This window comes from Bombus bifarius, unplaced genomic scaffold (genome assembly GCF_011952205.1).
Source record: "Bombus bifarius isolate JDL3187 unplaced genomic scaffold, Bbif_JDL3187 scf7180000008521, whole genome shotgun sequence".
NCBI lineage: Eukaryota > Metazoa > Arthropoda > Insecta > Hymenoptera > Apidae > Bombus > Bombus bifarius.
Window position 1 is genome coordinate 1 of NW_022884705.1, and position 55139 is coordinate 55139.

Genomic DNA, 55139 nt, shown 5'->3' on the forward strand with positions numbered 1-55139 from the left:
ATCAGTACACGTTTGAGTTATAGCAAGCATATCCATCCTCCCGTTGACCGTGGATTCGTTATCGAACCTAAGACCACTATCACTAGTGTCGCGAGGGCCTAATCGCCGCTGTTGATTGTCGAATCGGTAGTGTTCATACCCGTTGTATCAGGCCGTATCTTCGTTATAACACGACCCTGGCAAACTCCAAGGGAGGTCTAGCAAATGCCCACAACTTTATTATCGACGCTCCTCTGACATATTCGGTTATTTTAGTGTGTTCTGGTTACATCAGATCACCCAGATATTTGTATAATAATTTTACTATGAATAATATTATGTGTTGTGTACTGACTATGTGAACGTTACTTGCTTCCCTTTCAATCAAAGATAATATAAATGCAAACAAAATAAGTTCGAGTATCCAAAAATTAGAAAGAAAGAATGCATGAAAGGATAGACCTTAGTAATCGCCTAGGTCTTTGTTAACATTTGGGCCTTTAAGGTGCTGGTGTGGCATTGCACTCCTCACGCCCACCTGTGCCAAATGCCAATTCCTCGTCCAAGTCGGTGGGCCTGGTAAACACTGACTTGGTAATGGGTAACGGAGTAATATTGGATATTTCAGGAAGGCAATGCGAGAGTAAGAGTCCACCTTTCCCGAGTAAAGGAAGGGGGGCGTCTTCGCGGGTTAATAACCCCTCGAGATCTGCGTCAGCCGCTGCTCGTTCTTTCTCTTTTCTCTAATCTGAACTGACTCCCACTTCGAACCGATCAGATTGGGTGCAGAAATGGGGATTCGATGGCAGTACGGGAATGTGATCCCGATGAGTCCGAGTCAAAAATACCGTACTCCGTGGGTCATGTCGTTGACCATGGTTGGAGTGGCGGCACTCTATCACCAATAGTTGATATCTGAATTTTAACATGTACATGTAGAAAGAACTGATGCGATCGAAAAACCATGTTCAACGATTAGATGCAATCAACGAGTCAGCCGAGGGTCGGTGTGTAGAATTTGCCAGTATCATAAAATTGGAGATCCTTTTACCAGGATTAAATAAATGTTAAAAAAATTTCGGACGATATTACATCTATATTTGTTACTGAATGTGTTATGAATACGATATGTAAATTCGAGTATTGTATGAATCCTATATTCCCACAGCAATTCGAAAGTGTTCTATACGATACGATAAATTCGCAGAAATTGTGCAAAAAGCAGATACGTAGGACTGTACATGTTGTACATCCAAGAAACGTGAAATGAGAACTCTTTCGAAGAACGCTTCCAGACAGATCGCGAACTGCTAACTTCAGCTATTAACTTAAAGTCTAAGTTTTATCGTTTATAAATTTTATACTATTCGCGTATAGAATTTCAAAAATAAAAAGAATTATTTTATATAAATTTCTTTTATTTCTTTCTAAATGCCTTTTATTTCTTCTCTACGATTTCTTAAAAAGAAGATAAGTTAAATATGTAAATATCAATGTTCTTTTTTTCACACTAGTAAAATATAAAAAATTAGAATAATTTTGTTGTAGTAAATTCCTTCCTCTTGCTCTTCTACCATTTTTTTTTTTTTTTTTTTCGAAAGGAATCAAATACACGAAGGAACAGGACAGGTCAAGTTACGTAAAATATATAACGTGTAAAAGATGTTACAACGTGTTAACTATGCTAAAATATTCAAAATTCTCGTCACATTTCTTTCCTTGCTCTTGTCCACGCATGGCCATCCTTATTCCTGCATCTTTTTATAAGGTGTTGCATCGTTTCATCCGTTCGTCCCAACAATCTAGTAACAATCTAGTACCACACAGGTTCTTCTCCTTTAATTTTATCCAAAAGTTATTGATTCTTTCTATATTACCGCATCTGAATCCCGCTGTCACCACTTCATCCTTTCTTCTACATTCCTCTTTCGACACTGTGCTCTGCTTCCCTCCCTTAATCCCTTGTACTTTTCGTTTCTTTTATTATTCTTTTATATGGTGTCTGTCTTTGCCCTGCCCTGTGCACCGGTACTAGGGCTTAATTCTCTCCCGTTTATGTCCTCTTCTGCATAATATCGTTCACTTTCCTCTTTCCATTTTCACCTTTTCTCTTGCCTGCATTTGGGAATTATATTATTTGCATCGCTTGACTTTCATTTTTCTTAGTACCTTACGTCTCTTCTGCCCGCTGCGATTCTTAACTTGTCCACTTTATTTTCTTCCATCACTACGTGCGAGGACGTGTTAAAATCTTTCCTTAAGACCCTATTTACGTTTTTCGTGTATAATTTTTCTAACTCTTCCGACTCATCCCATTCCCATATTTCTGTTACGTGAAGCTTTTCACCAATTGCCGAAAATCATTATTTTTTTTTACTGGCTATTTTTATACATCTTCCCCCTATTCCCCATGTCTGTTTCATGGCTATCACGGCCTTCTTTGCCATCTCACTCAAGTGCCTTTCTTGGGTCTCTGAATTTTTTCTTTTTTTTTTATTTTTTGGCAGAATGTATTCTAAATACTTAAATTCTTCTACTTTTTCCTCTAGTTTTACTCCATCGCCCTAATTTCCTTCTCTTCTTTTCCTTTTGCTTCTTTTTTTCGTGACTATCAATACTTCTGATTTTTTCGCGTTTAACATTAAATCTTTTCCTTTTTCGAAAGTCGCTGTAAGGTCGGTGAGAACGTCTACAGCTTTTCCTCTCTCTTCTTAATTTCTCTACTTATCACATAATTCAGGACAAAAATATTCTTCCGCGTCAAGAGTCTGCTTGCATCTCTGGCATAATTTTCTTCTGTCCCAGTTTCGTATTTCATCTTTTTTCAAGAGCCATCGCATATATCTTGTATGCCTTACTTAGTGATGTTATCACTGCGTAATTCTTTGTACTGTCTCCGTTTCCTGGTTCAAATGTAGGGCGAATAATACCTTCTTTTCATCATTCTAGTAATCCCTCATTCATCAACTCTGTAATTCCTGTTAGTGCTTTTCTACCACCATGCAACTATACCTCATATACTGCATATTTATCACATTTGATGTGTCATCTGTTCCTATCACCTTTCCTTTCTTTAATTTATTTGTCTGGCTTCTTACTTCCTATTCATTTATGGTATCTCCTTGCTACCTGTTCCCTCTTATTCCTGCATTCCCTTATTTCTGCCTGCTTCGTTCTTCTTCCACTAGTAGTTTCATAAAATTTTTCTGCTAGTCAGTGGAAAATAAGTACAAATCCAGAACAGTGCTTTCTCTCTTTCCTTGTTTCCATTTTCTGTTTGCCACTACTTCTCCAAACCTACTTTTATTCTCTTAATCTTTGTTACTCTTTTCAGTGTCGCCTCTTTTATGTTCGTATTATTTCTTCCATCATTTCGCTTGTTTCCTCGTTTTCGAAGTGTAGTCTATCCCTTCTGGTATTCATACCTTTTCATTTTTACACTGCTCTTCACTTTGAATATTCGAGCTGGTTGTATTACTTTTCTCCACCCTCATCGGTAAGTGGTCTGATTCTATTATATCCTTAGTTCTGATGCTTCTAACTTGGTGTTTTATCATTGGCTGTATTATTATATAATCGGTTACTCAACTGTCCTTCTTGCCGATCCCCTTGTAATCCCCTACATCGTTTTCTTCCATATTCCCATACAGAATTTCTCATTCGAGCAGTTTCGTTTTTTCTGTACCATTTATTTTACAAGTTGGCTTCGCTCTTTCCTCGCTTCGTAACTAACCACCCTTTCTTGTCCTTGCGTTGAAATCCTCAGAAGTCGTTATCTACGACTTCTCCTTCCACAGGCGAAGATGAAGGAGAACAGGCGGCCACCCCAGGCGTTCGAAATTTACATTTTCTTACCCGAAATGATCCGCAAGGTCATTAGAAGGGAAATGTACGCCTTTGAAACCCGCGAGAAGCTGGATGTCGTTGATAAGAAGTCAGTTGTGCCCGAGCAATCGAGCTATACGGTCGTGTGAATCAGTGCTTCCGTAAGTGCGACAAGTGGAAAAACAAAGTGACGTGTAATAGAACCAATCGCTAAATAATGGAAAACATGCAAAAAATACCACCAATAAAAATTCTAAATAAAGGCGAAACATATTTTATAAACAGAGCTGCAGATAAAACAAACACAACTAAACCAACAAGCGAAGTTCAGGATTGTTCAGTTATAAATAAAATAGAAATGGAAATTACACAAAATAATGGCGAAAAGAATAATATCAACAATGATCTACCACATCAGAACGAAAGCTGGAAGACTGTAACTCCCAGCAAAAGACGAAAAATAACTTCAAATACAAATGCTGGGGGGGCTATAGAAACAAAAAGGCAACAATAGCTACAGGAAATTCCTCCAAAAAACTCCTTCAGCTCTCTGCCAGAAGAGATGGATTCAGACCCAGCTGAAAAACCAATAACACACATTCCTAAACCACCACCAATCTACAATAATAAACCCCCTCATTGATCTGCTAAACAGCACGGCAGGAAAAGAAAATTACACCATTAAACAACTTAAATTGGATCAGGTAAAAGTACAAACTAATACCCCAGAAATTTTTAGGAAAGTGACAAGAAGCACTAAAAGAAAAAGACGCTGGGTATCATACTTACCAACTCAAAACTGATAAAAGCTACGAAGCAATAATCAGAGGATTACACCCAAAGACAAGTAACATATGCGAGGAATTAGCCAAAATCGGACATCAGGTAAGAACAATAAATAATATAACCAGATTTGATACTAAACAACCATTACCGCTATTTTTAATTGAACTTAAACCTAAAAATAATAACAAGGAAATTTTCGAAATTAAAAAAGTTCTAAACACAATAATTACAGTCGAGCCACCCAGACACAAAAAAGACATACCGCAATGCATACGGTGTCAGCAATATGGACACACAAAAAATTACTGCGACAGAAACCCGGTGTGTGTTAAATGCGCAAGAAAGCACCTAACAATGAACTACCCACACGCGGGAAAAATAAACGACGTAAAATGCTACAATATAATATTTCTAATATTTCTGGAAGGATACCAGCAGAACCAAAGTAAGTAATCACGTACCAAAACTCCGTGCTACTCAAACTACTCAAAATTCAGTTATCAAGACTTCGGTTATTCAGTTCAGTTATTCAGTTCAGTAAGAGTCACTCGGCTAAAAATTTGTTAAGGGTTGAGCCATTCAGTCTGTAAGAGTTAGTCAAGTTGAGTACAGTAATGGTCGACAGTTAATATGAAGTTCAGAAGATCAGTACTCTTTGCGAACCTGTGAATTGTTTTACTATAATCTTTGAGTAAGGAAGTCAGGAAGTAAAACGAAGCATTAAAAATAAAACCAATCGTCAACGATTAATATAGTTAATCATCTAACAACTACACTATCTTCGTACGATAGTTCAAGGGTGCGATCGACAACACATATAAGCAAGGTGAGAAGCTAAACATTGTAACACTTTTTTTGCGATTTCGGTCTTGCACCACATTTACTAGAGTAATATTATTTATTGACTATTATTGCCAACAATCAAGATGATATTGAGAATTACTATATTTTCCAAGAAAACTTTAATCCTCTCCGTGCTATTACTCTTGCATATAACGGCGAAGCTGATTTTGAAATTTTATTTATCAATTCTATTGATACGTTAGTTAATGGTAGCTATACGGTTATATTAACGAATCAAAACATCAAGGATACAGCACTTTAGAATCTAAAAATAGTGTTGTGTTGAATTGGACACAACAAATTTCCAAATTTATTCTACTCAGTTGTCGTAAACATATCAGGAACACGACATATTGATATATTCAAAATATATTTTTCGGTATTTACTTCTAGATCGCTTTTTTCTTCTTTAAGAAAAAATTGTATTTTGTCCTGCCTACCGTGGGATATAAAATATACCTCGCATGGTTGATGTAGTTCCCGCGGAGCGTATATTTCACTTTCATAAACGCGAAAGCTTTGGGAGATGAATTAATTAATAGAATCCTTAACGTATATCATTATCCAGTTTCAGTAGTAGGGTGAGTTTATTAATAGTATGAGAATCTAGCGGAGCGACACATCGAATATCGTTACAGTACTGTGAAAGACGTGTCGGTATCTACTATCGCCAAGTCGCATTTTTGTTCGATCATTGGTAAACAATACGCAGTGGAAATAGTATCAGGTAACAGACGATTCCTTATTATTTCGTATTCAATTGTGTCTTTCATTATCATCAATATCATATATGTCAAAAATATCATTTGGGTCTTTAATTATAGTTTAAATGAAGTTTTTGAATACTCAAATATTTTGTATTTTACATTTTACACAGTAAAACTGGATCATTATTGTGATTTTTCAATAATTTACAACCAGTTAATAGAGGTAATCGGAACATTCGCCTTTACGAGATAGTTGCACGAGATATCGGATAATTTTTGTCAAAAATTGAGTTTAGGAACTGATTTTCGTAAGTTATTGTTAGGACCTGCTTGGACTCTCGATCTTGGATATATTTTATGCATTTTACATTTTAAATAATAAGATCCCTTGTTTTTAGTAAACAAACTGAAGTATACATACGTAATATTAATTACATTTAAAAGAAACTATGAAATGGTAGTAGAGAGAGTATGTATTTACGCAATTATTTTATTAAATTTTAGTAAAATGCCCTACATGGTGATAAAATATATTTCTCTTGTTATATTAATCACATTCTTTATAATTATACTTTTTAATTATTTATCAATATAAACATTGTTTCATAGACATTCGTGAGTTAAAAGGGCTTAATTACTTCTATAATATGTATAAATGTAATATCGTGATATAGTATATTTATAAGGAGTGGACAATAGAGATGTTAATCAGACAGAAAAAGACGATTGTTGTTCAACCTGAACTATTCACACCAAACGTACAGAAAACAGCGCAACTAAATAACTAGATAGCGACTCGACTTTTACCAAAACGCAGTCAACACTCTCTCGGCAACGCCACTCGCAAACTCTGTCTCCGCTCAACTCGCACTCCGCTCCTCGACTCGCACTCTCTGTTTCTCGACTGACTCTCTGGCCGTTGTCGCATTCTGTTGTCTTTTCCTAGGCACACGTGTTCTGCAGACGCTCGTAGCCAGGTTCACGTAGGTCTTTTCTACGAAACTATGCACTTGGAAAGACCGATGACATATTGATGGACCCGACGGCGCCTAGGCTCTCGCGACATTGTTCATGGTTCGCCCGATATCTCTTGGGCCTTTCGTCCACGATACTACATAAATGTATCAAATCTCTATATCACAAAAACTTGTGCTATAACAGGCTTGATATTGTAAAGATCAAGCAGAACACAAATTACAAAACTAAATGACGTAGAACATAATGCAACATAACATGCATAAGCATGATAATATAAAAACATATTACACATACATACAAAACAATATAGATATATATATATGCACAATGACAGACATAATACATAACAATATATACATTCATACGTATATAATAAAATTACAGGATATATGAATATTATAATAAAAATATAGATATAATATATGACATATAACATGTAAAAATGTTGTGTACTGGTTGATTTCATTGACCGCTGTTCTCATATACATTATCACATTCATCAGTTTCCTGTGACAATAAAATTTCAACCAGGTAATCTGAAATACAGTAGAGCCTCCGGTATCAAAACTAACAGGGCGACAAAACTATTCGGATATTGGAACAATCATGTTCATATGAAATTTCATTTATTCAAATAAAGATCAAGATTAATTGACAGTTCCCTTAAGTATTTATGGAATCTACATCTTCTTGGCTGTTAAGTCACATAATTCCTTCAACATAATTAACTGCAAAGAGCTACGGGCATCATACGCATACGCGCGGTTCATCATGACAAGGTACTTCGTTACCATTTCTTTTGCCGTTTCACAGAGAAACCAGTTCATTGTATCAGTACTTCTGACGTCTGCTGTTGTGGTTTCTACCAACACTATGTATATTTGTTAATTCTATTGCACTTACACCACTTTCGAGTTTTTGATTTGTTCTGTTTCAATAGCTAGAGTACTATTAGTTTCATACTACAGTTTCATAATCAGAATTCACTGAACCGAATAAGGGAAAGAATATATTAGAACACATTGTATATGAACGCTAATAAAATATATATGCAGTACATATTTCAAACAGAAGAGGTATCCGCTATTAGGAAATGTTATGTTCAGATAATAGATAGATCCGGTATCGGGATAATCGGATAATGGATGCTCGAAAAAATTGGGAGGGGGGGGTCTACTTATTCAGGGTGTTTCGTTACAGAATCTTCATGCTAAAATGAAATGAAAATGGAGAATAAAATAATTACGCTTTGTTTTTTACACGAACGCGACGTTTTCTAAGAAAAATCATCGATTATATATTATACCTGTCTACTCACTGAAATCTGCAACGACATATCGGAAATTTGCCTCCTTGTCTCCATAAATAATTAATGAATGAAGAGAAAATAGAAAATATGTCAATACAGTTTTCACATACGTACGCGTTCACGAGTGATGACAGAAAAAAACACATACACATTAAGTGAATACTCGAGGAGCTACTAAATGTGGGCTAACACTGTCTCGCATGAAACACACGCATTTTCCACACAAATCACTGATCACGGTATATTACAATACTCACAAGCATACACATGAAATAAAAAATAAAGACGTCAAATGAAGCTACATAAGGATTGTTTAAACTTAGACTCGAAATATTAATTGAAATATCGTTTTATGGAGTAGTGTGCAATAATACAAATTAATGTACAGCCACATGAGAAATTATATTTACTGCGTCGCATAGCTCTTTCAACTTTTCTCTTTATTTGATGAACGACTTCCCCACATAGAAATATATTTGTACATTACACTGGAAGCATCGTTGACTTAACGCAATTATTTGATTCATGCATAAGGAAAACCATAATTGTTGAATTACGTAGATTTCTTTAGAAGGTAATATATAACAAGATCTCAACTATAACTAATATGGTGTATTATTTACAAAACGTTTCCACTTACTGTTTGTCGGGAATGCCAATCTATGGTAAATATTGGAACTGAAAGTGTAAAGATCCTGAGACATGGATACAATCAATAAAGAAACGAATGAAAATGAAACCAATGAAGAAACCAATGAAGGATTGAATAAGACGAATTCGCTCGAGGAATTCTATGCTGGTAGTGGGATCCTTGTGACTGGAGCAACCGGATTCGTGGGAATAGGTCTACTGGAAAAACTGATGCGCGTGTGTCCAGGCATCGCTGCCATTTTTATACTAATCCGCCCAAAAACTAACGAAACGATAGAACAACGATTTAAAAAGATCATAGATGATCCCGTTCGTATATAATACTTGTTTCCTTCAATGTTTAAGCCTGTCAGGAGCCAAATTGATTGACTGTCATTTCTGGAATTCTCGTTTTCAGATATACGATAACATTAAAGCGAAACATCCCTCAGTTTTGAGCAAAGTTTACCCCGTCAAAGGAGACGTGAGTCTGCCAGATTTAGGTCTTTCGCGAGAAGATAGAAATCTGTTGTTAGAGAAAGTAAACATAGTGTTTCACTCCGCGGCCACTGTAAGATTCAACGAACCGTTACACGTGGCTGTTAATGTGAATACAAAAGGCACCGCCCGTGTCATCGAGCTTTGGAGCGAACTAAAGCATCCGATCAGCTTCGTCCACGTCAGCACAGCTTTTAGTAATGCGAATCTACATGAGATTGAGGAAAAAGTTTATACGTAAGAATAAGTTATATGAAAACGTTGTTCCACGGTTTACGAATATTATATTTGTAATTATAGCTCGAAGAATATGTTCACTTATTATTAATTTTGCAGCACGAGTTTGAAAGCTTCAGAGGTGATCGATATGTGTGACAAATTCGACGAAAGGTCGATTAATGAAATAGAAAATAGGATTTTAAAAACATATCCAAACACATACACATTCAGTAAGAATTTAGCAGAGCAGGTTGTAGCAAGCAAGTGCAAAGATCTGCCAGTTGCAATAGTGAGGCCAAGCATAGTTGGTGCATCTTTGGAAGAACCATGTCCTGGTTGGATACACAATATTTCTGCATCAACAGGTACTTCCATAGATATTCTTCAATAGTAACTGTTCAATACTCGTCACATTTCGGAAAAGTGGAGTTAATCTGTTGTTAATCTAAAATGAATGGATTTCCACCAGATCATCATTATTATAGTTCAAGTTTGTTGTTGTTCACAATTATGAGAATTCATTCCAATCTATTTAGTGCTACATTTCTGATAACCGAAACTCACAAATAATTTCTAAACCAATTTAATGTTACCAGGTATTTTTCTGCTAATCAGTAAAGGATGTGCAACAGCAATACTGGCTAGGAAAGATGCAAAATTGGATGTAGTGCCTATCGATTTCGTAGTTGACACGATAATATGTACTGCATGGCATGTCACGCTACAACGTGGTCACGAAGTTAAAGTTTACAACTGCACGAGTAACGCTAACCCTTATAAGTAAAATTTATTACGAATCTTTTTCAACTCATGTAATTCGATTGTTACAGTATTCCAAAAAAATCAATTTACTTAACTAGTGTAGACAATTCGCAAACAAACGTAGAAAACAAAAATTCACTTTTGCTCTCAATACTTCAATTTAGAAAAGTAGTGATACAAAATAATATTTATATCAATTCCATAATATTTCCCGAGGTACTCGGATGATAATAAACTTTGCATTAAGTATAATTCCAACAAATATACAAATATAATTATTTCAATTCGCAAGATGGGGTCAGATGAAAGATACCATGGTGAAATGCAGCATAGAGACGCCACTGAACGACACGCTATGGTACCCAGGTTGCCCAATGATAGCTAATAGATATATTTACAATGTTCGGAGTGTAATTCCGTATGTTTTGCTTGCATTCGTCATTGATATCTTTTTAAGACTCCGATGTAGTAAACCAATGTGAGTATTCTCGCGATCCTCGAACAACGATGACAATTTTTCTGGGATAATCTCTGTCTTCATCTATAATAATAATTAAAAATGATATTTCAGAATGATGAAACTTCTCAAAAATGGTCATAAGCTGTTCACATCGGTAACATATTTCACCACGCACGAATGGACTTTCCAAAGAGATAACTGTTCCGACTTAGCGAGGAAAGTAAAAATGTTGAACGACAGCGGTATGGTCAAACTAGATTTACGGGATATGGATTGGGAGAAGTATGTTGCAATTTACCTGATGGGAATTAGGAAATTTATTCTAAAACAAGAGTTTAAGTCAATAGCCCGACAACGGTTAGCAAGGTGCGTATAAAAATATCTTAGTATAAAAAAATAGGAACTAATATAAATACATATAATTTCGGTTATTTCAGGTTATACTGGATACATCAGGTCACCAAAATATCCGGTATAATAATTTTACTATGGATAATATTATATTTTGTGTACTGACTATATAAACGTTACATTTTCTCTTTTAACAAAGAACAATATAAATACAATTTTATGAAGAAGGGACTCATAATCCGGTTCATTTTGTCCTTTCACTCGTCTCATTTCTAAATAAATTTATATTTTGTTGAGAAAAGTTAAGTTACCATGACCGCTAGTAACTACAAGCTAACGACGCTCATTTGTCATAGAAGTCGACCACGTGTTAATTGACTAAGTGTATCCTGTGTGTTAAGACGTGATGTACGAGATGGAGAAATATAGAGAGAAAAATCGAATCTGTGTTTAATCGATTAATTATCAACCCGAAACCTACAACAGTTGTTAACAGTTGTAGGTAACCTGTTAGGTTATGGGCCCACGGCAGTAAGCTGCGATAATAAGGAGAACTATTTTTGAGTTTTTGCGTATTCTGAGACTATCCCAGAAGAGACCACGCCATGATCGACCAGGAGGGAATGGGACATGGAGGGATGTGGACAAGGATATGAACCCGATCCTGAGAAAGGGCAATTATGAATATTGGAACACAATGACGGAAGCCTCGTTAGTTTTCCTGGGCTGCTGGGATGCAGTAGAACCAGGATTTATGGCAGCAGAAAGGTTGAGACCAGACTGCATGAAAATGGACAACAAAGCACGTGCGTACATTCTCCGGTATGTTCGCCCCGAGGTCCACGTCAATGGACATCGTTCTATGCATGCGGGAACTGGGAATTATCGAGAAAACCCCAGCATGGATATCTCCACGTACTGCGGAAGGATGCAGGACCTGTGCGATAAGTTGTCCAGTGTAGGTATAAAAATTGAGGACCATGTTATGGCATGCTTTCTTTTGGCAGACCTCGTGGAGGATCCAAATTACGCGACGTACATGAGAGCAACAAGGATCAATATGGATCTAACCGCGAGGGTCGTGAATCCGATCTTCTACTCGAAGAAAGAAAGATCGATGCGGCTGCGGACTCGGCTAAGAATAACAGCGCAATGGCGGCCTGGAAACAATGGAGGCCCAAGCCTCAACAGAACAAAGATGGCGCGAGGCCAAAGCATAGAGACCCAAAGGACCAGAAGTGCTACAAATATGGAAAACGGGGCCGCATTTCGTACCAGTTCCAAGAAGGAAAGGGAGATAAGGAGGAGCAAAACCAAAGAGAGTGTGGCGGCACGGGCCACGGAACTTTTCAACGGCTCCGGATGCAAAGCGCGACGCCGCCAAAGCGCAACACCGACGTGCCCAATGTACCATCGATATCTTCACACTCTTTCCGCCGAATTCTCGGAAGAGCATACATTTGCCAGCACTGGCGGCACATCTAATGAATGCACGCTAGTGGGGGATATCGATGGGCTACGAAGGGAAGAATCTGCGCGATCCGAAACAAAATGGCAGTCAGTCTGTCTTACGCCATTAAATGTGTAACTCCTCGGTACTATTTGCATAGCAACGCGTCGAATGATCTCTCGGTGTCTATCGTTATTTGTTAGTTGTTACCAGTTGTCTGTTAAGTGTAATTGTTAATTGTTAATTGTTAACTCTGATTGTTGATTAGTTCTAAATACACTATTGTTCGTTAAAAACACCAAGAGTAGTTCCTTACGCACCTATCACCATACCACCTCAAACTGGTGACTACCGACGTGATTTAACGTGATATTTAGTGAAAGAGGTGACCGTGATAGTGCTATCGTTTTTAACCACCGATTTTGAGTGCACCGCGACGATGGAAAATAATACACAGGGAACCATAGCCAGCCAGGTGATCAGCATGTCTCCACTGCTGCCCACGAACACGGCGGCATGGTTTGCCCTTCTGGAGAGACAATTCGAGGCAGCGCGAATTACGGAAGACACCATTAAGTACGTGACGCTGGCAAAATGCCTCAACGATCAACAGCTCCAGGACGTCGAAGACCTGATGACGAACCCTCCAGACATCGGACGCTACGAGAAATTAAAACATGCCCTCATTCGCAAATTATCCGATACGGACGCGACCCGGATAAAGAAGTTGGTGGAAAGCGAGGAGATGGGAGATAGAAAGCCATCCCAGTTTTATCAGCATTTAAAAAAACTCTCCAGCCCCTCCACGCCCGATGATTTTACCCTCACGCTGTGAAGGAACCGATTACCCGCCCGCATCGGGCGTATCCTCGCGGCAGTCGACGATTCGGACCCAGAAAGGTTATTGCGGCAGGCGGACCTGATCGCTGAAGAATTCACGGAGGATTTTCAGCGCACCGCCCGAGTAACGGCAGTAATGGACCCACCAGCGCAAAACGCTGGAGTATACGAACCAATGGCCGCCGCAATCAACGTGTTGAGCGAGCGAATATCACAGTTGCAGGCACAGATGAACGCGTTGAGCATCATTAATCATCGTCGACCACGATCACGATCACGCTCGCGTTCGCGATACCACCGACGCTCGCGCTCGCGAGATCGGCCACGGCAAGACTGTCTGTGTTTCTATCTTGCAAAGTTCGGAGAACGCGCGAGGAGCTGTCGTTTCCCATGCACGTGGAAGTCGGGAAACGAGACCAGCCGTCCGTAGACGCGGCAGACGACGACGGCCTGAGATCCTGCCGCATCTTCGTTACGGACAAGGGAACGAAGATCTCTTTCCTTTTAGACACCGGCGCCGACATCAGCGTATACCCCCGCAGTAAAATCCATAGGCACGTCAAGAAAATCGCGTACGAACTATTCGCGGCCAACGGGACGCGCATCACAACGTATGGTACCACTGCGATTGGCCTTAACCTGTCCCTAAGACGAGCCTTCAAGTGGAACTTCGTAATTGCTGACGTTCAAACGCCTATCATAGGCGTAGATTTTTTAAGCCATTATGGGTTGCTCGTGGACCCGCGAAACAAACCACTCCTCGACACGACAACCCAATTATCATCAAGGGGATATGCTGCCACGACGGAAGAAATATCCATCAAAACCGTAATCGGCGAATCGGTCTACCATCGACTTTTGGCGGAGTTTCCGGATCTAACTCGTCCACCGGCCTTCGGACGAGAGAAAATCCGACACAGTGTGGTACACCACATTGAAACCACACCCGGGCCACCCGTCTACAGTAAACCTCGACGTCTCGCACCGGATCGTCTCAAGCAAGTCAAGGCGGATTTTGCAGCAATGATCGAGCAAGGAGTGATGCGGCCATCGAAGAGTCCATGGGCATCACCCCTGCATGTCGTCCCAAAGAAGGACGGAAGTCTACGACCATGCGGCGACTATCGTGCGTTGAACGCTCGCACCATACCCGACAGGTACTCCCCACCACATATCGAAGATTTCGCGCAACATCTGTACGGTAAGCGTGTCTACTCAAAAATCGACCTTGTCCGCGCTTACCACCAAATCCCGATCGCACCAGAAGACGTTAAGAAAACCGCGATCACGACACCTTTCGGACTTTTCGAAGCAACCAACATGATGTTTGGGCTTCGAAACGCCGCGCAAACGTGTCAAAGATTCGTTGACGAAATTACCCGTGGTCTAGACTTCGTGTTCGCTTACATAGACGATTTCTTAATCGCATCCGAAACCGAAGAACAGCATCGCGAACACCTTCGGATTTTGTTTGAACGCTTAAACGAGTATGGCGTAGTCATCAACCCAGTAAAGTGCGAATTCGGTGTGAACGAAATCACATTCTTGGGACACACCGTAAACGCCGACGGGATAAAGCCGCTAGCCGAACGCGTCGACGCTATTGTAGAAGTACCGCTCCCCGGGACCGTTAAAGCACTACGCAGGTACCTCGGTATGATTAATTTCTACCGACGTTTCATACCGGGGGCCGCAAAAATTTTTCAACCCCTAAACGACCTATTAAAAGGAGGAAAAAAGGGCAACGCGCCCATCAAATGGACAGAGCAATCCGAAGCTAGCTACCGCGAGTCGAAACGCGCCCTCGGTAACGCCACGATGTTAGCGCATCCGATACCTGGCGCACCTGTTAGCCTCGCGGTAGACGCATCCGACTATGCAATAGGAGCGGTCCTCCAGCAACGCGTCAACGACTCTTGGCAGCCGTTAGGTTTTCTTACCAAACCGTTGAACTCCGCGCAGCGAAAGTACAGCGCGTACGACCGCGAATTACTCGCTATGTACACTGCGGTAAAGCGATTTCGATACGCCATAGAAGGGAGAAATTTTATAATTTTCACCGATCATAAACCCCTTACATATGCGTTCAACCAAGATCCTGATAAGTGTTCGCCGCGACAATTCCGGCAACTAGATTACATCGGACAATTCACCACCGACATAAGATATATCAAGGGGTTAGACAATAACGTTGCCGACGCTCTGTCACGCATCGAAGCGATAGGAAAGTCTGTGGACCATCGAGCTCTCGCCGCCGCGCAAGAAGCCGACAAAGAACTAAGCAACATCGTCAACTCCGGTACATCCGCGCTACGGTTAAAGAAAATACGTTTCCCCGATCACGACGTAGAAATATATTGCGACGTATCGGGTGACTTTGTACGACCGTACGTACCGAAATCCTTGCGGCGCGACGTATTTAATTCGCTCCATGGACTTTCCCATCCAGGGATACGTGCCACTCAAAACCTGGTGACGACGCGTTTCGTCTGGCCGTCCATAAATAAGGACTCCCGAAATTGGACACGACAATGTATCCCGTGTCAACAATGTAAAGTCACCAGGCACGTATCCTCACCCGTCGGAACATTCGGAGAATTAGCGGGCCGTTTCAAACACTTACACATAGACATTATCGTGATGCCATATTCAAAAGGCTACCGATATTGTCTAACGTGTATCGACCGTTTTTCGCGTTGGCCCGAAGCCATTCCCATCGCCGACATGGAGGCGGCAACCGTCGCTCGGCTCTCCTTTCCACGTGGATATCTCGTTTCGGTGTGCCTTTAAAAATAACGACCGATCAAGGACGCCAGTTCGAGTCGAACCTATTTAACGAACTATGCCGGTTGCTCGGCATCAGACATTTGCGCACGACAGCCTATCACCCCGCATCCAACGGGATGGTAGAGCGCCTGCACCAACAACTAAAAGCAGCAATCAAATGCCACGATACGAGCAACTGGGTGGATATCTTGCCGATAGTTCTATTCGGCATACGAACAGCTATTAAAGAGGACCTAAACGCGACGGCAGCCGAAATGGTTTATGGCACCGGCATGCGATTGCCGGCAGAATTTTTTATACCGACTAAACAACAGGCCAATTCGGAATTCGTAAGTCGCCTCAAAGACCGAATAGGAAAAATCAGGCCTCATCCAATTACGCGACACGGCGAAAAGAGAACCTTCGTGTTCCGCGACCTCGAAACATCGCCTTATGTATTTCTGCGTCGCGACGCCATCGGAGACCCCTTACAACCACCCTATGACGGGCCGTATCAGGTCATAGAGCGAGGAAAAGAGACCTTCACTATTAAAATAAATAATAAAAACGTAATAGTGTCCATAGACCGATTGAAACCCGCATTTCTATTTATCGATAATATTGAACACCATAGCACGGAAAAGCGCAATGTAACAATACCGCCTGGTGCCCGCAACGAACAAAGCGAAGGGGACTCAAGAGTTCATCACACCACACGCGCGGGCAGGAGAGTTCGATTTCCTGATTGGTTTCAGGCGGGTCTCGGATAGGCGTTAGGAGCCGGCGAACGTGCACCCTTGCCTGTAACATTTATATATTTTTCATTTATATAGCGTTATCACTGGTAAGGGGGTACTGTGGCGGCACGGGCCACGGAACTTTTCAACGGCTCCGGATGCAAAGCGCGACGCCGCCAAAGCGCAACACCGACGTGCCCAATGTACCATCGATATCTTCACACTCTTTCCGCCGAATTCTCGGCAGAGCATACACGTGCCAGCACTGGCGGCACATCTAATGAATGCACGCTAGTGGGGGATATCGATGGGCTACGAAGGGAAGAATCTGCGCGATCCGAAGCAAAAGCAGAGTCAGTCTGTCTTGCGCCATTAAATGTGTAACTCCTCGGTACTATTTGCATAGCAACGCGTCGAATGATCTCTCGGTGTCTATCGTTATTTGTTAGTTGTTACCAGTTGTCTGTTAAGTATAATTGTTAATTGTTAATTGTTAACTCTGATTGTTGATTAGTTCTAAATAAACTATTGTTCGTTAAAAACACCAAGAGTAGTTCCTTACGCACCTATCACCATACCACCTCAAGAGAAAAGGAGACAAGAAGAAGACAGCAAAAAGGAGAGAGAATCAGAAGACAAATCGAGGTCCAAGGATCTTTTCTCTACGTTAGCCATCAGCCTCAGCCATCAGCCATCGTCCATCAGCCTCATGGAAAGAGATAGGATCAGTTACCTTGACTCGGGTGCCTCGAATCACATGACTCCGGACGGGCATCGGTTCGTGGACTTCGCGCCTGCAATCAGACAGGTAAGGATTGGTAAGGGATATCTGGAGGTTAAGAGAAAGGGAGCGATCGTTGTGAAGATGACTGAGGCCTGTGGCGGTTGGACCCTATCCTTGTCGGACGCTCTATGGGTGCCTGAATTACATGTGAATCCAATCTCGATCAGGCAACTGGCAATGAAGGGTGTCGCCACAGTGTGTACGAGGAATGCGGCTGTTGGAACACATGATGATGGGGAAGTTATATTCAACTCAAGGGTAGGAGACAATGTGTACTACCTAGAGATAATACCATCTGAAAGGGACATAGCAAACGTCTCCGTGGAGAACGATCAGGAGGTGCCTGGGAAATATGACGAAGACATTGAGGTCATTGAGGCAAAGGCATACATAAGTATTGTATCGTGGCACGACAGATTAGGTCACCTGCATGGAAATTCAATGAGAAAAATCCCTGTAAGCAGCGTGAAGGAGAACTCGATGAAATATGAGAAACTATGTGGAGTCTGCGTGAATAAAAAAATGACAAGGAAAAATAAATAGTGAATAATTTGGTAATCTCTGTTTAATTCTTACTACTGTAGCGGCACGTGACTCAACGGAAGATTTGAAACGGGCGAAACTCGTGCCTTGGAATACCAACGTTGTTTTGTTTTGGTTTGCTACTTTCAAAGATAAACGAACTTCGGACAAAAAAATATCGGCGTTATTTGTAATCGTCAAGCGGAATTACATTTGAACTTTTTACAATACCACCGTCGATACAAATACACGAATGTGCTCTCTAGGTCAATCATTATAGCGAATCATTATAGCGAGTCATACAGTCGAATAGCGTAGAGCTGAACAGTAGCATTGAGCGAGCGACGATTACGACCGGCATACACTTTCCGTACTTGTACTGAAATTGATTTTAATATACATTGACTATTACAATTTTATCACTCGACTCTTTAATAAACCGACATGTATTATAATCCACCTCACTACTTTTTACAATTTTCTAAAATGTTTGTAATTTGTAGTTGCAAACTTTTGTAATTCTTCCTATTCCAATATATCTACATACTGTGTATGTTTTTATATATAACTTTTATATACAGGGTGGATGGTAACTGGTGGTACAAGCGGTAAGGGAATGATTCTACGCGAAAAAAGAAGTCGAAAATATAGAATAAAAATTTTTTCTTTTTTAATCTTTCTTTTTTTAATTTTTCTATCGAGACAACGATCTACAGTGAAATCCGTTATAACGAGACGTGGTAAAGTGCACGCGTACCGAGCGAAAATTCAAAGTCGATTTTCTCGAAAACAAAGCCTCAAACGAAAAGTTTTTATTCTATATTTTCGACTTCTTTTTTCGCGTAGAATCGCCCCCTTTCCGCTTGTACCATCAGTTACCAACCACCCTGTATATTATTTCATATAATAAATCGTAAATAATATAGGTGAAGAGTGGTGGTTAGGGAACCTGTCTGCCGCCGCTCGTTGTTCGTGTTTCCGAGTGCTGTCTGATCTTTGGAGTTCAGCGAATACTTTGAAAACTAACTTTCCCTTATACAAGACCTCTCTCCAGATTTACGTTCCTCCCCCTCATCAATGTCCTTGCTAGTTTTTGTTACATAATGGCGGATAACTGAGATAGACGAATGTATTCTATACACTTTTCTTTATAAGATATTTCGTCAGAAATACATGGTTGTACACATCTGTTTCAATTATCTTTTAATCAATCGTAAACTTCAGATATAATAACCTTTACCCGTTTTCAACCAATTGCGTATTTTGAATATATATCTGCGAGCGCAGACCCTGTCTTTACAAAACGTGCTATCGTAGGTATCATGAACCATATAACATATTCATAATCACATACATCCAACTGTTGTAATCTTGGAATTTGTGAGACAAGATTCGCCTTCTCCTCTCTGATGATTCACATCGAAATACCCAGCATCTTTTCTAACCATTTCTTTTATTTCGTTCCTCTAGTTGAAATTTGGCCAGTTGGTTGAAACATAGATGTCAACGGAAATTTGGCTTCCTGTATGGAACGTCTCCGAAATGCCAGTTCATGATGATACTTCGTGAGCCACACGTACAGATGTCTGCTTTTCGCGTCGAGGTTCAACCATGGAAACGGCGATTCCAAGATATATAACGACTTTTCATTATCTCTGAGGATAATTAGCTCTTTCATGACGTGGTCTTCCTTCTGCTTGCATCTTTAGACCTCAACGATAGCTACCTGCACTGTTTCCTTCTTTGTTCATTGTGTCTTTTTGTCCCTACGAAAGATTCTTCATGACAGCCGTCAAAGAATGTTGAAGTGAGTCTTACTACTAGGAAATCTCTACAATTTCTCAAGTGTTTAGCTTTTGGCACAACGACTCTCTTTACAGTGGTTTCTTTGGTCTTTATAACAGTTGTTACAACCGTTCATGGAGAGACGCGATCGCGAAGAAGACGCTTCAGCGAGAGGCATAAATTCACGCTACGATTCTGATAATCGACACCGCGAATCAGTCGTTCCCCTGTTTCGATTACGATAACAGAGGTAGTTCAAATGATTGCAACACTAAATTAACAGGGTTAATATAATCATCTATTTTTAACAATATTTAAAATTATAAGAAACACGTTATAAATGATTTAAAGATGATACAATTAGTTTATTATTAGAATTCGTCTAGACTTTATGATATTCCTCGACATATTCGTTTCAATAAGCGACTTTGATTTTATTCGTCTGAACCTCTCGATGCATTACGTTTGAATCCTCAAATGATACTGATTGCCCCTTCGATTTTTTCTTTGTCTTCTCTGGGCGACGACCCCACTACGCTCGGGTCACGCCACCGTTCGCGCCTATGATCACGTATGTCACCTTCTTTGTGTAGATGAAATGAAGGACCGAAGGCGAATCGATGTTTCTAGAACTCGCTGCTTGATGACAACTATGCGCTTGTCGCTACATTGTGTATATTTCGCCCTCCCTATAAAACGATCTGTCTGCGACACTGTAGTACCACGAGCGGTGGTTAGGAATACGGCCTATAGTAAGTCTCAAGGCATAACACCTCATGTAGTTGTCTTGCCACAGAAGATTAACATAGTTACGGCGCACAAAATGCAATAAACAAACTCTGGACAAGGCAATAACGCTGCTACGTGAAATCACCAAACGGCGACAGGTTTAAACCTTCCGCAACCTCCCCTCGACCAGTATAAATAGACGACCATGTTCTCCATGAGTTAGTCGTGCAAATGAATATCAGTATCGAGTCATCGAGACAGTCAGTCAAGCGAAAAAGTATAACAAATCAGTCTAAAGAATCAGCATAACAATTAGTATCAGTACCGCAGTATCGCGCAATCTCATAACGAATATCATCAAGCGAGCAACGCGTTATTATTAACTTTGTATTCTACATTTTAACATATCTATAAATATAGTTGATTGAATTAACACGTCTCGTTATTATTTCAACCAACAACATGTCTCACCGTCCACCACAAGTATTTTGCGCATCTTCGTCTGAATGACATTTGGATTTACTGTTGTTAATATTGTATGGAGAAAATGTGTTACAAAGGTGACTGTAGAATTCCTCAGCTTGTTCTTCCTTGCTATTGGTCCATGTGTTGTCTGTTTTCCTGATTGCTGGCATTAGTTTTACTGGCTTCTTCATTTTGTTCGTGGTTTTCCACAGAGACTAGTTGACATTCTCGTACGCAGAGAGTGTCACTATGAATTTTGATAATTTGTTATTATTATGATCTTTTATTTTACTTTTCATTTCTTTTTTGTTTTTGTATTTGTTTTGTATTTGTTTTTTGTTTTTACGTGTTCTATGTTTTTGCCATTTTGCTTTCTATGCTACATTTAAACTATTACACTTATTAGAATCATACTTAAAGCAAGGTTTATTAGCATAAAATTTTCTCGAGAAATATTATGGAATTGAAATAAATATTATATTGTATCGCTATTTTTCTAAACTAATAACATATTGAAATCTTCTACATTTGTTTGCTCTTACATTGTGCACGTCACTTAAATAATCTGAATCTTTTGAGATACTCTAACAATCGAATTACATTAGTTGAAAGAAATTCGTAATAAATATTACTTAAAAGGACAAGCGTTACTCGTGCAATTGTAAACTTTAGCTTCACGATCACGATGTAGCGTGACATACTATGCAGTACGTTAGCATCAAAAAAATCAAAAGATTAACTACACTTTCTAAAATGTGGGGAGTGTTGAACATTTATCATTAAAAAAGATTTATGAAAATACCTGTTATTGCAGAAATATTCTCTAGCCAATCAGGGCATGGTTCTTCTAAAGAGGCACCAATTATGCTTGGCCGCACTATCGCAATTGGCAGATCTTTGCACTCGCTTGCTACAATGTACATTCTTACTGAATGCATATGTGTTTGGGCAAGTTTTTAAAATCTTTTTCTTCTATTTGGTTGATAGACATTTTGTCAAATTTGTCACACATATCGATCACCTCCGAAGGCTTCAAACTCGTGCTGCAAAATTAACAATAAGTGAACATATTCTTCACGCTATAATTACAAATATTATGGTCGTAAACCATAGAACAACGTCTGCGTATAACTTATTCTTACGTATAAACTTTTTCCCCGATCTCATGTAAATTCGCACTACTATAAGCTGTGCTAACGTGGGCAAAGCTAACTGGATGCCTTAGTTCGTTCCAAAGTTCTATGACACGAGCAGTACCGTTTGTATTCACATTAATAGCCACATGTAACTGCTCATTGAATCTAACAGTGGCCGCCGCGTAGAGTACTATATTTACATTCTCTAATAGCAGATTTCCATGTTCTCGCGAAAGACATAAATCTGGCGGACTCGCGTCACCTTTCACGGGGTAAACTTTACTCAAAACTCAGGGGTGCTTACTTTGATGTCATCGTCATTATGAAAACGAAAATTCCAGAAATGAGAGTTAATCAATTTGAGTGCTGACAAGCTTAAATATTGAACGGAACATGGATAATAATTACGAACGGGATCATTTATGAGCTTCGTAGATCGTTTCATCGCTTCGTTCGCTTTTAGACGAGTTAGTATAAAGATGGCAGCGATGCGTGGACACGCGTCCATCAGTTTTTCCAGAAGACCTATTTCGCCGGTGTCGGTTGCACCAGTCAGACGAATCCCACTTCCTGTGTAGAATTTCTTGAGAGTATTTGTCTAATTCAAGTCTTTATAGATCCTATTTTTATTCGCTTCTTTATTGATTGTATCCATGTTTCAGAATCTTCACTCTGTTAGTCCCAATAGTTGCCACTGAATTATCAAATAGTGTATTTTTGTCCAGTCGCGGGGAGACTCGATCGCGAGAAAGCGCATTAACGGAAATCGTAAATTTCCATTACGATTATAAGAATCGACGCTACGAACAGATCGATCCTCTTATTTCTTTTGGGATAATAGAAGTGATTGATGTGATATAACACTGCAATTAACAGGTTATAAATTCTATATTTCCAACAACTTAATACAATGAAGAGTTACGCCGTTACGTGTGATATAAATGTCGTAGACGATTGTTTGACGGATGAAGACCTAATAGAGAGACTGATCTGTAGGTGAGATCAAGTCTTAGGCGCTGGCAGCTCAGCGCCCCCGGGCCGCAAAGCAGTCCGGTAGGGCATCCGGTATGATGGGCGAGGGGGGGGGGGCGGTGTATCGCTCACACCGGTTCCCGGGCCCCTCTCGATCGCAGCCGGGACGGTCATCGTGGAGATTTTAGTCGGTTGGAGTCCGGCACTACCACACCGCTTTTCCCCAGGAGCGACCTGGTGTTCGTGCGGATTTCCTCTACGTTAACAAAAAAAAAAAAAAAAGAAGGTGAGATCAAGTACGAGTAGATATGTCGATGTTGCTCGAGTGTAGACTGAACTAATGTCGTAGAAACAGTTGAGTTGACTCTCCTAGTCGTAGAAGGAGAAGTTGACTTTCCTAATGTAGTAGAAAAAGTTGAGTTGAACCTCCTGATGTCGTAGAAGAATGATGTCGAGAATATTTATTTTATTTTTTATTTAAAGATGTTTATTAAACCCAAGATACAGATTTTTAAATACCTTTTGGTGTTCACAATAAACGGTGAATTTTTGTAGTGATGTTTTAGGCAAAAATACCGATACGCAACGGTACGACGTAGCCATGCTATAATATGTGTCGGCGCTTTACATTTTTCGTGTTTAATATGATTTTTAGGTTTAAACTCCTGGGGGAGCGGAGCTTCTATGTGATTTTGTTTTTGTTTGTTTTTTTCTATCCTGAAAACTTGGTTGCAAAACAGGACGTTTCGGTAGCTTGCTTTTTGGGTGCTGTGTAATGATGTCGAGAATACTTAATTCGTATGTGATTTTTCTGTGGCCACCCGCGAACGGGACGATTGCGGTGCGTATGTGAAATCTGTATATCAATGTTTATATGTGCTCTTATTTATTAATTATTTATCGAAGCAAAAGGACTCATATTTGTGATACGGCGTTACAGATTTCAATAAATAAAAAGTTTAATCTATAATCGATAATTTTTCTTAGAAAACATCACGCAGGATGGATTGCGACTTCGAATGTCACAATCTCCTTTGCTACGACTTGTATAAGGTAAGCTGGCGCTCATGATTTGTTCGATTTCGTTCGTTGAGGTCTCGCGCTCCACACGAGCCGTGACGTATTACGCCGTAACTCGCGATTAGCACGAGCCACAACTCTAGGTATATGGAATTAAAAACAGAAATCTTAAAGGAAATAAGAGATACGACGCGTTCAAATACTTAAATATCGCAATAAATCAATAACCCAAGACACAACATTATTATTGAACAAATTTAAAATATAAGAATGTCGAAATAGAAACAAGAAACAACGAGGCGTCCACTGACATGTACCGCCTTGCACGCGCTCTCCCCATAACAATAAACCATACAATAGGCAGATAATGAAAGATGAGTTGCTATGACCTTTTCACACAGCATCAACAGCGACAAACAACTAGCACGCGCCAAAGAATCAAGTACCGGTATAAGCAAGGTAACTACGTGTTTAGCAGAGTACAGCTAGTAAAGGAAAGAGGGAAGCTTAAATAATACTTCCAGGAAAACCACATCAGCTGCAACCTTAATATTTCTGGAAGGATACAAGCAGAACCAAAGTATGCAGCGCTCGCAGTAATAATCACGTACCAAAACTCCGTGCTAGTATTGACTAATCACGTAACAATTAGCCCATGATAGTCTTATTGTAAGTAAGTGTAGCTACTTAGAGACAGTAGTCAGCGAGTTAAAAATTTGTCAAGACTTCAGTTATCAAGACTACAATTATTCAGTTCAGTTACACAGTTCCGTAAGAGTCACTCGGTTAAAAATTTGTTAAGGGTTGAGCCATTAAGTAAGCAAGAGTCAGTCAAGTTGAGTACAGCAATGGTCGACAGTTAATATGAAGTTCAGAAGATCAGTACTCTTTGCGAACCTGTGAATTGTTTTACTATAGTCTTTGAGTAAGGAAGTCAGGAAGTAAAACGAAGCATTAAAAATAAAACCAATCGTCAACGATTAATATAGTTAATCATCTAACAACTACACTATCTTCGTACGATAGTCCAAGAGTGCGATCGACAACACATATAAGCAAGGTGAGAAGCTAAACATTGTAACACTTTTTTTGCGATTTCGGTCTTGCACCACATTTACTAGAGTAATATTATTTATTAACTATTATTGCCAACAATCAAGATGATATTGAGAATTACTATATTTTCCAAGAAAACTTTAATCCTCTCCGTGCTATTACTCTTGCATATAACGGCGAAGCTGATTTTGAAATTTTATTTATCAATTCTATTGATACGCTAGTTAACGGTAGCTATACGGTTATATTAACGAATCAAAACATCAAGGATACAGCACTTTAGAATCTAAAAATAGTGTTGTGTTGAATTGGACACAACAAATTTCCAAATTTATTCTACTCAGTTGTCGTAAACATATCAGGAACACGACATATTGATATATTCAAAATAATGCCGCGCTGTAGAAAGGTACGACAAGTTTCTGCAACTATTCCACAACATCGTCTGTCTTGTTTCAAAAATTAACGAACGAAATTCGAAATAATCGAAACAATTTATTTCTGGAGTCGGTAACTACCGTTTTGATTTAGATATAATTCGAGGAACAGCAGATTCGACATGTAGAATTACACATAACTTACACATAGAATTACACATGAGAGAACTTTCGTTTAATGGTCGGTTCTCAAGCTTTGTAAAATTATTCATTCTTGGTTGAATGTTTTGTGTGGGTGGAATTTTGTTATTCATGTTACTTGTAATCGTGAAGCGGTTACCTACTGGACGCGACTTCTGGTTACGATAAAATGGCGGAGCGGTTGTTTGTCGTGTCATCCGTCTGCGGGCGTTGTTTTCGCGAAAGTATCTTTTGCTTTGCTTTTTTCATTCACGTCCATTGCTTTTTTTCTGCGTCGATGATGTTTGGGGGGGGGGGATTAGCCAATAGCACTTGTCCTATTTTTGAACGAAGGCCTCTTACATAGTCAGTCACAGAGCGCACGTATAGTCGATCGTTCATCGCTCGTCGAGTTAGTTCGTCTTTATATTCATTGCTAATGCTGTATTGAAGTTTGTTAAAAGCACGTCGAAATCTAATGTTATAATTTTGCACGCTTTCGGTTAATCCTTCCCTTTTTCTCTTAATTGATCTTGGTGTTCTCTTACTGATGCTTGAGTAGCTACGTTACGTCTTAATGCTTCGTACAGAGTTTCGAATTCGTTAATGTGGATATTGCGAATTGCCATTTTCCTAGAATTTTCTCTATTTTGATCATTTCTAATAATAACGTTTGTTCGCTACACATCATTCTCATTTCTTTTATTTCACGAATAAAATCTTCTACACCTATATCATCTTTTTCGTTTAGTATCGGAATACATTTTAATGCAATTTCAGCGTTTAGATTTCCAAAGTTTGCAGTTATTGGATTGGACGGTTGGATGTATGTTGATGGTCTTTGTGACATAGGTGGAGATGGATTAGTATCGTGTTTTAATACTGATATGTCATCGTTAGTCATCACAGAACCGAATCCACTTGATTTTACGTCTATTTGTGATAGTTTAACACGAGAGAGGTTTCTACCTAATATTTCTATTTCGTCAACGCGTTTTGTATTTTATTCGTTGGCTAATCTTAATGCATTTTTTATTACGTTAAATTGTTGTCGAAATTTTTCGTTCTGTCTCTGCACTAAGTCTAAAATTGCACTGGTAGAGTACAAGTTTACGACTAGACCGTTACCGAAAGACTGAACCCTCGATCAAGACCTTTCTAGATGTTCGTTTATCGTATGCCTACGTGCCGAAATCATAATCCTTTGTTTTGTGAGTTGGAGTCGTATGCAAGGCGGTTCAAGTTTTCTGAGTCGGTTGGAGATATTTGTTGACGTTACAAGAGACACGGTCTATGGTGAGCCTCGTGGCGTAACACATATTCAAAGCACTCTGTCAGGTTGCTGTTTTGCTATCAATCCAACAGCTGCAGAGCAATTACTAAATACACATAAATGAAATTTGTAAACAATAAATTACAATTACAATAGTTAACAATGAACTTTTGCAATAAAAAATAATTTACAAAACGTACTTGCAAAACACTTTTCTAATGGGACGAACGGGAGAGCATTCTCTTTACGATTCCAAAAGTTCCGTTTGGTCAAGTCATTTCCAAGAAACAGGCCGACATACATAAAGAAAAAGGTAAAATACTGTCATATTGAGGTACCTTTTTTCTTTTCTGGAGCTGGTATAAAAATAGAAACTATTTCAAACTTTTTACTGAATTTTTATGAATACAATAAAAGTTATTTTTCTCTTTTCGACGCATTTAAAAGTCTTTAATATTTTTCTTGGGAAAAATCAGAATTCAGATCTTCTTTTTATACAATTTCTATAGTATGCTTGAAGTATAGTAAGAATGAAAGGTAGTATATACAATATAGTTATATATAGTTATACAGGTATATATTATGTAAATCATGTTGCTCAAGCTTTGCCTATATTAATTCATTAACTTTCTTGATCCTATTGACGAAGTAAATGCAAATACATATGTAAATAAGATAACTGAGATGGGAGTATCAGATCAATGTACATATCTTATCTCACATTATGATCATGTGACATAATAGTTTCAAATCTTTTACGAGTAACGATCGCCAAATAATAACAGTTTAGACTGAATGCGGTGCTCTCAAGGCCCATGATAATACGCATAGCAATTAGCAGTCCTTGCAAGTATTTATATTTCTTTATCTTTATAATCGGACAAAGATAAAAAAGTCACTGTGGAAACTCGAAACTGGCTTCATTTGTCTGTTATCATATCGTTAATTTTCCTAAACACTTAGCCAACAGTGCGCGCCAGAGCGAGCTATACGTTTCCACCGCGCATTTTCCGCGCAAATTCGAGGATTAATATTCACTATTTAAAAAAGAAAGAAGTCTAAAAATTATTTAAATGGTTAAGTATATTTTGCGGTAATGATTTTATTTAACAATTTCACATATTTTTTATACAAAAAATCAAATTAAAAGTATGTAATAAAGGTATAAAAAAATATAGGTAAAATTAAAAACATCAAAGATGACTAAAGATAAATAGCACGACTTGAAGGTGAAGTTAAAAATTTATAATCCATTTTAATATTCTTTTACAATGTGGTACCGTTCGATTATAACTTTATTTAGTCATAACTGATAGTTTAACTTTTGGATTAATTTTAACACTACTAAATTGGTATGTTTTATTATATACCGTACTTTTTAAAAGCAGACAAAGTAGTGCAATTAATTGGGAACCATCCCAGGTAAACAATAACTGATAATAACAATAAAGGAAAAGAAGAAACGATGTTTTTCACAGAGGGCAGATCTGCCAATTCCGTTGGCTAAGTGTGATAAACGGTTGCATGAGATTCTATTTTCTCTACTCGTTAAATTACAGTTACTATCACTTATATGCGACAAAAGAAAACGAATTTTTGTTGGTTCTTTGAGGCTACAAAATTTTGTGTTAAGTGGTGTGCGGTCTCTGACAATCACACCGTGGCTAGATCCCTTAAACAATGTCCCTATGTTCTATTATTTATTCTTTGACATTATGCCATCGACATCTCATGGTTGAGTGATTTCGATTCGCCTGCTATCGACTTAGTTCAAGCGTCCTATCGAGGTCCTTACTGAGTCTTCGTCTCACTCAGAAATTAACGTAAGACTCAATAGCCGCGGGTTATTTGCCTTTGTAACCGTACGAAGTTGCGTTGAAGCTATCAAGTGTGTACGTTGCGGAGAAACAGGTACGACATAGTGCAACATGTTGTATATCAATAGGTTCACTGAAAATTATTTCACGGTAGTGTTATTGCACTACTCTGGCTCAACCCATAACCCATTCAATTCTCCTTCTAATTTACACAATATTAAATCTGATTACGCTGACGCTGACGCTAATTCACATGGATTGAAGTTTTGTCTGATATGCGAGCGGTTCGAACACGATGAGACTTTCACATATCTTTTGCATTACATGATCGGAATTTTGAAATTTTCGCATAAACATTATCCGCAAAAATATTTTCGTAAAACGTTTTAAAAAGACTATTTTGTAGCTACAAAAAATGATGATGATGAACGATGTCTGAATTATGGCATGAAAATAAATTTCAAGATGAAGTTCCAACAGACGTCCCTTTTCCGTAAAACGTAACAGGTATTTAACCAAATTTATGATTATTGTTATCAAATATTTCATGCTATCACTCGTAAATATATAAATATATGTAAATATATTGTCGTATTTATTCATTCAAATTATTATTCAATTTAAATCACAGATTTCTTTTATTTCTAATAATATGTATAATTTATCTTAGGAAATAATCCGTAAATTTCTGTAGCAGGAAATTTCAGTGAAGAACGCTGTTCTTTATGGTTTGTAGTGACTACAAGAATTTCAAAGTGATTTCCAGTCCATTCATATTCTTGTTTTATTAATATCACTTTTGAAGATAGATATGTAATACTACAAGCTCCTCACCCAACTGTAGTTGAAGAATAGTAAAATTGATGCTTATCTTTCGAAGTTCGTGTGTATTCTAATGTCTTTATTTTAATTTGTTTAGGCGGAAGGTGTTCGAAAGTTCCCGAGTCGGTTCATCGTTTAATACCCGGAGACATAGATGTCATTGCCGCAATGGATGATTCTTTAACAATCGGCCCCGGAGCTACTTCAATTTATACGTTATATTTATACATGAACATTGAAAATAGAGGCATAGAAGGCAAGTCAAGGAACTTGGCGACAGTGTCTGACTCTCCCTAATGTTCTTAAAGGTTCTACATTTCTTATATCTACATTGTTTTGATTTGTGTTATTGCTATGAATGCAAGTACTTCTTTCATAGATGAATTTTCCTATATACAGGAATTCAATCCTAAATTAGTAGGTTATTCGCTTGGGGACGCTATAAGTACTGATTCAGCTGCGCAGTTAAACGTCGCCGAAAGTGGAGTTGTATCTAAAGATATGACTTTCATGACGACATATCTGGTCAATAAAATAAAGGATGCGCCGAGGAGAGATATAAACAAACATTGGAAAATTCGTATGTTCGTAATTAACAAACAAAGTTATTATATATGTCGGAGTAACGCTGGGAGCAAGGTTGCGGGCGTCAGATGATTCTTCACGGGACGCAGCCATTAATGTAGTATAACACAGGTGTAGTTTATTACAATAATGGAATTGGTTACAGTTCAGACAATTAATCGATGACGAGTACGAACATAATACACGGTTCGAATAACTTTCTCGATAACTCAATCAGCAATTCATCCAACAACTAACTAACTAACTAACTCGTAATCCAAATGAAACTGCCCTTATATACTCCTGTCCCCACTTCTCGGGTCAATCTTTGTTTTTAAGGAGAGCCATATAATCATTCCATACCTCTGTCAGGTACACGTCCCTCCCGTGACCGTAGCTACGTCTAGTGACCCGCTATGTCACCTTAAACCCGAACCTATCGTCATAAAACCAGGTTGGAACATTAAAACTATTTCTTATTTTTTTTATTGCTTAAATGTAACTATAGTAAAAGTCTGTACTAGGGTATTGGGGGTTTTCCCAACATTCCAGACGGGAAATCCCGCTGTCCTTCCTTCTCCGACATATTATATATAATACATATTTAATTTCACATAATAACACTGTATGGGAGGTGGTGTTCTAATATGCATATATTCATTGAAATTAACAAAAGATTAATAGAAAATAAATTCACATAAAATCTAAATTGTTTACCATTTATGTTCAAATATTAAAATAAAAATTACCGAAGGCCTTTATATGTTCATTAATAAGGAATGAATGTCATAATGAAATTATTGGCATTATAATTCGAGAAGTATTTCGCTGCCGTTCTGGTGAACTATTTTTAAGTGTTGATTACATTACCATTTATTTACTAAAAACACACTTCAAATGTAATTAAAAATTATAACTACAATTAAAAATGATTGGATGCAAGTATGAAATTGTACAAATTCTTTCCTTTTTGACAAAATTTATAATTTCATTTATTGTTTAATCGTTTATACAATAGAATATACGTTTTTATGTTTTCCGGTTGATCTCGTTGATGATTGGGGCTAATGATTTTTGCATTAATACTCTATGTTAAATGATCACAAGATAGATTTAATTCATACTCCTAGAATATTAAGAAACAATTTACCAAGAACTTTCGTTGCTCTTATACCACCACGTCACTTAAAGAGACTCGTTGCTGCACACGAAAGAAGAGAATAATTGCCGTGCTATTTGTCATCCATGATTCAATGTTCATGTATTTTTCCTTTAGAATTTAAAGATCAAATAGCGGAATATTCTAATATAATTGAGAGGTTTCTATAAGTTACTGAATTTAAGAATTATTCTCAATATTTTGTGCTTAAATAGGTAATTAATTAAGGATTTTGTTATATCATACTTTATATTTAATCTTAATGATTGTGGATAAAACGGGCTGCCCTCCTGATTTTAGGAAAGTTAAGTATGTTGTGAAACTCAATATTTTTCCTATATATATGAGTGGTAAACTCACTAAGTTTCCGAAACATTTATAGAAAATTGCCATTACTACAATATTAAATCTGGCCTATAAGACAACGCATGCGTCAGCATGGTGTGACCACTCATCTACTGTTGTTGTGTGTGTATAACACATAGCTGCGACCTGCGAACTATCTCTATAACGGGCGAACTGTTTAATACTGACTTCGTTTTTTTTCCTTTTTTTACTAACCCAAAACTAGCTGAAAAATGTAAAAAAATCTTTTGAACGCACAAGTCTTACACATATTGGTGGGTGTTAAAAACTACATAAAGCCGAACCCTGTTCCTGAAAAATAATAATACTGATCAATCCGGACATCGCACCTTGAGGAGGCTGATGCCATCGGACTTTAATGACGGCCGAATTGAAAGAATAATCTAAATTCAATATGAATACACTGTTGAACACGTATCTAGTTTTACAATCTTCAATAACTGAGTCTTATGCATGTTTCTGAGCTAAATACGAATCTAAAAACCATTTTTTTGCTGAACTCGCAGAATTTGAATAACTCAATTTTGAGAAAAAATGTGAGAAAAATTCAAATTCTTAACTTCGCAGATATTTTGTGCTATTATAGTAGCAGCGATCAAGTTGCATTTTGGACAAAAAATTCTGTGGACTCTCTTGAATAAAATGATATATATTGTTATTGATAATAAATATTTAAATGTGTATAGATAATGATTTAAGGACGATTAGAACGCTTTTTGGTTAGATTTGCCAATTTATTTCAAAAATTAAAGGTGTAGAAAATATAACACTGAGAATATATAACACCAGTACGCGATAGAACAGACACCTTTGCTAAGCAAACATCGAAAAAGCTGGAAAATCATGTTTTGTTTTCAATGTAAATGCTAGACGGTATGACAAAACGGTCACTTTGGAGACACAAGAAATCATGAAATTGACAGATCGCCGGTGTCTCCTCGCGGCGTAGTTCAAACGTTTCACAAATGAGGTAAAAAGGAATTTGTACTTTAGATATGGTAGTAAAATTTATTGTACGAATCCAACAGAGTGTCGGTTCAGAGTGTTATAACAAAAGAGGTATCGAGCGCTAATTTGGTAGGGTTTTTATAGTATTCCGTTACTATCTGGTTATTATTTCGATAGGTGTGGCATGCAGGAGTTCTTGTCTACCCTGTTACTGCTTCTGAGCGCGTGACAACGGTAATGGCACTTAATGTTGGCGAGTGCCTCGCCTGCCGCTCTGCAGAATGGAACCGCTAAACGCGCGAGGCCATTAGCCTGCGACATTGAGTGCCATTTTCGTCGTTACGTGTTTTGACAAACTTCTCCGCTTTTTCACGAGTTCATCCGTTCTGTAGATCATTTCACGCCAGCTATGATGTGTTTATAGAAACAGCAGATAAGCGATGGCATCACGCTGATGCTGTCACGTAAAAAATCGAAGATGAAAATAAGAAAAAGAGATTTTATTTACTAACACCTTGATTACACTAATGACAGTTTAGTTCCGAGCTCCAGCAGTGACTTTCCAAGACCGGAGCTCTTACAACTTGGTCGCATACCCACACAAGTGGTTATCTTATGAAGTAGGGATGGTCTGTCGGGTCTGGATTCTGGACCTCCTGCTGTCGCGTGGACTCCTTTGCCATCTGGTGGGTCTCCGTCTTCAGCCCATCGGTTTTGAAGTGTACTGGTCGTGACAACTTTATTGAAAACAGTTATTAGAGAACGATATAGATTCATCACTATTGAATTCAATTCACATTAAGATCTTAGTGACGACTCAACTTTGGATGAAAAGACACTGATAAATATTTAATATATTTGTAAACGTATATTATGAATGCGTATTCGAACCACCAGTTCGTATTTCTATAACACATATTTAACGATGTGACCGATACTGCATCGATGCTATCGATATCTATCTACAAATTTCAATCTCTTATCGATATATAGTGGCTCGCGAAAGTATTCGAACGCTTCCATTTACAAATTTCAATTAACAAAATGAGGTGTACTAAATTAATTTGTTATAACAATTTGCTATCTATAGTGACGGGAAAGTCTCAATATTATATCAACAAAATTTTGAAGCGATTCAATAATATAGACAAGAGTTATGATACATTTATTAGAAACATTCATGATAAGTGTCTTACAAATATATTCGAACGCTGTAATAAAATGATAGTTTTTCATCTTTCTTTGCACCGAATGTAAAAATATTTACTAAATGAAAATATTGATAGGTTCACTTAATGTTAGGATATCGTTTCAGTAACAGTAACGTAAAAATGAGCACAATAATATTTACAGTTCGCTGTGGAGTGCCGAAGCGTGCAGACGTGTCTCTAGTGCCCAGTGTTGTCCGAAAACAACACGTGTCGCCCAACCGTCGAAAGTGAACACAGCCAAGTGTTTTCTACCCTTTAGGGAGAAGACAATTCCACGCACCTAACCCGAACCCGAATACTAGCCTCATAGCTTCACGACTAGTTATTCATTTTGAATTAACTGGCTCGATGATGGCCCAGCAATCGCGATCAGGCTCTCCGGAGCAGACTCGCAACTACCCCGCGCTACCTCCTCCGTGGCAGAAGTGTAGCAGAACTCTCCGCACCAACGACGCTAATATTACAAAGAAACGGAAAATAGAAACATCAAAACCAGACATGAACGACACCCGGAACGAACAATCAACGATACAAATAAACACCCACAACAGGTTCGCCGTATAGCAATCCACGAACGACGCCATGGAAATCGCAGACCCGCCGCCAAACCCACAAGCACAGAGAATCCCCCTCCCCCACCAATATTTGTGGATGACGTCATCGACATACAAACAATGATCAAGTCTTAGAGAGAGATATCTCCAAGGAGGACTACAACTTAAAGATAAATAAGAATAAAATAAAAATACTGCCGAGGAACCCAGAAGCTTACAGAAAACTCACCAAGATACTTAGGACCCTGAACGCCAACTTCCACACCTACCAACTCAAACAGGAAAGGCCTTTCCGGGTGATCCTACAAAACATCCACCACTCAGCAGACATAGACGAACTCAAATACGAACTCTCAAATCTCGGCCACGAAGTCATCAACGTAAGTAATATAAGGCATAGAGTCTCGAAAGACCCGTTATCCTTATTTTTCATAGATATAAAACAAAAGCCTAACAATAAGGAAATCTACAATATCAGTCGCCTAATGAACGCAATAGTAAAATTCGAACCACCGCTTATGAAAAAAGAAATAGTGCAATGCAAAAGGTGCCAAAGGTACGGTCATACGCAGAAATACTGCAACCATACCTTCCGCTGCGTTGTGCAGGCACTCACTCCACTGACCAGTGCGCTAAATCACCGGAAACCCCAGCGAAATGCATCCACTGTCAAGGTGACCATCCTGTCAACTATAAAGGCTGCTCAGCCTACAAAACCCTGTACACAAACAGGTACCCTAAACTCAGAGCAAAAGAAGTAACCAACCAAACACCCAGTCCTACTAAATTCATCACTACCTCAACCTCCTATGCCCAAGCAGTACAAGGCATCCAAAATAACCCGAATAGCCAAAGGGATCTTTCCCAAAATAGTGTCCCCAACTTGCCTAACACAGACAACTTCTCTAGGCTTGAAAAGCTAATAGAGAAACAATCAGAGCAAATAAATAATTTGCTATCGCTACTAACACTCATCATGGATAAATTAATACGCCTCGACGCAAAATAAAACCAAGGCGCATAGCTCTTTGGAACGCCAACGGTCTAGCGCAACACAAACTTGAACTAGAACTCTTCCTAAAACACCAGCAAATCGACGTAATGTTCGTATCGGAAACTCACTTCACCGACAAAAACTACCTGAAAATAAATGGTTACAAATTCTACCATACCCAACACCCCAGCGGAAAGGCCCACGGTGGCACCGGAATCATAATCAAAACAAGTATTAAGCCCTTCTATCATTCCAGAAAGACTACCTCCAAGCAACGAACGTAGCAATAGAAGTGTTTTCGCACGTTCGCGGGGAGACACGATCTCGGAGAAGCGCGCCAACGGGAGTCGTAAATTCCCGTTACGATTTGCTAATCGACGCTGCGAATCGTTCGATCCCTTATTTCTTTTGGGATAATAAGGGTAGTTAAATGAAAGATAACGCTGCTGCTAACAGGTTATTATATATTTTCACAAACCAACAACTTCGGTGCAACACAAAATGAATATTTGCTATGAGATGACTACGAATGAGTGCGACCTGAGTCTCTAGACGGATTATCGCGTATATTGATGGATTTGTCGACTCACTGTATTCGGATTGTTGCCTGCTTGACGAGATGCTTGATTGAGACTGAGCTTTTCGCCCTTGTGTTTTACCGGAGGAAAGCTTGGTGTGGTTGTGCTCTTAGGGTGAAGAACACGGATTCGTTGCTCACACTTTTCGTTAAGGAGGTGAGGGTAAACATACGCGATGCTGATTGGTTATGACCCTTGCTAATGAAGAAGGACATGGGGAAGTTTCCCACCAGCGTGGAACGGGGTGACTTCGTTTTTGGGGGAAACCAGTCGTTTCTGGTGGCCATGTGTTCGGTTTTCCGTTCGACGACTACCGATATACGAAACCAGCTCCTATCGCCCAATCAGTCTTTTACCTACCCTGTCTAAACTATTCGAGAAGATGCTCACGAATCGACTCCTTCCACTCCTAGAGAACTTGAAAACACTCCCAGATCACCAATTCGGCTTCCAAAAACAACATTCAACAGTAGAGCAAATCCACCGCATAACCCATACGATCAGCCAAACACTCGGAAAGAAAAAATATTGCTCAGCGGTTTTCCTAGACATCCAACAGGCATTCGACAAAGTATGGCATGAAGGGCTACTATACAAGCTTAAAAAGATCCTACCTCACCCCTAAACTCCATCCTAAAATCCTACCTAAACAATAGACATTTCATGGTTAAATGCCTAAACGCCACTTCCGCAACATTCCCAATAGAATCCGGCATACACCAAGGTAGTGTCCTCGGACCCCTACTGTACTCCATCTACACTGCCGACATACCTATATCAAGCGAGATAACAATAGCGACATTTGCAGACGACACAGCGCTATTAGCTACCCACGCAGACCCGGTAATAGCCTCATCCACTCTCCAGCGAAGTCTCGACTCCATGGAAAAGTGGTTTCATAAATGGGGCTTCAAAATTAACGAAAAGAAATCCTCACATGTCACCTTCACGCTCCGAAAACAAACCTGCCCCCAGGTCGCCATCAACAATGCAACAGTTCCTAGCAGGGACTCAGTCCGATACCTGGGCATGACCCTGGACAAGAGACAACGTGGAAGAAACACATCTCAGATAAAACGAAGCAACGAAAGGACAAACTAAAATAACTCTATTGGCTCACGGGCCAACGCTCCAAACTAAACATACAGAATAAAATGACCCTCTACAAGACCGTAATAAAACCTGTCTGGACCTACGGAATCCAACTATGGGGAACAGCAAGTAACTCCAACATTGAAATACTTCAACGCTTCCAATCGAAAACGCTAAGATCCTTAATAGGCGCACCTTGGTATGTTACCAACGAAACCATCCATCGCGACCTCAAGATACCCACAGTCAAAGAGGAAATAGCAAAATATAGCGACAGATATAGCAAAAGAGTCAACAAACACCGAAACCCCCTAATCACTTTACTACTTGATACGACGGACCAGATTCGCAGGCTGAAGAGGCACTACCTGCTAGACCTAAACGTTAGATTCATTTAGTTATCCATATTAAGCATATGCACTTACTTATAATACTTATAAATTATACCTATCTATAATAAGTATTAACTTATTGTAAATAAACAGCCATGTCACTGCGCCACGCCAGAAAAATTACTGAAAATTCTCAACGCGAGAATTGATTGTAATTTCAACAAATAAATAAAAAAAAAAGAATAGTATTTAAAATGTATACCAAAAGGTCTGAAACAAAAGTGTGAAAGAGAAATGATATTCCGACTACATGAGGACGGCATATCATATAACGAGATTGCCGAAATTGTGAACAGAAGTAAGTCCACAATACATTAAATCGTAAAAAAATCAATGATTCAGGAAATACTTGCAAACGAAGCTTGATCAGGTCGACGAAAGAAATCGACTTTAAGAGAGGAGAAAGTTATCATTCGCGAATTAAAAAAAATCCTACTACATCCGCTCCTCAACTCGCAAGTATGGTAGCTGATGTTTCATAAAGAAGTTCACCCGGAATTATATCGACGAATCTTACGAAACAATGATATCCATGGCAGAGTACCGCGAAAGAAGGCACATATTAATGCGGTAAATCATAAGAAAAGATTGACTTTTGCAAAAACCTATATTAATAAAGATAACTCATTTTGGGACACAGTCATCTTTTCGGACGAGTCAAAGTTTAACATTTTTGGCTCAGATGGTCAAAATTATGTGTGCAGAAAACCAAATACGGAATTAGAAATTCGACATTTACATCAAACAGTGAAACACGGAGATGGATCGATCATAGTGTGGGGTTGCATGGTTGCCAGTGGCACCGGAAATCTGATATTTATTGCAGGAATACTTGATAAATATAAGTATTAAAATATATCAAAGAATAACCTCAAAGAAAGTGCCCGTGAACTAGGATTACTGGAAGTTTTCCAGTTCCAACAAGATAATGATCCTAAGCATACTGCTAGAATTGTGAGAGAATGGACCGTACATAACACATCACACATGTTAATTACTCAAAGTCCAGACATATATCCGATTAAAAATTTATGGGCTGAAATCGGAAAAAGGTTAAATAAATTTTAGGTAATCTTAAAGCAAGTATTGAAAAATAAAATTGTAGAAATATGGAACTCCGTTGAGTGTAGCTTTACAAAATCATTGGTTTGCAATATGGAACGTCGATTAAAACATACTATTGCTGCTAAAGGTAGTTCAACAAAATATTAATATTAAATAACTTAATAATATATGTAGAGTTCAAATACTTTTGTAAGTCACTTACAATGCGTGTTTCTAATAAATGTATCATACTCCCACCTACGTTGTTGAATCCTTTTCAAATTTTACTGACATAATCTTAAGAATTCCATCTTCCTTTTGACATCTGCCTGTCTAAGAAAATTACTTTAATATACATTATTTCGGGCATTCAAGTTTGCATATGTAAGCGTTCGAATACTTTCATGAGCCACATATCAAATGCAAAGGTATCAGTTATCGTTATTGGTTCTTTTCTAATCCATACTAAACAATTACAGTACTTGAATCACCACGAAAATATCGATACTCGTCTGATAACGTACATAAGTTTCGATACAGATTCTTAATGCTAAAATAAGATGAAACTCGGGAACTAAAAAATTGCGCTTTGTTGCTTATACGAACAAAAGTAGGTCAGCAGCTTACCTCGTAAAAGTCGTAGGGAAGATGATTATGGCATTCGAGAACGTAAACCATCTTGCGCGATGTTTCGTAAGAAAAATCATAGATTAGACATTAAAACTGCTTACGGATTAAAATCCATAACAGCATATCGGAAAACGTCTCATTAAATTTTCGAGTAGGGAGGATTTATGTTTCCATAAGTAATTAATATATGATAAAGCATATAAACAATGTTTAATCAAAGTTGGTACACGCACCGTGATCTAATTATGGTCGTCTCGATCGCTAACACAGAACTCAGCACTTCCGCCAATTTGAGAGCATGCACGGGAGCCGCGCGGAACGATTCGATTGTGAAGTAAGTGATTTGCGCCAAGAAAACGCCCAGTGAGATCTTGTGGTCCGCGCGAGTTTGCCGATCGGATTTACGCGCAACGATATACACGATGAGGTCCTCACACTGATCAACTGAGTGCTTGGTGTTACACAGGAGCTCTAACATTTCGTTTTTTTTTATCACAAAGATCGGCGAGACTGTTACTCAAACGACGCGTGAACACAGAGATGATCGGAACGCAATGACGTTATCGACCGATTCCGTGAAAATGTCGTATCGAAATGGTGTAAATACACCTGCCTTCATCCTTCATTTTTACCGTAGAGGAATCATCAACAGTGCCCTTTCAGTGTGAAACAGCTTAAATTCGCCTTTAGCCCTTATTGAATCAATATGGCGTCTATCCCGATTAGGAATGCGACATTTATTCCAAGCATCTTGGAAAGATATTACATCCTTCTATTACCACGTCGTGCAAGGAAAATCGTTAATCTTGGCAGTGGTATATGTACGGGATTCGGAGCGTTCCGTCCCTTTATAACATGGACAGCACAACTGCCTTTTTTGGAAAAGTCCGAATTTCCTACCTCCCAAGTTGTAAACCTTACGATGCGGACCTCACCAAGAGGATAATAAGCACCCTAAGTGCCCGAAGGATCCGCTCAAAAATAAACATCAGGTATCAATCAGCATCATCAGAGAATATGCGTCCACGAGGTTACACAATTACAAGATTGAAAGGAACAGATCCCCATTCCATACAATCTATGGTGACAAGGAAAAGCCGGGGCGCGAGAGTTAATATATAAGGACCAGGCGAACCTCCTTGAGGCAGTCTTAAAATAGTCCTCATCAAAGCGTCATAAACTCTGTGTTATACTAAACCGTATTAAATAAACATCTTCATTCTTTTGTATCTTAACTTGCTAGTGACTTTCTTCGTGTATACTAAAGAATGCATATAATTAAACTAAACATACTATTACTCGGAATCTTTAATTTACCTCCACCTTGAGCGTTAATCTCGTTCAAGGTTCGCGATAGCAACAGATCAGTTGCAACCTGACTGATCGCCAATTAGTTGAGAATTCGCAGCACACTCTGATCACACTCTTTTTCCTAGTCCACTTTCCCCGTTCCCGGTTTTCACGCAGTCTATACTACATTATTCAGTTCGAACTCCAACACTATTTGAATGTCCTGTATATTCAATATACTGCTCACATGGTGCTCACTTGGATCAATTGCCACATCTACGCAGAAATTTGTTACCTTCTAAAGAACCACGGTCGAATATACAAAATAATATACGATATAAAGAACATAGCTTGTTTTCATTACCCCTTGCCGATGGCATTTCTCGCCTACGCAAATAAATTAAAAAATGTTTGCGATTTGTTTGATGCGTACGGTTGCAGGATGCAATATCTCTTTAAATATGTGTATTCACTTAATAAACATAGAATCTAATTCTACTGCAGCACAAACTTAATTAGTTCTCATATTTCTACACGCCTAATACTACTGCACTTCTACGTCATAAATGTTATACCTTTTCTAACATTAGCTACATGATATGTGTATGTGGAGGTTAAAGATATAAATATACGTATTAAATTTTTTCGTTATTGTCATTCATATATTAATGAGGAAGTAAAAAACAAAACAGAGTCTAGAACAGAATAATTTATCCTGTATTTGTAAGTATAAGTTGGTATACGTAACGACATTTTATAGCATAATTATCATACTGTATGTAGTAAAGTAACGTACGGAAATCGTTCTCCAGCTGAAAACATTTTTCTAATATTGTTGAACTATAGGAACGAAAATGGAATATATAACAAATAATGGATTATAAAATGAAGAATGACGTATGGCGTTGCTTACGCAAACAAATTAGAAAAATTTGCAGCTTTTTAATGATACTCTGTAAATGTTCAGAAGCAAGGCTGCACGGCCGAATTTGCTGATATTTAAATTTATTATAAAACTCAACATTCCGAGCAACATTTTCCTATACATATAACCGCCGCTCGGCCTTAGGTTCCGAGATATTTAGAAATAATTGCTGCTACTATTACTTTGAATCTTGCCTGCACCCGCATGCCCATGGCAACGTTGTATCTGCATGGTGCGTCTGCTTACTTACTGCTTCTATAAACACATCACGGAGATCAGCAATCTCTATAACGCACAAGCATTTCAATATTTATTTCTTTCTTTTACTAACCTAAAACTACTTCGAAAATGAAAAACGATCTCTTAGACATATATGTATTTTTGACCAATCGCGGGGAGACGTAATAGCGAGGAGAGATGTCAAAGGGAGTCGTAAATTCCCGTTACGATTATGATAATGGACACCACGAGTTGATCGATCCCCTGATTTCCGTTAAGATAATAGGAGTGATTCAGTTAGTATAACACTGTGATTCACAGAATTATAAGTTATATATTTTCAACACTTAAGTTACACTGTTGAGTAGGTATAAATCGTAGATAACAACTTGTCGCACGAAGATGAGATAGATATGCACACTAGAGCAAGGCTCTTATAATTGAATTTAATATGTTAGTGGACATAGCACTAGAGGATGCTGAATAGAGGAAAGTGAAAAGTGAAAAGTTATGGTGGGTCCTTAGGTTTATTGAGGGTCGGAATGACGTCAATTCATTGAAAATAAAAATTACTGAACGAAATATAAGAAAGGACCCGATATTTATTAGAATGCCAACAATTTAACTGTTATTCGCTGATAATTCTGGCAACTGAATATAATGAGGTGATTTAGTAGGCCGTGTAGAGTGCCAAAGAAATATTAGGCATACTGCTTAACGGTATATCATTAACTCGTTTAATGACTTCCTTATAAGTCTCGACACGCGACTTGTACGGGCGATAATTTATTCATGATTCTTGTTTCCGACTTTTTACGTATTACTCTCGATTTCGACTGACCAATCTCGCTTCTCGATCACAACTGAACTATCCTCTTGATCCATTTTGTTTCTTTCTTGTCGCTTCTCATTACCTCCACTACGCACGCTTTCCAACTATTCGGCGGAAAGATCGTAGAGATATCGATGTCTCATTAGGCCTGTCGGCACATACGCTTCGTCGCGACCTTTTTTTTCTTTTTTTTTATTTATTTATTTAAATTTTACAATTTGTCCAGTAGGACATTTGGTAAAATATTATAGCTTAGTGGTATAATAACATAACATGTGGATGGATACACCAGCGGGGTTCTATCTTCCAAGTTGTTTATTTTATTTCTATTGTGAGGTTTGTGGGATGCTTCTTCTTCAGTCTTCTTACTATTATGGTTTTATTCGTTTCAGCAACCAGCTGGTTTGGATGTCTTACAAGTCTTTCTTTATACTTTTTTGCATATCTAGCGATTTCCTCTTTGACTGTTGGAATTTTTAAATCTTTTCGTAAGTCTTCATTTCTGACGTACCATGGAGCTTTAGCTATTGTCCTTAAAATTCTTGCTTGCTCTGTTTCTACTTTATTTATGTGACTCATTGCTGCCGTCCCCCATAGTGGCACTCCGCATGTCCAGATTGGTTTGATTATTGTTTTGTATATACCTAGTTTGTTCATTATGCTTAATTTAAATTTTCTATTGGTTAAGCAGTACATCTGCTTCCTTTTTTTCACGTATACTGTTTATTATTGATTATATGTGATGCTTCCATGTAAGGTGTGTGTCTAAATGTATTCCTAAATATTTGATTTGCTTTGTTTGCCCTATGCGGGCGCCGTTCAGTTGGATATCTGGTGTTTTTCCTTTTCTAAGTGTAAATGGTATGTGATTGCACTTACTGGTGTTCGCTTTTATTTGTTTGTTTTGCAGACACTTTTCTATTTTTGTGATATGTTCTTGTAGTAGTGTAACTGCTGTTGCAGGGTTAGTGTGCCTGACTAGTACAGCTGTGTCATCCGTGAATGTCAGTATTTTCCTGTTGTTAGTTGTTGGTATGTTGGCCGTGTATAATGTGTATAGAATTGGTCCTAGGACGCTTCCTTGCGGAACTCCTGCCTTGATTTCTTTAGCTTCCGAGTGTGTGTTTTTGATTTTTATTATGAAGCTTCTGCTGCTTAGGTATGATTTGATTAGTTGGTATATCTGCCCCGGGAACTGTTTCCTGATTGATTGTAGTAGGCTAGTGTGGTTTATTTCATCGAATGCTTTTTCGATGTCCACAAAGAGTGCCGTGCAGTATTGTTTTGTTTCCAGCGCCTGTAGGATTTCATTGACGAGTCTGTGCGTTTGTTCTATTGTGGAGTGTTTGTTTCTGAATCCGAATTGGTGATCCGGTATTAGTTGATTCTTCTCTATTCTTGGTTTTATCCGGTCGTAGATTATTTTCTCTAGTATCTTAGAGAACACCGGAAGTAGTGAGATTGGTCGATAGGACTTGGTTTCGTGTGGGTCCTTGCCTGGTTTGGGTATTATTATGATTTGTGCCAGTTTCCAGGCTTTTGGAAAGTATTGTGTTCTTAGCATTGCGTTTACTATTATTGTGATTTGTCTTATCGCTTTTGGCGGAAGGTTTTTCAAGATTTTGCGTTAATTATGTCGATTCCTGGTGCTTTATTGTTTTTTGTTTTCTCAATTATGTTTCTGATTTCTTGTGCTGTTGCTTTGGGTATGGTGTAGTGATTGTCAGTAGGTGTACTAGTGGTTAGCGCATCCTCGTCCGTATGACTATTGTGGTTGCTGTTGTTGATTTTATGTGGGGTAAATGTGCTGCACAGGTGGTTGGAAAATTCTTCAGCTTGCTCTTCGTTGCTTCTTGCCCATGTGTTGTCTGCTCTTCTGATTGCTGGTACAATTTTTGTTGTCTTCTTTATTCGTTTTGTGGTTGTAGTTCTCGTGAGCAGATAGTGGCTCGATGAACTTTGTGAACTCGTTGTTTTTGTGCTCTTTTATTTTGTTTTTTGTTTCTTTTGTGAGTTTGTTTAGGTGTTTTTTGTTTTCTTTTGTTCTGTGTTTTGGCCATTTTGCTTTCGCTTTTCTTTTTTCTCTAATTATTTCGAGGATGTCTAGTGGAACTGTTTTTGTTTGTCTGTTGGTTGTTTCAGGTATAGTGGTTGCCCTTGCTGCTTCTTGGATAGTTCCTGTGAGTGTTGTTACTGCTTGATCGATGTGTTCAGGTGTTTTCAGTGGGATGTTGCAGCTGATTTTGCTCTCTATTATTTCTTTGAATGTTTGCATGTTTGAATGTTTCTTTGAATTTGGTGGTTTTATTGCATAGCTTCTCTGTTCTGCTATAAAGTATTGGTTTGTTTCTGTATGTAATTATTATGGGCGTATGGTCGGAGCTGAGCTCGAGGCTGGATGCTATGTTTAGTTTATTTGCGTTTAGTCCCTTTGTAACTGCAAATTCTGGCAGGTCAGGTATTTTGCTCAGGTCTGTCGGCCAGTATGTCGGTCTTCCTGTGGATAATATATTGAGGTTGTTATTTCTAATGTATTTTTCCAAGGTTCTGCCTCGAGGTGTGGTGATTCTTGATCCCTATAGTGTGTGCTTTGAGTTATAGTCTTCCGCTGCAATATACTTGTCACCTAAGTGTCGGAAGTAGTCTTCCCACATTTGCGTTGTGATTTTGTGTCGCGGCGGTACCTATACTGCCGACAACTGCAGTTGGTTGCTGTTAGTGTGTACGGTAACGGTAGTTGCTTGTATATGTTCCTTACTGACCTGGCTGTGTAGGTGATGTTTAATATCGTTTTTTATTACTACTGCCGTCCCTCCGTGTGCTTTCCCTGAGGGATGCTTGGTGTCGTATATGGTGTAGTGCGGTATTTTTATGTAGCTTTTTATTGTGAGGTGTGTTTCTAAGACGAGTAGTGTATCGATGTTATTGCTATACAGGAATGTTTTAGTTTCTAGGGCCCTTTGTTGTAGCCCGTTAGAGTTCCAGGCTGCTATTTTAAGCGTGTCTATTTTTATTTTTTGCTCATCATGTTAGTAAGTAATTGTAACATGACTGTTATCTGCTGTGTTTGCTGTCTGAGGAGTTCGTTTTGTTCGCTTATCATTTTTATGAGTATTTCGGTGTTTTTTATGGAATGTTTTATTAACTCTTTGATTTCTGTAGTGTCGTTGCTGTGGTTGTTCTGTTCTTGATTGTCTAAGGGTGACGACCGGTTGACTACTTGCGCGTAGCTTCAGTTTCTAGCGGTGTTGATGTTAGTGTGGTTATTGTTCCTTGCGTGCTGTGTTTTTGGTGTTGACGTAGGTTCTGTGTTGTCCTGTTGCGTGTGGAGATTGTTGTGTGTCCTGTTACGAAGCGGCGGAAAAAGTTTGCCTTGAAGTTGCTTTCTTACTAGACAGCCTTTGTAACTCGCTGGGTGATTTCCACCGCAATTGTAGCATTTTACGTCGTTTATTTTTCCCATGTGTGGGCAGTTCGCTGTTAGGTGCTTTTCTGCGCACTTGACACACGCCGGGTTCCTGTTGCAGTAATTTTTAGTGTGTCCATATTGTTGACACCTCATGCATTGTGGTGTGTCTTTTTTTGCCTGGGTGGCTCGACTGTGATTAGTGTGTTTAAGATTTTTTTTAATATCGAAAATTTCCTTGTTGTTATTTTTAGGTTCTAATTCTATTAAGAATAGCGGTAGTGGTTGCTTCGTATCGTACCTTGTAATATTGTTTATAGTTCTTGTTTGGTGGCCCATCTTTGCTAATTCGTCACTTAGTTTTTTTGTGTTAATTTTTGGGTGCAGTCCTCTTATAACTACTTTGTAGCACCTTTCCGTTTTGAGCTGGTACGTGTGGTATATGGCATTTTTTCCCCTTAATTCTTTTATAACTTTTCTGTAATTTTCTGGTGTGTTTGTTTGGATTTTTATTTGTTCTAGTTTTGTTTGTTTTATTCTGTAACTATCCTTTCCAACAATGTTGTTAAGTTGATCGATAAGCGGGTCTATTATTTGCGCCTCAACAAATATTGGTGGAGGTTTTGTAATGTGTGTTGATTGAGTTGTGGTATTGCTTGTTGGGTCGTCGTCTAATTCTTCTGTTAGCGAGCTGAAGGAGTTTCTTAGCGGTAATTCTTGCAGCCATCGCTGGTGTTCCATATCTGGGTTGGCTGTTATTTTTCTTTTTTTGTTATAGCTGGCTACCTTTCAGCTTTCGTCCTGTTGAGTTGTTGCTTTGTTGTTTTCCATGTCAACTTCTATTGTGGCTGAGCAGTCCTGTCCTTGGTTTGTTGGTTGACGTGTTTTTAATGTATCTGTTGTTTTGTGTATGTAATATTGTTCTTATTTGTTTATAATTCTTATCGGTGGAATATTTCCCATAGTTGGTTTGTGTTACGACCGTTCGCGGAGAGACGCGGTCGCGAGGAAAACGCGTCAGCGAGAGGCGTAAATTCTCGCTACGATTCGGTGAATCGACGCCGCGAAGTAGTCGTTCCCCTGTTTCGGTTAAGATAACAGAGGTGGTTGATTGAATATGACACAGTAGTAAGTTATATTTCACCGCTTATTCCACAACTTATAACGAGGATAGTTACACTGGTGCGTGTGTACGAGATGATTGAGTGACTGATCTGCGGGTGTGTCTACCCGCTCGAAGGATGTTGACCGTTCGAAGGATGTAAAATCAGTACCGTCTTGGGAGACGATGATGTGTCGGAGGAAAGCTAGGGATGGGTGTGTCTAGCGCACGGGACCATCGGATTTGTTGGTGCCGATGTTATTTAGGAGAGTGAGGGAATAGGCTTCGTTTTTAATTGGTTAAACGAAGGGTCTTAACCGCCCTCGAGAGAAAGTAGTTAGTGTGAGGAAAGTTGCAGCGTGCGTGAGAAAAACCAACCTTCCCTTGTCCAGCCGTGGTAGACAATAGTCTTTAGAAATTCCTCGGAACCAGATGTTTGTTTGAAGGACCTTAGCAGGCAAGTGACTCGGGTTTATGACGGATGCTTAAGGCTATTGAGGGTACGCCGTACGGAAGAGCGGACATCTGGTGTCCGTCTGGCCCGCGGTGTGTGACCTGGGCCAGGCAGAGAGTCGCCCGGCGTAACAGTTTGCTAGCCTTCTTGATATAGGACACGGGTTTCCACCGTTTGGCTATAGGCGTAACCGTTCGTAGTTTTCTCTTTCCCACTTGCCGCACTTTCTCCGGAGCACTGTTTCACACGCCCATTTACCTCGGCCGCTCGGGCAGAACTGCGCGATAAGTTGACGTCGAGGGAAGCACCCGTAAACTAAGACTGACAATTATAATATAATCTTTGTTTTCGTCGATTCTACATAAATAGAGTCATCAAGCATGTGTTACGCACCTGAGAAAACCCCTTTATCATCTGAACATGAACCATTAAAATCACAAAGTTTTTAGAACGAATACTCTACTCTTTCAATTATAAGACTATAAAAGCCATTTCCAATCTCCAGAAACCAATTCTTCTTGTATTATTCCTCAAAGAGTGAAATTTATTTTATTTTGCGGAATAATTACAATCCTTAACACTTTACAATTAAAATACTGATATTTTCTACAAAGTTAAGCGAAATTTATCCTACGTAGTAAACACTTTCGAACTACCTTTGAGATATCAAAACTTATTTAAAAAAGAAAGACGAAAATCTCCGTAAGATTTATGACGTGGCACATGCATGGCCGTAAAAATTGTAAACGTTCTCGTAGAATATGATGTTCTATGATTTTACATGATTATAATTCATAGCGGTTTACCACAGACGATTTATAATAGTTATTTACGATTTCTTTTCTACAGGCAAAGGTGAAGAACACCGACGCCGCGGGCGTTCGAACTTTACATTTTCTTACATGGGATGCTCCGGAAGGTCATTAAAAACGAAATGTATGTCTTTGAAACTTGTGAGAAGTTGGATGTCATTGCTAAAATGTACGGAGGTACGAAAAGCAGGTTTTTCGCATATGGAAAGAAATATAATGGTTTTACAGAAAAATGTTTAGATTTACACATGCGGACTTTGGAAAGTCTACAAAATAATAAATAAAAGGATAGTGTTACATCCTGTGACTCTCTACACGAACCAGACCCCACGCCGCGGGCAAGATGTCTGCCAGATGTCTACACACTCTTATTGCATACCCTCAATAATTTTAAGGACCTACCATAAATCTTAGCATTTTCATAGTTCAGGTCCTTCAGACCAAACAAGTGTCTTTTCACTTCAAGTGTTACTTAAATTTATGGTTTACTCCGTGAAGGTACGGGAAATTTGGTTTTTCTCACGTACGGTGTCTCCCGCTAGCAATTTTCTCTTGGGGGAGACTAGAACCCTTCCTTGTCCACCAACCTTTTTCTTATCCAATTAGAAGTAACGACTATTGCCCTCGCTTTCCTAGCCAAAATTACAATCCACCAAACCAATGGTCCCGTGCGCTAGACACATCCATCAATAGCTTTCCTCCACCACATTATCAAATCGACTGATTTTCCATTTCTAGATAAGTGAACATCCCTTGAATGCTTTTCCACCCTTAGATCCGTCATCTATTTAACTTATATCCATATGCACCGTGCGTAAATGTCTATGTCTATAAAGTTGTTGGAATAATGTGTATATTGTAACCTGTTACTTCAGTGTTATAATCAGTTCAACCACTTCTATTACCCTAAACGAAACAGGGGATCGAACACTACGTGGCGTCGATTATCCAATCGTAACGGGAATTTACGACTCCCGTTGGCACACTTCCTCGCGAACGCGTCTCTCCGCGGGCGGTCGAACAGATAGAAATCATTAAACTGTCTTTTCTCACCCCTTTGTTATTCGACATTCGTAATGATAAAAGAAGCGCGCTAACGAATTCGTGCTAACGCATTTCGAAATTTCGTGAAACTGTTCGCCTAGAAATTATGTAAATTACTACTTGGTTACGTGATAAGCTGACTGTGAGCAGTACTATTAAGTACTATATCAAGAAGAATCTCGACAGAAGAAGTCGGAATACAACGATAAATACAAGAATATTATTATTCAACACGTATATATCACATGGTGACCCCTTATATATGTAACCAGTGTCGAGAAGACACGTTCTTTCTATCAAAAATAGTTTCTTAATAATTTTATAACGAACAACGAGCGAAGGCTAATACATGATGAATGAATGATAACCTCGATAACATAGGTGAATGACAAGGTTATTGGAGGTGAGTGCCCCGAACATCAATTCCTACGTATACTATTTGCGACTTGTTATGTAAAGTAACATTTTGTCCAGTTCTCACTGCCACGTCTGTTTCCTATTTCGTCGATGGTGTTATATATTTTAACGCCGACTGCTCAAAGAACTACAAGGTTTGTGAACAAACAATTCAGAAACGAAAGTGGGCATTTAGAACTATCTTATTGTAAAAGATATTTATTTGCTATCATCATTTTTTAAATCTCAAAGGAATTTTCAATGATGAATTATTGTTGTTATAGTATAATTATCTCTTAACTTTTGTTTGATGGAAAAAGAAAGAAATTTTAATCATTATACGGAAAAATATTTATTTTCAGTGAACTGATTTAATATAGAAATTATTAGTAGTTGTTACGTCGCGTAACACGCCACATGGCCGAGGCCACGCACCGGGCAATGTGGCAACCAGATGTCTTCGGGTACTCGCAGCGTATCCTCCATAGTTTTAAACACCGTCCATCAATCTCATAGATTTCCTAGAAAAGGTCCTTGAAACAAAACAAATATCTGGTTCCGAAGAATTTCTAAACACTAATGTCTACCACGGCTGGACAAGGGAAAGCTGGTTTTTCTCACGCACGCTGCAACTTTCCTCCCACTAACCACTTTCTCTCGAGGGCGGTTAAGACCCTTCGTTTAACCAATTAAAAACGAAGCCTATTCCCTCACTCTCCTAAATAACATCGGCACCAACAAATCCGATGGTCCCGTGCGCTAGACACACCCATCCTTAGTTTTCCTCCGACACATCATCGTCTCCCAAGACTTTACTGTTTTCGCATCCTTCGAACGATCAACATCCTTCGAGCGGGTTATTCACCAATCTCGTACATACGCACCAGTGTAACTATCCTCGTTATAAGTTGTGGAATAAACGGTGAAATATAACTTACTACTGTGTCATATTCAATCAACCACCTCTGTTATCCTAACCGAAACAGGGGAACGACTACTTCGCGGCGTCGATTCACCGAATCGTAGCGAGAATTTACGCCTCTCGCTGACGCGTTTTCCTCGCGACCGCGTCTCTCCGCGATCGGTCGTAACAGTAGTAAATATTACTATTTTTCTCTATATAATCATTTTGTTGTTTAGCATAACGTAAAGACACGCCGCAGAATTTTTATGTAGAAATCATCTTTAAACAAACACTTAAAGGTGATGTATTAACGTTCGCAGATGTTATTGTACTAGAAACATCGAGGAGTAAAGGTGTTGTCATGTATGATAAATCAGAAACCGTGTGTATATAAATACATACATCCTTATTAAGCAATGTCATAAATGAATTTATTTAGAAATGAAACGAGTGGAAAGACAAAATGAAAGGAATGATGAATCTCTCATTTATAAAATTCTATTTATATTGTTCTTGGTTCGAAGAGAAAACAGTAAAATAGTCAGTACACTAAACATAGTATTATCCTTAGCAAAATTATTATACCGGATGTTTTGGTGATCTGATGTACCCAGTACAACCTGAAATAACCGAAAATATATGTATTTATAAAAGTTCCTATTCTTTTATACGAAGATACTTTTATACGCACCTTGATAATCGTTGTCGGGCTGTTGACTTAAACTCTTGTTTTAGAATAAATTTCCTAATTCCCATTAGGTAAGTTGCAACATACTTCTCCCAATTCATATCCCGTAAATCTAGTTTGACCATATCGCTGTCATTCAACATTTTCACCTTCTTGGCCAAGTCGGAACAGTTATCCTGTTGAAAAGTCCATTCGTTCAAGGTGAAATGCACTACCGATGTGAACAGTTTGTTGCCATTTTTTAGAAGTTTCATCATTCTAAAATATTATTTTTAATTATTATTGTAGATGAACACAAAGATTGTCCCAGAAAGATTGTCCTCGTTATTCAAGGATCGATAGGTTTACTCACATTGGTTTACTACCTCGGAGTCTTAAAAAGATATCTATGATGAACGCAGGCAAAATATACGGAATTACACTCAGAACGTTGTAAATATATCTATTAGTTATTATTGAACAACCCGGGTACCATAGCGTATCGTTCATCGGAGTTTCTATGCCACATTTCACCACGGCATCTTTCATCTGACCCCATCTTGCGAATTGAAATAATTACATTTGTACAATCAATCGAATTACGCTTAAAGTAAAGTTTATTACTATCCGAGTATCTCAGGAAATATTATGCAATTAAATAAGTATTACATTACATCACTATCTTCCTAAATTATCGTATTCTGATCACAAATGGACTTTTATTTTCTATGTTTGTTTGCGCATTGTCTACATTACTTAAATAAACTGAATTTTTTTGGAATACTGTAACAATCGAATTACATTAGTTAAAATATATTCGTAAGAAATATTACTTAAAAGGGTATGCGTTGCTGGTGCAGTTGTAAACTTTAACTTCATGATCAGGATGTAGCGTGACATGCCATGCAGTACATATTATCGTGTCGACTACGAAATCGACAGGCACTACATCCAATCTTGCATCTCTCCTACCTCGTATCGCTGTTGCACATCCTTTACTTACTAGCAGAATGACACCTGGTAACATTAAATTGGTTTAGAAATTATTTGTGATTTTCGATTATCAGAAATGTAGCACTAAATAGATTGGATTGAATTCTCATAATTGTGAACAACAACAAACATGAACTATAATAAGTATGATCTGGTGGAAATCCTCTCATTTTAGATTAACAATAGATTAACTATACTTTTCCGAAATATGACGAGTATTGAACAATTATCATTGAGAAATATTTATAAAAATACCTGTTAATGCAGAAATATTGTGTATCCAACCAGGACATGGTTCTTCCAAAGAGGCACCAACTATGCTTGGCCTCACTATTGCAACTGGCAGATCTTTGCACTTGCTTGCTACAACCTGCTCTGCTAAATTCTTACTGAATGTGTATGTGTTTGGATATGTTTTTAAAATCCTATTTTCTATTTCATTAATCGACCTTTCGTCGAATTTGTCACACATATCGATCACCTCTGAAGCTTTCAAACTCGTGCTGCAAAATTAATAATAAGTGAACATATTCTTCGAGCTATAATTACAAATATAATATTCGTAAACCGTGGAACAACGTTATCATATAACTTATTCTTACGTATAAACTTTTTCCTCAATCTCATGTAGATTCGCATTACTAAAAGCTGTGCTGACGTGGACGAAGCTAATCGGATGCTTTAGTTCGCTCCAAAGCTCGATGACACGGGCGGTGCCTTTTGTATTCACATTAACAGCCACGTGTAACGGTTCGTTGAATCTCACAGTGGCCGCGGAGTGAAACACTATGTTTACTTTCTCTAACAACAGACTTCTATCTTCTCGCGAAAGACCTAAATCTGGCAGACTCACGTCACCTTTCACGGGGTAAACTTTGCTCAAAACTGAGGGATGTTTCGCTTTAATGTTATCGTATATCTGAAAACGAGAATTCCAGAAATGACAGTCAATCAATTTGGCTCCTGACAGGCTTAAACATTGGAGGAAACAAGTATTATATACGAACGGGATCATCTATGATCTTTTTAAATCGTTGTTCTATCGTTTCGTTAGTTTTTGGGCGAATTAGTATAAAAATGGCAGCGATGCGTGGACACACGCGCATCAGTTTTTCCAGTATACCTATTCACACGAATCCGGTTGCTCCAGTCACAAGGATCCCACTACCAGCGTAGAATTCCTCGAGCGAATTCGTCTTATTCAATCCTTCATTGGTCCCATTTTTATTCGTTTCTTTATTGATTGTATCCATGTCTCAGGATCTTCACACTTTCAGTTCCAATATTTACCATAGACTGGCATTCCCGACAGACAGTAAGTGGAAACGTCTTGTAAATAATATACCATATTAGTTATAATTGGGATTTTGTTATATATTACCTTCTAAAGAAATCTACGTAATTCAACAATTATGGTTTCCTTATGCATGAATCAAGTAATTGCGTTAAGTTAATGATCCAGTGTAATGTACAAATATATTTCTATGTGGGGAAGTCGTTCATCAAATAAAGAGAAAAGTTAAAAGAGCTATGCGACGCTGCAAATACAATTTTTCATGCGGCTGTACATTAATCTGTATTATTGCATATTACTCCATAAAACGATATCTTAGTTGATGCTTTATTAATACTTAATCTTTATGTAGTTTTGTTTCACGTCTGCATTTTTTATTTTATGTGTATGCTTGTGAGTATTATAATATACCGTGATCAGAATTTGTGTGGAAAATGTGTGTGGTTCATGGGAGACAGTATTCGCCCACATTTAGTAGCACCATGAAAATATGTAGTACGTGTGATTTTTCTGTCACAACCCGTGAATGCGTGCGTATTTGAAATCTGTGTAAACATATTTTATATGTGCTCTGCATTCATTATTTATTCAGCAAGACAAAAAGAGAAAAATTTCCGATATGCTGTTATAGATTTCAATGAGTAAACAGGTTTAATCTATAATCGATGATTTTTTTTAGAAAATGTTACGCAAGATGGTTTACGTCACCGAACGCCATGGTCTTCTCCTTTACGACTTGCACGAGGTAAGCTGTTGCGAACCTATCGTTCGTGTAAAAAAGAGCGCAGTTTCTATATTCTCTATTTTCATCTTATTTTAACTTCAGGAATGTACAATATTTTTATATTGTTATGATTGTGTATATTACATTGCATTACGTTCTACGTTATTTAGTTTTTGTAATTTGTTTTCTGCTTGATCTTTACAATATCAAGCCTATTGTTTCAGAAGTTACTGTTTTATAGAAATTTGATACGTTAAATATTGTACACACATATACATAGTATACAAGTGAAGAAAATTATTATTATTAAGTAATAACTAATAACAATTTATAAAAGCATTGAAAATAAAGCCTTTTTAATACTTGAATGTCTATGAAAAGATGTTTACGTTGTAATCCGAAGGGATATTCTGTCGCATGTAAATAATTAACAACTATATTTATAAAGAAAGTGATAAATAAAATAG

General features: G+C 38.5%; 2 protein-coding genes and 2 pseudogenes across 2 annotated transcripts; 2 read left to right on the forward strand and 2 right to left on the reverse strand.

Annotated features, from left to right (window-relative positions):
- The first annotated feature begins 9113 nt into the window (after positions 1-9113).
- LOC117213203 (putative fatty acyl-CoA reductase CG5065) lies at positions 9114-11517 on the forward strand. Its single transcript, XM_033458559.1, has 7 exons — positions 9114-9387; positions 9476-9792; positions 9892-10139; positions 10371-10554; positions 10829-11014; positions 11108-11362; positions 11434-11517. Exons 1-7 carry the CDS (start codon positions 9130-9132, stop codon positions 11510-11512), a joined length of 1527 nt encoding a protein of 508 aa, XP_033314450.1. The 5' UTR covers positions 9114-9129; the 3' UTR covers positions 11513-11517.
- A 10536-nt stretch (positions 11518-22053) lies between these two features.
- On the reverse strand, positions 22054-23216 carry LOC117213206 (annotated as a pseudogene).
- Positions 23217-29687: 6471 nt separating this feature from the next.
- On the forward strand, positions 29688-31971 carry LOC117213207 (annotated as a pseudogene).
- Positions 31972-51226: 19255 nt separating this feature from the next.
- On the reverse strand, positions 51227-53979 carry LOC117213204 (putative fatty acyl-CoA reductase CG5065). Its single transcript, XM_033458560.1, has 7 exons — positions 53662-53979; positions 53257-53573; positions 52910-53157; positions 52495-52678; positions 52035-52220; positions 51686-51940; positions 51227-51614 (listed from the first exon to the last, which is right to left on the reverse strand). The coding sequence occupies exons 1-7, from the start codon at positions 53758-53760 to the stop codon at positions 51536-51538; spliced, it is 1368 nt and encodes a 455-aa protein (XP_033314451.1). The 5' UTR covers positions 53761-53979; the 3' UTR covers positions 51227-51535.
- Between the last annotated feature and the right edge of the window lie 1160 nt (positions 53980-55139).

What these genes read in the sequence shown, in the direction of transcription:
- LOC117213203 (XM_033458559.1), top strand. Translation starts at nt 9,130, where the DNA reads ATGGATACAATCAATAAAGAAACGAATGAAAATGAAACCAATGAAGAA. An exon ending in AGTAACGCTAACCCTTATAA is followed by an intron (nt 10,555 to 10,828) that starts GTAAAATTTATT and finishes TCAATTCGCAAG; the next exon opens with ATGGGGTCAGATGAAAGATA. An exon ending in GCCCGACAACGGTTAGCAAG is followed by an intron (nt 11,363 to 11,433) that starts GTGCGTATAAAA and finishes CGGTTATTTCAG; the next exon opens with GTTATACTGGATACATCAGG.
- LOC117213204 (XM_033458560.1), bottom strand. Translation starts at nt 53,760, where the DNA reads ATGCGCGTGTGTCCACGCATCGCTGCCATTTTTATACTAATTCGCCCA. An exon ending in AGCAACGCATACCCTTTTAA is followed by an intron (nt 52,221 to 52,494) that starts GTAATATTTCTT and finishes TCAATTCGCAAG; the next exon opens with ATGGGGTCAGATGAAAGATG. An exon ending in CTCCGAGGTAGTAAACCAAT is followed by an intron (nt 51,941 to 52,034) that starts GTGAGTAAACCT and finishes ATAATATTTTAG; the next exon opens with AATGATGAAACTTCTAAAAA.